Consider the following 72,089-nt stretch of genomic DNA (forward strand, 5'->3'; position numbering starts at 1 on the left):
ATTAATGGATGCTAGATTCTTGCTTTGATGTGTTTGATTCAATACTTTACTCTAGATCCATTTCAGTAATCAACTGTGTATTTGTCCCTATTTAAGAGGTAAAATCTAATGGAAGAATAAGCTCACATTTACATCATTATGATGTTCATATGTTGAGTACATTTTCTTACTATTAATCTCTTAATGCTGTGCACACTTAGACTTAATCCACCATATTGATCCTTGTATTCGATCCACCATGAAATCTAACAATCTCCTCACACATGAAGCAACTCCTAAGAGTTTGTTGGTTTTTCTCCATTGGTGGGAAACTTTAGTGGCCCTATATCTTCCTTGATGTAAGGTCCTTTTTTAATTATCCAAATCAAAGTAAGTTTGATTTGAATTCTCTTCAAACATAAAATGGCATGGTTGATTAATCCCATTCATTGGTAGCAAGCACTAGTGGCTTTCTACATTCCTTAAGTAATCCCATTCATTGGTCGCAAGCACTAGTGGGTGGCCTTCTACATTTCTTAATAGAGGGTGCTTATAGTTTTGACCCAAAATTTATAAATGTTCAATTTTGAAACCTCTCCTTAGGCTCTTGAGGGGTGCTGGATTTTGTTGTGTGGTCTGTGTGTGGAGTGGGGTAGTGCATCCCCCCAAAGACTAGATCCTAAGATAGCTCCTCCCCCCAAAGACTAGATCCTAAGATAGCTCCTCCCCCCTTGTTCCCCCTCGAAGATTTAGTCGTAGGTGTGGGATGAAGTTAAGAGTTATTCCTTGCTCCCCCTTAAGGCTCTTCCTTCTCCAACTCAAGCTTTTCCTCTCAGGCGCTGCCCCTGAGCCCTTGGCCTACCATTTTGAGCCTTGTGTGCAAATGAAGTTGCCTATCTACAAGGACACGGTGATTGAAGATGCTAAAAATCATAATAGTTTCTTGGTGTAAAGGTGTCTAGGAACTGCTAGAGAATCACCATGGCCTTGTAGATAGGCAACTTCAATTGCACACGAGTGGTGGCCCGTCTACTTCTTTAAGACCCCGATAGCTACATGCTTCAACAGTGGGGTGCTCTAGGCATGATTTTCCTCTTAGGTTGCACCTCCAGCCCCCCTGAGCCCTTGGCCTACCATTTTGAGCCGTGTGCAAGTGAAGTTACCTATCTACAAGGACACGGTGATTGAAGATGCTAAAAAGATGTTGAGAAACTCATGCATACTTGGCGCTTAGCCATGGATGATGTAACTCTCTCAAGCCTTGACTTACTTGCTAGAGTCCATGCCATCATCTTACTTGCTAGAGTCCATGCCATCATCTTACTTGCATCCTTACCACCCTCGTGCCAGGCAACCTTTCATTACAACTAAGGCTAATATTGCTAATCTTACACATTAATCCCCACAATTCTTCAAGAACATTCTATGCATAATGCATTATCTACGTCTATATTGTCTTCTTCTACTCCCACATTAGCCATGTATGCAACAATCCTACAATACAAATCATTAAATATTTCAATCTTATCATAAACTAGTCAAAAATCAGCTTAATACAACCTCCTGTCTATCCCTGCAACACCATCAAATATACATGATTCATCCTCACAGACGAATGCTTACCACAAACATTAATACTGCTTCAGAAAACTTACCAACTCCCTCAGAAAATAATTGAGCACCACAAACATTAATACAAGCATGGTATGTGAGGATGGCCACCAGCCGCCGCTGGGCGCCTCGCCAACTCCACCGGCCACCGGGTCCGTCGCCACACTTCACCGTCACCACCAGCGGCCTGGCCCCTCGTCAACATCACCGGCTGTGCAGATGTTCTTTCATCTTCACCGGTCACCTTTGTGCATGAGCACCTTCATGCATGGCCACCTGGTCACCTTTGTGCATGGCCACCTTCATGTAAGGAGAGTGTAGAGAGAGCAGTGTGAGTACGGTGTGGTCATGGCGGTGCCCCGGGTCTTGTAAGAGAGTGTTGATGCAAGTAATACCATGGAGTCTAATTGAGTGTTTGTGGATCTTCTTGTGTTAACGGCTATCTTTTCCTGTGGTTGTGGTGGTGGTGGTGGTTGGTGGTTGAAGAACTGTTTACCATGATTGTCTAAATTGTATCCTAATAAGAATTCTAGAGTTTGATTCATTATGTGAATGAGACTTATTTTTGTTTATTTTGATTGCTAATTGATTTATTTTGGTCGTATGCATAGAGTTATATTAGTCTTATTTTGTAGGCTTTTCCTGTGTATCTTTAAGTCAACACTTACAAGCCTCTTGAGGTAAGACCTCAATACTTTCTCTTATGCTTAATGCATTTTTGTATGCTTTTAGGTTTGTGTATATCTTTGCATGAGGTAAAAACGTATAAAGCTCTATGCATAGAAGCTCTTTGCATCTTGGCGTCATGGATTGAAGCCTCATACATAGAGGCCGCTGTGGATAGAAGCTTATGTTTATAAGCTTTAATGAATAGAGCCTCATGTATAGAAGCTCTATGCATAGAATCTTCTAAGCATGAGCATCTATGCATGGAGCTTATATGCATGAGGTGAAAATGCATAAAGACGGAGACAAATTGGGGAGTCTTCATCATAGACTCTCCTAAATCTTCCCCTATTTTTTTTTAGTGTGCAGGCTTATGCATAAAGCTTATACATATGGCTAATGAGGCTTATGCATAATGTATTAGCCTCATGCATGAGGCTTTATGCATATGGCTAATGCATTAGCCTCATGTATAAGCTATATGCGTGAGGCTTTATACATTAGCCTCATAAGTTGTATAAGCTATATGCGTGAGGCTTTATACATTAGCCTCATGTATAAGCTATATGCATTAGCCTCATGTATAAGCTATATGCGTGAGGCTTTATACATTAGCCTCATGCATAAGCTATATGCATTAGCCTCATAAGTTGTATGCATAAGCTATATGCATGAGGCATGAGGCTAATGTATAAAGCCTCATACATAAGCCTTATGAATAATTCTTATGCATAAGGCTAATGCATTAGCCATACGTATTATAAGTCTCATGCATGAAGCTAATGCATAAGATTAGTGCATTCATAAACTTTATGCATAATATGACATGCATGAGGCTTTTGCATGATGATTTATGCATAAGCCTTATTGAAAATCTTTATGGATGAGACTTATGCATGAAACTAATGTATAAGCATCTCATGCACAATTTTGCACCCTCGATGTATTGTAGTGTTCATAGTAACACATGTAACCCCTTCTCCACATGAGTAAAAAATGGTTTTGATTCAAATTGTGTCTACTTTTTTTTTCCTTCTCTACTCTCAATTTTCAATATTATTCCTTCTCTACTCTCACTTTTGTGAGCATTATTTCTTTTTAAAGGAAAAATGTTGGGGAAAATTAGGGAGTCTTTATAGAGTCCCAATTTATCCTAGCTTTTGTTGTGTAGGCTTTTTTGCTGCTCAACATTGTTTTTTTGTTGTTAAAAATGCTAGTTAGCAGCATAAAAACACTACATGGCAGTGTTTTTCGTTGCTAAAAATGCTGTTATGCATCAAAAAACACTAGTAAAAATACTGGTCTCAATAATGCTCCTATTGTGTAGCAAATTTAGCAGCATTCCTATAGCAGCAAAATGAGCCCAATATTTGCTAGGAGTCATAGTTATAAAAGCACTGCTAGGAATGCTGCTAGGCCTTCATTATGTTGTAGTGCACCAACACAAACTTTAGAGTGAAGAGGACCAAAGAAAGCTAAAATTTTTAAGTGAATGACTAGAACAGTGACAGTGTTCAATATCTTAAAATGTTCAAATAATTTTGTGACGCCATTGGAAATGTAGAATGCCCCACAAAGATATGTGCCTTTAGACTATGCCTTGATGGCAATTTAATGGTTTTGCTCACTTACGCTAGAAGTAAAAGTGAATGTTATCTCATTGTAATCAATCTTTATTATTAGGTTTTCACTTTTATATTATAAGGTGGAGCTCAATTATAGAGCTATCATTGTAAATATTAAATATGTTGATTGATATTGAAAACTTGCAATCCATTTAGATGAAAAATTTATGAAACATGACCCAATTCCAATAATTTCACACATATCATTATAGGCTTCACAACCCTCTAACATCTGAACAATTCAAAGTCACAAATTAGGTAAAAAGATAAAGAATATAACCATTGAAGAGATCGCTTTACATATATTTGATTGTATTGATTAGTGTTGGAAAGTGGATTACCAACTAAGTCTTCAAGGATAACCATTCCATAATGCACAAGGAGCGAGGTATTCTAACCATTTCACATATATATGGGTCATGACACCTCACAGTGTGCTCATCTATGCTATTTCTAACTCACAATGCTTGCAACTTCCTCCTCCTCTAGGTAGACTTCATCCTCCTCTATGTCAACCATTAGCCCTTCTTACCACAATGAGACAAACTTCTTTTGGCTTGCTAACCCAACCATCTATGCTAACATTTACCTCAATCAATCACATAAGAGCTTGGATGCAAGGATCAAAGTGTCAACAACTTGGAGCCCTTAAAAATCATGGAACCCCATTGGAAAATCTAACTATACTCAATAAAGGGAAAGAGTATTATTGAGGATGAATTCATGGAATATTTTATATATTCTCATGCTGTGTACTTATGTATTCTTAAAAAAGTTCATGGGATATTTTATTCCTAAATTTTTATGTTATGAATTATTTTAGACGGGTTTAGATTGGGAAGTCTTTCTAAGTTCGAGTAATCATAGCTTACTTTACACGTGAGTAATCCATACATATGTAGGAGTATTGGTTGTATCGTCTTAATGATATGAAATTTCACATTATGGATGTTTATTTTAATCAATTAATTTATTAAACTGATTGGCTTAGTTGATGCAAGTGCAGATCATTGGATCGGATAATGGAGGCGAGCTGGTTAGGAATACATTTTGAGATGATCAATTTTGAAAATTGACAAATAATATTTTATTTTGTGACGACAAGCACTATTAATTTATTTGGACACTATTCATATTTATTAGCAATGTGCATATGTTAATTGGGACATGTAAAAGCTTCCTTGTGTACATTTTATTTTTCAAGACATATGCACTTTTATAAGGTTCAAGGCTCACACCTATTTTTAAAAGAAGTCTACCTTGCTTGATCAAGAAAGCTATTTTTGACTCACAAGCTACTTTTAAAGAATACCAATCTTGAAGAAGTTGACATTTTTGTAAAGCATACTATTTTTGAGCCCCAAAAGCTACTCATGAAATATATTTAAGTACACCAAGCAGAAGCGTGGGCTCACTCTTGTGTGGGGGTAAATTGCACCCTATATTATGTATTGAGTATTTTGTTTGTTCTATTTATCTTTAATATTTTATTTATTGCAATCACTATTATGGGTTCATGTCAATCTCCCACAATAGTGGTATTCAGAGCCAAGAGTGATTGCAATTAATTGAACCTGTGAAGAGCCAAGAGTGATTGCACCCAACTGAGCTATATCCCCTGTGCTCGGGCCAAGTAAAGCATACGTGAACTGATCAGATGCTTCTCTTGATTCCCCTTGGTGCAGCTGGGCCATCCTGGACTTGAACAAGAGACCTCGCCCATGAAGTGAATAATCGCACCTACACTATTCTTATTATTATCTCATCAGATTGAATTGATTGAAGCTGTGAAGAGCTAGTGGATAAAGAAGTGGAAGAGCTTGTTGGGGCTGAAGGTAAAATTTTTCATTCAAAGCATACAAAGTCTAAGGTTTACAAGAAGAAAGGCATGTTTTTGTTCAATGGGTAACAAAAACCCATAAATCTTTTACCCAAGAGTCTCTACAAGATGGAAAACCACTTGTCGAGTTTCAAAACCACCCTCAAGTTTCCAAAACTACTTTTCAATTTCCTTGTCCTCTTCAAGATCAAGCCTTATGAATGTATTTAGCAAGGATCGAGGATTTGCTCTCCTATCATCAAAATTTTGAAAGCTGTAGAATTCAGAAATTGAGTATTTCAAAACGGTCGAGGAAGGATTCCTTTATCCATCAAATTATTAGAAAAAAACTAAAGATTCTTTTTAAAAAGAAAAAAAATAGAAAATTCGAGACTACGCTACCGTCACTTCTTCTCCTTCTTTTTGTTGATTTGCAACCTTCCCGTTTCATTTCCGTCGAGCTATCACCTTGCTATGGTTACGCTAGGTAAAGCATAGCTGAGATATTTGCAAGAGGGAAGATGAGGGAGAATACAAGAAGAGGGAGAAGAAGAAGCAAGCCAAGAAACCATCACCTACATGCACACACCAACAATCAAGCAAACAAGTATAACCTACACAAGCTTACAACCATAGCCACAAGAGAGAGAGAGAGAAGGAAAACTCAAATGTGATAATGGGATGTCCCTTTTCATATTTCATAAGTCACATATATACATGAGCTCTCTTTTTACAATGGCCGGCCACCCATTTAACAATTGGGGGCCCAAAACTAATTCCCTAGCCCTATGTACACCTAGGCTTATTCTTGTGGCCAGCATTACTCAAGTTATAAGCTCAGTTATCCCATACATCTTTTACATAAAGTGCTTAGCGCAGTAACATAAAAATGAGCTATATGAAGCGTAACCATGCTTTAAAAAAATGTTAACCACTATGGTTAACATACCCCCTCCCTAATTTAGATCCGTCCTCGAAGCTGGCAAGTAAAATCAGCAGTAGTAGTAGATGGAATATGTTCTGCTGAAGTCGTACCATGATTTCGGATACGTGGGGGATCAATGAAAGACTTTGTAGTCCTGAAAGCTTTCTCCATCACATCCTCGAAGGTTTGGAGTCACCATGCGGTACTATGTGCATCCACTGGATGCACATAGTAGCCAAACAGCTGCTTCAAGGTAGGGCCTTTGTTGAGGTCAAAGACGAGGCCTTGATCGCCCTCCTAGTAGTGGTCCCACCTTGGAAATGCTTCCAGGAGTGTGATGATGAGTTGAAAAATCTGATTGTGGCCACTATGGTGGGGTCTGGATCTTGATCGTATCAGCCAATGAAAGCGTGTATCTTTGCTAGCATGCTGGCCCGATGCATGTGCTCTGAGATGTCAGTGAGGCGAACCAGGGGAAGTTGTATTTCAATTTGGGGTTCTCTATTTGCTCTTGTAAAAATAGGTCCCAGGACCAACCTCGATGGTGGATGGGTAGGTATGCGGGTTGATCCGCAAATAAGTGGCAGAGTGCCTTGCAGTATTCCACCCAAACATAGGGTTTAAGTAGAAATGGGCGACGCTAGATGGGTTGCTCACCCATTAGCTTGAAAGTGATAGGCCAAGCACCCAAGGGGGGCCGCTAGTAACCTCTGTGTTGCCAGTGCAGATGTTGGTGCTTCCATGTGTCATGTTTGGCATTGAGGTAAGGCCAAAGGACATGTATCTCCAGATGGTTTGTAAGCTTGGTGATGTGGGTGCTCTTTGGAGTTGTCGACCGAGCAAGATATTGATGGCTTGCTCAAACTCTGTGTGTGATCCAGGGGGTCGTGCCAGCTAAGCGGGTTGAGTGGCGGATCCACTTCTTCATGTTCTTATGGGGGGGGAATCTCGCCTTCCTCCAAAGGTGTGGGGGAAGGGAGGTTAGCAGGGAATTGTGATGGAAGTGGAGGAGCAACTGAAGGACAAGTAGCAGTGGTGGCAAGGGTGGCATCGAGGAAAAGTGGTGGCCTTGCTGATGTTGAGGGTATATCAGTGAGATGCTTGGGGAGACCCAGTGGAGATGGAGGGTTGGAGGGGGTGACGACAGAGGTGTGGGGGATGGAGGTGGAGAGGGAACAGGAATGAGATGTGGTGTTAAGGAGGGTGAGTGGAAAAGGGATAGGGTGGCGACGGTTGAAGAGGTGGGGGGTGTCGAGGAGCATTGGTGGGTAGCAAGGTGGGGTGGGGGTTAAGAGCTAGGTCCTAGTTTGAATTGATAATGTGGTGGGGGTGTGGGGTGATTTGGAGGAGACTAGGAAGTAGAGAAATCATTTGGGGGAATGTTAGTGCTAGCCCCGCCATCATCGTTGTCGCCGTCAGAATTGTCAAAGTCGCGGCTGGGGCATTTGGAGTAAAAGAAGGCCCCGGGGTTCTCTTGCCTCGTCGGGGGAGATGTCAAAAGGATATGCCATGTGGGAATCATCGAATTACATGATCCCAGTGTGGCGTGAGGCCTTGCAGCTGAAGGTAGCACCTATGGTAAAGTACTAAAAGCCTATAGGGGGAGTAAGGTGGGAGCTCCCATCAGCGAAAAGATTCATACGCCTGGTAGACTGTTTCCCAACCCTGGTGCTCAAGGAAGTGGAGGGCTGCTATAGATTTGGAGGTGGGATATGGGTATGGGTAGAGACCTGGAGGTGGGATACGGGTATGGGTAGAGGCCTGGGGAGGAATAGAAAGGTCAATGGTGACATCATCATTAGTGGCATGCCCATACCGCCAAGTTGATGTGGTTTTTGGTAAGAGGGTGGATGGAAAGTGTAAAGAGGGCTGCGGGGTCAAAGAAGGAGGTTTGCATTTGGAAGAAAAGGGTGAGGAAAAACTGCAATAGTTTGGCTAGAATGGAAGGAGAAAAGTGGGTGGGCCCTTTATTTAGATTTGCCAAGGAGGTACGGGCGTGGCTTCCCAAAGGTACGACCATGACTTTCTAGAGGTACGGACATGGCTTCTCGGAGTGAATGGCCATGGCTTATGAAAGGGTACGACCGTGGGTAAGGAAAGTGAGAGTGAACGGTTGTGGTATGTCAGAGTGAATGGTCATGTGCTTTCTAAGTGAATGGTCATGGTCTTTTTGAGTGAATGGCCGTGGCTTCACAGAGTGAACGGTCATGGCTTATGAAAGGGTACAGCCATGGGTAAGGAAAGTGAACGGTCATGGCCTTTTTGAATGAACGACATCGCAGATTGAAAGTGAACGGATGTGGCTTTTCTAAGTGAACGGATGTGGCTTTTCTGAGTGAACGGACATGGCTTAGGTGATGGGGAGTGAACAGTCAATGGGTCATAGAGTGAATGGCCATGGCTTCTTAGAGTGAAAGGCCGTGGCTTTTGACTTGATGATTTTTTTATTTTTATTATTTATTTATTTTTGGGCACCCTGTAAACAGGTTTTGTACCCCAAGACTATATACCTAGCACCCCATTGCAGGTTTCGTACTAACTCCTTGCCCAATTTGCGAGAGTGAGAAGGCGACTTCAATTAGGTTTCGGTGAGGTTGGCAACTCCTAAGAAAGCTTGGATGCTACATCGGAGGGAGCGGCTAGATAATGTGGGGTTGGAGAAGCAAGTGGTTGAGTGGGGGTGCATCAAGGGATTCGGGTGATAAGGGCAAGTGGAGTAGCCAAGGTTGAAGGTATATCACTGGTGGAGACAATTTGACAGGGGTTGTATGGTCGTGGCTTCCTCCTGAATCTTTGCTTTCCCTTTATCTTTGGGCCACCATTGGAACTTTTGCGATGTTGGGGACTTGGGAGCAGGAATAGTGCATGTAAATCGTCATGGTAACCAAATTTTCTGATTGCCCTCACATAATTTTTGAGCTTTGAGGAGAGCTTTAGGGACCCACCTATAGGTAGTTGCGGCATGAGGACTAGGTGAGTGCCGATGATGGTTTTGCTGCATGGAAGGTCTTCGCCTGAGGATTTGATGTACTATGTGGGCCTATGGCTATCGGATTGGAGGTCGACGTGAGGCACGAGTGTTGGGTTGTGCCATGGTTTGAGAGGGAAGATTGGATCTTCAAGGAATCCATAGAGTTGTAGCACCCTCATATAACCTTGGGCTATAAGGATCATCTTGGGCACCCAACAGTGAGGATTAGTGGGTTAGGTGCATCAACGAGGTTGAATGTGTACCTGTGGCCTGCTAGTCGTGTTAATGAAGTTAGCGATGTTAGTTGCCTCTTTGTTGTGTGCTTGAGTTGTTGCGGAGCTTGGTGCAAATAAGGTGATAGGGCATTTAGGTGAGGGAGAGGCCTCTTTTTGGGTGGCATAGTTTTATGTTGGTCGGGGAGCAGGATGATAGGGGTTGGTGGAAGTGATTGGGTGATTCGGGCTCTTCATCCGTCATCAGGAGTATAACTTGTCCCAAGGCCAATTATAGTGTTGCCATCCTTGTATCCCAATCAATCTAACACCGGTTGTGTCCCATCCATCCATGTCCCTAAAGGATCTCTTTTGCACATTGTCCCTGCAGGCATAACATAAAACTTTCCTTCCAAGGGGTTATTTCCAATGTGAAACAGAATTGTAATAGTACCTAAACATTGGACCGAATGTGAAGCAACAATAGTGACCTTGGCTGGGGTGTTCACTAACGTTTTTCTCTACTTGGCTTCGCGTTGTGCGATTCTTTCATCTCTTCATGTTGATTTTTTTTGCTATTTTTTGAGGTGAATGGCCCTTAATGTATTTTGCATAAGTGGGCCGTAGCAGCGTTTCAATTTTCTACCATTGAAATATCTTGCCATCTCCACACGATCAAGGGTTTCAATGCGCACTGCACCTTGTGAGGTTATTTTAGTCACTAGGGAAGGTCCCAGTCCTCTGTATTTGAGTTTCTTTTTGTGATTTTTAGTGCTGTAGAGGAGAACCATATCCCCCTCATCCATTTCCATGGCTTTAAGTTGGTCATCAAACCACTGTTTGCGCCTTAGTTTTTCCACAATCGTGCCACACACAGCTGCTGTGAGGCATGTTTAATTAAGCTTTTCAAGCTCCAAAAGCCGGTCGCTCTTGAAATATCTTGCCATCTCCACACGGTCAAGGGTTTCAATGTGCACTGCGCCTTGTGAGGTTATTTTAGTCACTACTAGGAAAGGTCCCAGTCCTCTGTATTTGAGTTTCTTTTTATGATTTTTAGTGCTGTAGAGGAGGACCATATCCCCCTCATCTATTTCCTTGGCTTTAAGTTGGTCATCAAACCACTGTTTGCGCCTTAGTTTTTCCACAATCGTGCCACACACAACTGCTGTGAGGCGTGTTTAAGATTTTCAAGCTCCAAAAGCCGGTCACTCAGGACATTGCCAGTGAGGTTTTCCTGTACCGCTACCACTCTTAAGCTGGTGGGCACCAAGAACTACATAGGCATGAACTAAAGGGTGTCGCATTTGTGGTTACTTTATATGCAGTGCGATAGGCCCAAAGTGTTACTGGCGACTTTTTTTCCTAATCGTTTTGGGGATAGCCTCTGTTGTCTTGGTCAGGATAGCGCATAGGACTTTATTTGTGCTTTCGGCTTGACCATTGAGTTGGGGGTAGCAGGGAGAGGATTTTTGTTGGGTGATCAAGAATTCTTGTAGCAAGAATTGTCACTCACTAGCTCAAGAGGGCACCCAAAACGACGATTGATCACATACTCATAAAGGAATTTTATCGTGGACCTTGCATCAGCTTTTCGGGTGTTCCCAGCTTCGCGACCCATTTCGTGCAATAGTCAATCACTATAATGTGTCGTGCGCCTGAGTGTGTCGGGCAACCAAACTAATGGGTCCCACAAAATCAATGCCCCATTTCTCAAGTGGCTGTAAGGATACGACTGATTCAGGGACATTATGTCCTTACTTTGTGGAATTGCATCATTTGACGTATTCTGGCATCTCCAAACAAAGTGGGCCACCACAGTCATGCTAGTAGGATTTTTCGAGCAGTGATGTCTACCGCTGCAAAGTGTCTGCTTGTTGCGATTCCAGAGTGGGCTTGCTCTAGAATGGAGACATATTCGTCCTCTCGGACACATCATCTCATGATTATGTCTTTGCCTTACCTGTAAAGTTGCCCTGCGATCACAACTGATATAGGGGGCAGCCTTTTTCATGAGGCATCTCCCTCCGTCTTTGTTGATAAGTGCTTCGGTGGGTAGGCCATTAGCAAGGAAGTGTGAAATCTCCTCTCCCCATTCAAGAATCAAGCATAGCTAGAATAAGGGGGCATCCATCATCATCAACACCCACCACCGGTGGCTCACCACCACTGTTGAAATATACAAGTGAATAGGGTGTTTGCGGGAACAAGCCCTTAGCAAGAGGCTGTAAAAGAGAATCTATAAAAGAGTGAGAAGCTGTGAAAAGGTGAGAGGTATCTACTGGGAGAGAATAAAGGGTAGCATGAGAAGATTTAGGATGTGTGGAGATATTCTGGGAAGAGGTGGAGAGGATCAAGCAAAAGAGGTGGAGTGAATCAAGGAGAGATCAGTGGGATTAGATGCTTGGATGTAAACTCTATAAATTGAAGCATTGGCCTAATGAGAATTTGTTGGTTTTTGATTATCCATGCCTACATTAAGCTATCAGTTAATTGCTCACTAATCTCATCTTAATCATCGTCTAATCTCTTTGTTAATGATGTTGATTCTAGCATTTGATCCACCATAGCTCATCACATTGCTGCAAATTTAACATGGTATCAGAGCCTAGCTTAGAATCCATCAAATTTATGAGCCCATTATCTTATTAATCACCTAGTTAATTAGGATTAAGAAAAAAAATCAAATTTTTAGCTCTTTTTCAATTAACCTCTGTACCCCCAGCTGGTGGAGGAGCTCTCTCTCACTTCACACATAACATTGGCCCAAACCCTTTTAGCCACACAGTCATACTCCCCACGCATAAGCCCATTAACTCAAATCGTCAAACCGACGGCTGCAGCTTTCTGCTGATTTTCACATTTTTTCAAGCATCGATTTTCTGAAGCAAAACTGAGATCCTCTCTCCACCAGATACAATTGGTCTAATTCCTCTTGGCCCCGGGGGTCTTCAAGGGCGCTCTACAAGCTGGTGAAGACAGTTTTTGATTTCATCAAGTCTATAGTGAGATCCAAGCTCTGCAATCAAATCTGCAGGTGACTTTGGTAAAACAGAGATTAAGCATTCAATGTTTGGTCAAATCTTGTGTTTCTTGGCTTAATCCTCTACTAGACTAACTGCTATTGATGGCTTTAAAAGGAGTTGAGCTCATTTGAACTCTAAGGTCCCAGATTTGGACTCCCCACATACTCTATTTTTTTCTACACACAAAACAGAGGATTATTTTGCTAATCAGTGCTAATCACTATATTTTCGTACAATTGAGGGTTCAAATTAACCATTGGGTATCTGATACAGATCCCTATAACTTTAGATTGCAATTCGAAGATGGTTTGATACTCCAACCATTCAGTACAGATTTGTTACCCTTTGCTTTATGTAATTTCTGGTGAATTTATGCTGATAAATTTGTTGTAATCATCACTTAAACACCAGATCGAGTTGTAAAAGGGGAGACACTACCCTTGAATCTTGAAATTGGATCAAGAGGTAAGACCCCCTTCACATCATCATGAGTACGGCACAAGAGATAGCCAAATTTAATGGGGAGCAGTTTTATACATGGCAAACAAAAACCATGTATTTGCTCATGAGGGAAAATCTGTGGGGGCTAGTTGAGGGAAGAGATGAATGCCCAGAGGTGAGTGGGGAAAATGAGTGAAAGAACAGGAATTAGAAAGCATTAGGACTCATCGCCACACTCAGTTTAAATGATGAAATCATTCATCACATCACAGGGATACAATGGGCAAAAGATGCATGGGATGAACTCAATAAATTATTTGGCACTCAAGCAAAAAATTCAAAGATAAATCTATTAATGCAATTCTACAAACTGGATATGAAGGAAAGTGAACCTTTAATCACACACTTGAACAAATACAAAAGCATTAAGCAACAACTGGTCGACATTGGCAAGAAGGTAGAAGATGATGAGGCACTAGCAGTGCTTCTGAAGAGTGTGGACAAAGGTGAATATGAAAACATTGTAGCAACCTTAAAGAATGTACCTGAATTTGAAGCTGCACGAGATAGAAGGAGCTCTACTAGAGCAACAGACCAAGGTCAAAGAGAAGAAATGGCTGGACTCAACAACTGGAGAGGAAAAAGCATTCTTCACCCGAGGAGGATTCTCACGAGGATGAGGACGAGGACGAGGAAGAGGCAGAGTAGGAGGAAGGACCTTCACTTGCCACAACTGTGGGAAGCCACGACACATGGCAAGAGACTGCTACAACAAAGCCAGTGGAGAAGGAACGACATCGGCAAACTTCATGGAGGCTCCTAAGGAAGTGGAGTCAGATCATCTTTTCTGAGAGAGAGAGAGAGAGAGAGAGAGAGAGAGAGAGAGAGAGAGAGAGAGAGAGAGAAACCCCACAACCCAATGTAACCTGCCCCAACAGAGTAAAACCACCTCTGAGCCACCTATGACGTAGGCCATGTGGTAGATGTATGTGTGAGCACTTTAGTCAAGGTCACGGGCACTTGTAGTAGCCTTGGACACATAGAGAGAGAGAGAGTGTCAAGGACTATGAGTTTAGGGACTTGAGGCACTGGTTGCAAACTACCAACAACAAGTAAGAGGGAAACTTGGTATAGGGTCCAGGTGTGCTAGGATTATTCACTTGAGGGGAGGTGTTGAAATATACAAGTGAATAGCGTGTGTGCGGGAACAAGCCCTTAGCAAGAGGCTATAAAAAGAGAATCTGTAAATTAGTGAGAAGCTGTGAAAAGGTGAGAGGTATCTACTGGGAGAGAATAAAGGGTAGCATGAGAAGATTTAGGATGTGTAGAGATATTATGGGAAGAGGTGGAGTGAATCAAGGAGAGATCAGTGGGATTAGATGCTTGGATATTCTGGGAAGAGGTGGAGTGAATCAAGGAGAGATCAGTGGGATTAGATGCTTGGATGTAAATTCTATAAATTGAGGCATTGGCCGGAGAATTTGCTGGTTTTTTATTATCCATGCCTACATTAAGCTATCAGTTAATTGCTCACTAATCTCATCTGAATCTCACGTGGACCTTTTGCTCCCAATCGCAAAAAGAGCTCAATATTTTCGAGGTTCCGATCAGGATAATGACCACAAAGAGAGACAAACCCTCAGGTTTGGGAGAATCTAAAAAAGTCTCTCGCTCTGCAAAACAAGAGTAAGAAACAAAGGCTTATTAGAGGCTAAAAAAGATGCTAAGTGTATTTTGCAAGAGAGTGCATGTGTGAAAGATCTTATTTAGCACTTCAAAACATATAACATGGGCGACCGCTTCGTACATTTTGAAAAGGCAAAGAGGGCCCTTGATATGGAAAGCTTGGAACATCTTATGACGGACCTTCTAAAGTTAAGGAGGTCAACCTAGCAGGACCTGATGATGATCCAAAGTTGATTCACATTGAAAAAGACCTAGCTCCAGAGGAAGAAAAGGAACTAGTCGATCTACTCACAAAGCTCCAAGATTTCTTCACTTGAAAATAAACGCACATGAAGTGTACCTCTGGAGATGGTCAAACACACTATTCCTATTTTTGAAGGAGCAAAGCCATGAAGACACAGGGTGAATCCAAAATACTCCAGGATGGTCAAGAATGAGATTGACAAACTCATCGAAGCCAGATTCATTTATGAGATAGAGCATATGGAATGGCTATCCCTGATAGTCATTGTGCCTAAGAAGAATGGGAAAATCCAAGTTTGTGTTAACCTATCCCAATTAGGATCCCATCTGCTATTAACTTTTTTATTTACTAACTTGATGGATTTTCAGGCCATAACCAAGTGGAGATAGACTTGAATGATCAACATAAGACTACATTTGCCACACAGAATAGAGCACTTATGCATAGAGAGTTATGCCATTTGGCATATCCAATATATTCAATGCCCCAAGCACTTTCCAAAGTTTCATGTGCACAACATACAAGGAATACCTTAGGGAGTTTCTTAAGGTTTTCATAGATGACCTTTGCATCAATTTCAAATAGAAAGCACATCTCTGGTGCTTAAGGGGAAGGTACTTGAGAAATGTAGATTATCTCTTAACCCACTTAAATGTCAGTTTTGGGTGAGACATGGGGTAATACTTGGCCACATCATTTTCGAACATGGCATATCAACGAGTAATACTTGGCCACATCGTTTCCAAACATGGCATATCAACGAATAATAGCGAGGTAAAACTGATTCTTGAGTCCCACCACCCACAAACTTTTAAGGGTGTCCACCAACGATTCATGGAACATGTTAGTTTTACTACAGAAGGTTCACAGTCTTATATGCCAACATAGTAAGACCCTTTGTCATCTTTGAATGGATATAGGAGTGCCTATGACACTCTCAAGAAAGCCTTAGCAAGTGCACCAATTCTAAGATCTCCCAATTGGGATATTATCTTTCACGTGCACATTGACACTTTGGCCTTTGTAATTGGTTGTATATTGGCACAACTAGGAGAGCATAACATGGATTTTCCTGTTAGCTTTGCCACCTACCAATTGAACAATATTGAACAGAACTACACCACCATAGAAAGAGAAGGGCTCTCCATGGTCTATGCATTACAAAAGTACTGCCATTACCTTTTGTATTTTTTCTAAACCATCAAAGAAACGTTTCTTTACTTGGTCAATAAGCCTTACGTTACGGGAAGGATAAACTGATGGCTTTTTATCTTGCAAGAGTTTTATTTCACTATGACTCTGTAGAAGGGCTTATAGCATGTGCACTTGCTGCACATCCCTAGTAGAGAACTACCACACTCAAAGTGGAGGATAAACTACCTGATGCCCCACTATTCAAACTATGCATTGTTCCAAAATGGGCTAAAGAGATGGTCCAAACTATTTGGCTAATGGTCTTCTACACAACAAGAGAGACCTCTTGATTGAGATAGAGCAAAATACCTTAATAAAAAGATAGCCCCCTACTAGTTGATTGTGGGGCAACTGTACAAGCTAGGCCAAGACAAGATAATGAGGCGATGTTCTTAAGAATTTGATATGTTCTTAAGAATTTGATATGTCGATATCTTGGAGCAAGCCCACTCCGGTATGGCTGGTTGGACATTTCGTGGGCAGACACCATCACAAAGAAAGTCCTACTAGTAGGCCTGTGGTGGCCTACCTTGTTTGGAGATGTAATAGAATTTATAAAAGGCTGTGATGAATGTTAGCGTTTTGATGAGGTTCATAACCGTGAGGCAAAATGCCCTTGCACCTTGTAGTTTCTCCGTAACCATTTGAGAAATGGGGTATTGACTTTGTCGGACCCATTAGTCCAATTGCTTGAGGAACTCAAGCACGTTTTATCATAGCCACTATAGACTACTATACCAAATGGGTTGAGGCCCATGCAACCGCAAAGACTGATACTAGAGCAACATCCAAATTCCTTTATGAGAATATAATTACTAAATTTGGGTGCCCACCGAACTAGGAAGCATGACAGGGGACTCACTTTATCAATGATGCGATTAAGTTCCTCTTGAGAAAATTCATATAATAGTACATCACAAACCCTTGCCCTACTATCCCTAGGCTAATGGCTAAAAGCACCAACAAGATTATTTGTGCTATCCTGACCACGAGAGGAAATTTTGGTCACATGTGGCCACCAAAGGGTGCATGGGCTGCTCACCACAACAGAAAAACCAAAAAAGCGAGTGATCGAAACCAAGTGAGGCATAAAACTGAGCTCAAGTCTATAATGCACTATCATACAATACGTAACTTTATAACCTATAGTAGTCTTGAATGATCAATATCAATAACAATCAAACCTTCAAATGCAAGACATATAATTATATATCATCACTTACTAGAAGCATTTTGAATGTAGCCAGAGTCCCCACAAACCATATTTATCCCATAGAAACTCATAACAATAGCCAACCATTCTATGAAATCTACATTGTTTTGAAGTACTTCACTACTTCTCATAACCTAGCGAGACGATTATTAACATGAACAAGCTAATTATGTCTTGAATTGCTTGATCATTTGTTATAACACTCATTATTAAGAAAGGATGTTTAAATTTAAGTCTTACTATTTCCTCTTTCGATGAAATAGTTAACCAACCATGGCAATAACACATAGAGAAATATCATCAAACCTTTCAACTACGGTCAATAGTAAAGAACCTTCTAGTTAGCCAATAATTTATTACAAAAGTAGTTTCCCAAAATGAATCTTCTTTATAGATATCAATAGTTACCCAAAATGCAGCTACCTCGTAGATCTTAATAGATATAAAAATGATTCACCAAGCATGGCACTTATAATTTCTTTCCTAACCCACTGTATTTTGGCTCGTCCTACGACTTAGATCTTGGAACAACTCCACCTTTGTTAGGGGGACTACTTAAACTCATGCACTGTCACTTAAACCCAAGACAACAATGAACACAAAGTAGATGTGTTTGCATTGCAGACTCTTTTTTTGGAATCTCTTTGAGTGAAATCCAAACATAAGCATCAAGGGAGCTGGGTCATCATCAGACTCATCTCTGAGGAGGCTTGAGGTGGTGGTCCTTCCATGCCCATTCTTGGTTTTTCGTCCATCCAATCCTTTAGGTCCTATCATAGGCTTGGGCTATGGACTTGATAGTTTCCAAAATTTTAGGATATGCACTTTTTGGGTAAATAAAGGTAATATCCTTGACTTAGGGGTCAATCAAGATTTTCTTTTTCCAAAGATAGTCTTATCCAAATTTGACTTTTTAAAATTAAACGTAGGGTCTTTGACTATTAGTACCATTCACCTAGCACTCAGTAACACTACCTTTAGGATTGCCCGAAGGCCTAGCATGTCTTGTGGTGCATCCTTGGCGTCAGTACCCACCGAACCTAGCACTGCCCACAGGTGTAAACAAGCACCACCGTTTGAACTTTGACCTTAATAATTCATGCTTTATGCATGGATTATTAAGGTCAAAATGCATGGTATCAATATGGATTTCCAGAATGAGCTAAGTCAGCAACTCTTACACTATGCTATTGAACCATCATGGAGATGTGATGAGAGCTCCTTAGAGGCATCCATAGAGATACAGTGTAGTTTTGGATGCAAATAATAATCACAACACATTGGAGGTGAGACTACAATTCTTTATAAATCTAGATTGAATGCACCCTTGGTAGAAAGCATGTACCACTAAACCATACAATAACCATACAACTCGTAAGAAAGCATATACCACTAACCATATAACCCATGAGACATACCATACAACTCATGAGAAATGACATGAGCCAAAACAACACGCAAACGGAGGGCTTTTTCTTTGACTTGTGACATGGAACACTTGAAACATGGCTAGAAACATAAGACACAGGAAAAGTTGACATGGCATATGACACATGGAATGTCATATGTGATTGCTCTCCTCTTTTTTTTTTATAGACGGATGATTAAGTTGACATGGCATATGACACATGGCATGTCATATGTGATTGCTCTTTCGCTCATTCTCATCGACATTCTCTTCAGATGTAGAGTTCCTAACATCATTTAATCTTTATGTATTTCATACGCCCGTCATTGTCTACCGATAAATTTAAGAAGATTCTCTCAATCTCCTCCCCGCTCAACCATCATCATAAAATAATAATTGAGGGCCGCAAGTGTCATTTGGCTTTGATGTGACTCTTTAGGGCACATCGTAAGAGTTGGACCAATGGCTAGGCTACAAGCTTTCATACTACGTTTTTGACAGTATGTCTTGCTTGGCTTTACAAGGAATGGGTTAGCTAAATTGTCACAATTAACTATTGGGTTGAGCCACGCTGTTGAATCCTACTGATCCACAACTGGACATGTATAAAAAGTGCAAGTTGAACCCTCGACCATACATCTCTCTTTATAACGAGAGTAACTACAAAATCACAGCAGTGTTTCAGACTGGCTTGAGTAATCCAACATCATCGTGAGACTAGTGAACAAGTTGAGGGAAGGGTTGCATTCACACATACAAGCAAAGCTATGTTAGTAAAGAAGAACAACCACATACATCCCAGACGATCGAGTACACTGTGAATGGTTATTAATACTACTCAAACATAAGAGAGCATTCTTTCAATGGGAAGTTGGAAGCGAACAATGTAACTGCCAGCTTAATCTGGTACTTTGGAAAGTAATGCAACGCAAACATGCAACTTCGGTGTAAGAACCTTACACGATCAAAAAGGATCAGCATTACACTTGCATACGAAAGGGAAGTACACACACTTTTGCCAGTGTTAATTCAACTGAAATAGTTTCACATTGGCAACTCTGTAGCTTTAGCTAGATTACAAGAAACACAAGGAGGTGGTGTCTTTATAAGCATTATGCCGACTACCTCCCATCTTTCAATTAAGGATAAGGTGTAAGAACAGTAGCATCTTCCACCCCTCTAATGCATCTTCTTATTATGCACCCTCCTTGAAGGTCAGCTGCCTTTTCAGATAAAGACAATAGGTCCAAGGACCTGAAGAAGAAACCACTGCACTTCACCCTGTAATGAACTCTCTTGATTTACAATTGTCAGGATGTAGGAGACCAACTGAAGCTTAGACCGTGTGCTTTGACATTTGGCTCTTCACTTTGTACAAGGCTTTAAATTTGAACTTTCTTTTATTGTGCGCATGGAGGGGGGCACCTGTCAGTTAAGGAATGTAAAGCAACTTCCCTTGCAAAATCAACAAGCCCTAAGAATGGAGAGTGCTGAAACATGCAGCTTATACCCGTCCCATCAAAGCAACCCTCTAGAAGCCACCTAAATGCAAAGCTTCTGATAGAGATTAGTAATATTCAACACTAAGAAAGAGAAGGTATGCTCTACAACGTAAACTTTCGATAGATTGAAATTCAAACGATAAAATGGTACCTTTACTCTTGCTAAAATAACAAGTTTAACTACTTCCCTCAACATACTACAAACCAGAGTAAAATTTTTGCTAAAATAACAAGTTTAACTACTTCCTTCAACATACTACAAGCAATCAAATCTTCCACTCCATGAGCCAGCTTTTTCATAGAAGAGACTCTCTTCTGTTTTCAAAAGCAATGGCCAAAGGCTACAATTACACCAGCTGCATGATGTTTCTACTGGTGTAGCTTAATCTAAACTCAATGCTCATCACAACTGCAGCCTGTGTAATACAGATCAAACAAATTCTGGTGTTGATTGAATTATTTCCAAACAATCTCAAAAATCACCTGTTTGGAAAGTGAATTTTGCACTGAGTAAGTTCATCAAAAATCAATTCCACTCGATCTCATGAAGTCACCTAATTTGAAAACGTGCAGCAGCTATACTCGGGGAGACTCACTCTACCCACAATAAAGAACCTGCTAGAAGAAGGTTATTTGGTAGAGGACCAGGGCAAGGGGCAACATATGACACCCTTTTTCTGCATAACCATATTACACCAAAATAAGCTAAGGAAACACATCATTCATTCAAACAACAACAGTCAAAGTAATGTGGGAGATGAAAATCAAACGGAACTTACCGTGCAACATCTACCTCTGTTACATAGATAAACCCAGCAACATTACTGCAGAACATACCAGAGTTAGTCACAGAACTCAACAAGAGACCATATCATCATGGCCATTTTTAGTAATTTGACATCATCATGCTAAAAGGCTACATGAGATAGTAATGCATATATGTACCTAGAAAGTAATTGATCTGGCTCTTTTGCATATGAGACTGCAAGGACTGAATGCACAAGATCGTGACTAATCGTAACAGGCACAACACGTGTAGGATCTGCTGTCGGCTCTGCGCCAATAGGAAGCGCTGATCTAGGGGCCTGTGGTCCTCCTCCAATTCGGAAGACTTGCACTTCATTGAAACTGGCAGAAGCAGCATGAGGAGACAGGTCATTGGACAAGCCATAGAAGTACTCCTGTCACAAAGCAAACGATTAAAACAAGAGGACAGAGAGGATTTTTCCATCACAGGCACATTAATTCTCAAACTCACCCTGGTTCTCACATTCCTCATCCGCTGTCTGAACTTGGAGCTCCGTGCAACCACACCCCCTGACTTGTGAAGCTTCACTATATCCACACCAGGCTTGGCTTTAAACTTGTCCCGCAGCATGCTGTAGAGTTTCTCCTACAAACAGGCATGTCATAATTATCAATAAGCCTTTTGCTTCCACAGCAGGTATGGAAGCAACACTCAACTGGTTTGGCGTGGTCCAGAAACATGGTCTTTCAAGCCAATTGTGATTGCCCTACATAAAATCTTCAGCACATACACACGACAAAACCCGTGTTGATATGGAGATTTAGTAGGTTACCTGGCCAAGGACTAGAATCACATCTGCATTGAAACTTTCAATCCCATGTAGCAGCAACTGCAACATTCAACATTAAACTATGTCACAAGGTTCTTGCCTTAATCAACAAAAAAGAGATTGCAACCTTGACTCCATTAGAAAACTCGTCAAGCTTCACATACATGGGAATTCTCTCTTTAAAAACATGGCTTGAAAAAGAAGCTTCACAATAGAAGCAGAGGCCTTGTCTCTAAGAAGCAAAATTTGAGCGAGAACTATAAATATGTAGAAGGTGACGGCCGCACCTCAAAACCTACACCTTCAACCCATCCCATAGTGTTGATCACCATCCCTGCTGCACGTGCCTCTGAATTTCCTGCAAATTGCACTTCCAAAGTACGTGCAAGTTCTTTCACTAGAGCTTTATATGAATCTGTATTTGCACTGCAGATCAGCCCGAAAAGGACAAGTATCTTGAGTTTTGTAAGATTGCCTCAAAGAACTTCAAGAAAAGTTGGTACACCACATGAAAACATTTAATACCTTGGATTGGTATGCCCATAAAAGTAAACAAGCGGAACTTCCAGTGGAATGCCTTCAACGGGATCAATGGGCATTTCAATGGGGGTAGCTGCCAGGGTGCCTGGAATAGTGACAGATCCTTGACCAATATCAAGATCTACAAAAGTAGGCTTCCAACCTTGCCTGGCAGCCCATCCCAAGAGCATCCTTGTAAGGCTACTCTTTCCAGAATCACTAGGTCCTACCACAATAACTCGTGGTCCCTATTTTACAACAGACGCCTTGGGGTAAACAAGCATGTTTTTAAAGTTGCAATTAATATCGAATGTGATGTACGCCAACAAATTTACTACTCCTTGACAAATTACAGAGCCAAAAAGCATACCTGTGATTGTACCAAAGCTTCAGGTCTTCTTGCCGGAGGTAGCATCGATGAGGCTGTTGAGACAATCGAAGCAGCTGCATCCCGGGCCCGAGCTCGTCTACGCTCTAATATTGCATGCACGTTCACATAGCTCACCATTGGTGTCTGCAATGCTCAATGCCATCAAGCCCACAAAGCAGGCCTGTGTTGTAAAAATGGAAGTCTTATCAAAAAAATGCTAAGTACAAAAACTAATGACCAAAAAAAAAGCACTCTACCCACAAGAATTATTCAAGATTTCAAAGATGTCACTTAAAATAAACAGCCAGGGCATGTGCCTTGTGCAATTCCATGAATATGTGTCCATTATATGAGCACAAGACAAACAAGACTGAAGGACTTTTGATGTCATGTGCACACACATGTACATGCTAATCTCAGGGGCTAATCCTGGAGGCAACATGATAAAGACTCACTAGAACCAGAAGTTTTGGAGCATGGAGTGCAAGTTTAGGCAAGGGATGGACTGGAGTGGACTCAGGGACCTGTCGGCTGCATGGAGAACAAGAAAAGACTGTGTCGGCTGCATCAGGCAGGTCGGAGTTGGCATTTATTGTGTTTGGGTCCAGTCGGCTGGCCGACCAGCAGTCGGCCAGATCTCTGGCTGTCCAAGGCCTATAAAAGGCAGGTTTTGCTCATTGTTTTACTCATTCAACTCCTTGTTGAGTTGGGTCTAGACATAGGACTAGGGATAGGGTTTGTCTACCTTTTCCAGAAGGCAGCCCATGGCTGCAAGGGATTATGTACCTTTTTGTACCATATGAAATACTGAATTTCCAGCCATCTCTCTCTCTCTCTCTCTACTCTCCCTTCTGTCTGCGTTTTTGCATCAGCATGTTCTAGATGGTGTTTAGGGCTGAAAGAAGCATCTCACAGCTTCCGCATGTAACATTGGTATCAGAGCATCAGGCTCAGCAAGGCTAAACCCTGGTTCAGTCCCATATGAAGGTGTACATGTCCAAGGTACAGGAAAGTGCACAAGTAAGAAAGGGAAGAGCTCCCGGGAGGTTGGTTGGTGGTGTTCCACAAAGCCCCAAGGCAAGGAACACAAGTCAGGAAGAGCTCCCAGGAGGTTGGTTGGTGGTGTTCCACAAAGCCCAAAGGGGATGGCAGTCCTATGAGCTAGGAAAGGCTTTCGGGCAACGGTTCCAAGGGAGGATGATCCTCCAAGGGGTGGAGTGAGAGTGCCAGACTCATTTCTCAGGAATGAAGACCAAGACGGTGTTCAGAGACAGGGCAAGAACGGAATGGGGACTGGACGAAACAGATGCATAGATCTTATTCAGAGTTAGAGTGGATTTGGGACCGGGCCGGGCATTCAGTGAAAAGGTTGCCAGAGTAGGAAGGATGACAGAGGGACTCCGGGAATAGAATGGGATGATGACAGTCATCCAAGAAGTAGATTGGAATCCCGTCATCAAGTTTAGCAGAGGGGGATGTCATGTGCACACACATGTACATGCTAATCTCAGGGGCTAATCCTGGAGGCAACATGATAAAGACTCATTAGAACCAGATGTTTTGGAGCATGGAGTGCAAGTTTAGACAAGGGATGGAATAGAATGGACTCAGGGACCTATCGGCTGCATGGAGGACAAGAAAAGACTGTGTCGCCTGCATCAGGCAGGTCGGAGTTAGCATTTATTGTGTTTGGGTCCAATCGGCTGGCCGACCAGCATTCGGCCAGATCTCTGGCTGTGCAAGGCCTATAAAAGGTAGGTTTTGCTCATTGTTTTACTCATTCAACTCCTTGTTGAGTTGGGTCTAGACATAGGACTAGGGATAGGGTTTGTCTGCCTTTTCCATAAGGCAATCCATGGCTGCTGTTGGGGTAAAGGCGTTATGCCCACCTTTATAGTGTGTACAAGCCCATAAGTTATAGTACATAGTACACTTAGTACTTTTAATGTACTAAGTGCACTATGTGTACTAGTGCAATATACATGTGTGATAGGGGAGTCACACACTCATGCCTCATGAGTTGACTTATCCCCACAACTCTCTCTCTCTCTCTCTCTCCCTTGTTCTTCTCTGTGTATGTCTCCCACATGAATCTCTTAACCTAATTCTTCCTTCGGGTAAAGGCGTTATGCCCACCTTTATAGTGTGTACAAGCCCATAAGTTATAGTACATAGTACACTTAGTACTTTTAATGTACTAAGTGCACTATGTGTACTGGTGCAATATACATGTGTGATAGGGGAGTCACACACTCATGCCTCATGAGTTGACTTATCCCCACAACTCTCTCTCTCTCTCTCTCTCTCTCCCTTGTTCTTCTCTGTGTATGTCTCCCACATGAATCTCTTAACCTAATTCTTCCTTCTCCCACACAACTGGTATCAGAGCTTAGTGATCCCTCCCTCTTCCCTCTTCTCCTTGATAGCAAGCATCGGCAGTGATGGCGCTTGTGAATAGGCGAAGGTGGCGGCAACTTTGAAGCACACCACAGGCAGGCGCAGCAGCTTAGCCCCCAAGCTATCGCCTACAGCAGACGCGTGGTCACAAGTGGCTACGTGAGCGACTCGTCACGTGTAGCGCTGGATCTGTGGAGCGAAGGCAGAGCTACGCGTAGCATACAACTAGGCGAAGGCTTTCGATCGTAGGCTGGCGCTAGGCGAAACTGAAGCGAAAGCGTAAAAGCCAGGCGTTGAGCGTGGAGCAGCGAACTGAAGTGAGCGAAGGCTGCTGGGCGTTAGTCGTCGGCTGGTCCACGAGGCGGATAGAACCGTAGCGCTAATAGTCGGAGGCGTCGAAGGCTACTAAGCGAAGTAGGTGGCGGGCGTTGAATCACACGCAGGCGGATAGGCGAAGGCAAACGCAGCAACCGTGACATCGTGAGCAGCGCCTGGCCATTAGCGAAGGGAGCAACCCGTCGACTGCTGCAGGCGTGTTAAACGCTAAGCGTCTATACTCAGCCTTAGCGTGGAGCGAACACAGGCTGCTTACCATAAGCAGGCAGCGTAAGCAGGCGAATACACAAGGCAGCCCGTCTGCTCTTCACGACTGCCCCAGCCCTCCGTCACCCGTAGTGCGAAGTGGTGGTAGGAGCAGCCATCAAATTCTGCAGCAAGAAGTGCCCCCCCCCCCCACCTGCACAGAACAGCAGGAGCATCAGCACCAAATTCATCAACCCGCCTGCAAATCAGAGAAAAATCAGAAAAGTACCAAGGTATTTTCCTCAATTTTTTTTTGGGATTTGCAATTGAGCAAGTACAATCAACAATTGAGCAGGTACAGGTGCCCAATTGCTCAATTTTTGAGCAAAATTGGCAAAATTGGGTGACATTGGTCACAATCAGGATCAATTTGCAGGAAATTGGATGTCGAAATTTGGGGCTTTAGATGTAATTGTGCAATTAAGCACTCATACATGCTGTATGATGTGAGAAATCGCACATTTGGGCAAAATTGCAGCAAATCGCAGTGCAAATCAAGGGGCTTTTGTGCCGATTGGGTTGATTTGCATGCAGGCGATCGCATTTGATGCTGTGGATAATGTGTTGATGCCTTACAAGCACTCAATGTGCCTGTAAATCAAGGGGCTTTCATTATTTGGATGTATATGTGGCCAGGGGGAAGCATCGTGAACACTCTGGATGCCTTCATGTGCGTCAATGTACCATGTATGATCAGAAATTGATCTTAAATCAAGGGGCTTTTCAAGTTCGTATGCTTGTTGAGCTTGGCAAGGCAGCAGGCAAGACATTTATGCCTTGAATCCTCAAAAATCAGCTTGCAGTCAAGGGGCTTTTGCCCAATTTCTATTCGGGACTGTTGTATGCAGTGTACGGGACTGTAAAAGTCTGATTTTCACTCATTTGGACAGCCAGGAGAGCATTTATTGCTATTGTACCTGCTGGTACAGATTTGGCACAGCTTTGTGCAAGTTTTGGCATGGTTGTACACTGTTTTGAGTGACCAAAAGGTTCAATTTCAGCTGCTGTACTTGCCGGTACAGGTTTGGTACATCATTGGTGAGCACTTGGTACTGCTGTACAGTACTTTGGAAGGGCAACAGAGCACATTTAAGGTGCTGTCCAAAATCTGCAGCAACCAGATTTTAGTGATTTCATCACATAAAGTGGGAGAAAAGTTGCATTCTTGCTTCCGCAGTGGGAGATAAACTTTGGGAGAATAACTGTGAGCACTTTGTGTGCTTTTGGTGCAGTGTTTGCACATTTGCAGGGAGTCAGGCATTGACAGGTTGCATTTTGCTATGGCAACCACAGGTGAGAGCTCTTCATTGCTTCACATCAAGAAGCTTGAAGGCTCGCATAATTATGATATTTGGCAAACCCAGTGCTACAATGTGTTGCTCCAGAAAAAGCAGCACAAGCCTATCAAAGAAAGGGGTGTAAAGCCCGCTTCTCTTACTGCTGAAGAGTGGGAAGATATGGATGAGCTGGCAAGATCTACTATCATGTTGTCTGTGTCAGACTCATTACTTTTCAGCATTCGTGAAGAGAAGACAGCTTGGGGAATGTGGCAGAGATTGCAGGACTTGTATGCCCAGCAAAGTGCCTCAAGCAAAGTGTATTGGTTGAAGAAACTCATAGGTCTTCAGATGAAGGAAGGGGCATCTATGACAGCCCATCTCAATGAGTTTAATGGTATTGTCAGCCAAGTTATAAATCAAAAGTTGGCAATGGACGATGAGTTCAAAGCCACTTTTCTGTTATGCACTTTGCCAGAGAGTTGGGACACATTCAGGACAGCCACTAGCAATTCGCATGCTATGCTGTCATATGCAGATGTTGAGGGTGCTCTTCTTCAAGAAGAGATGAACAGGAAAAACAACTCTGTTGGAAAGTCCAATGCAATGAATGCACGTGGGAGATCCCAGCAAAGGGGGAAAAGCCAAGAAAGGGGAAGGAGCAAGTCTCGCTCCAAAAAGGATTTGGAATGCCATTATTGTGGCAAGAAAGGACACATTAAAAAGCAATGCTACAAATGGAAAAATGATCAAAAAGAAAAGGGAAAAGGCAAAGACAAAGAGAAAGATGAAGCCAAAGATGTAAAGCCAAAGGGCAAAAGTGGAGTCAAGATTGAAGAAATCAATGTGTCACATGCAGGTGGCAGTGAGGATGAGGTCCTATTTACTTCTTCACTTGATGCCCATTCACTTCTTACAGGTGGTCATGGTATGCCCTCATGGATCATTGATTCAGGTGCCTCCTTTCATGTCACGGGTTGCAGAGACTTGTTTGTCAGGTATACTGCTGGCAATGAAGGAGTGGTTTATTTGGGTGATAACCATGCATGCAAGATTCTTGGCAGAGGTGATGTGAGGCTTGTATTTTCAGATGGCTCACAGATTATGCTCCATGATGTCAGGCATGTGCCTGAGATCAAGAAGAATCTGCTTTCTACTGGACAGCTTGATGATGCTGATTATGTTACCACATTTGGTAGTGGAAAGTGGAAAATTAGTAAGGGCTCACTGGTTGTTGCCAGAGGCTCTAAGGTGGACACTCTTTACTTTATGCATGCAAGTGTTTGTCACCATGCTAATGTAAATGCAACCGAGCTGCCGGAAATCTCTATGTGGCATAGCCGGTTGGGACACATGAGTGTCAAGGGAATGGAGCAATTGTCTCGTTTGGGTTACTTGCCTTCTCTAAAGTTTTCAAGTTTTCAGTTTTGTGAGCATTGTATATATGGTAGGCAACTACAGTGCCCCCACAAGAAAGCTCTTGGACAGAAAGATGCTCAGTTAGAGCTTGTGCATACAGATGTATGTGAGATGCCTCAGCTTTCTTTGGGAGGGGCAAAATATTTTGTGTCTTTTATAGATGATGCCACACGCAAGGTGTGGGTTTATCCTCTTCGCTTGAAGAGTGATACATTCTCAGTGTTTCAGAAGTTTGTTGCTCATGTTGAGAATCAAACTGGCAAAACACTGAAGGCTTTGCGTTCCGACAATGGTGGAGAGTATATGTCCAAACAGTTTCAGGACTTTTGTGATGCTAAAGGCATCAAGAGGGAGCTCTCTACTCCTTATGATCCTCCACAAAACGGGACAGCAGAGAGGATGAACAGGACCATTCAGGAGAAGGTCCGTTCTATGTTGTCACATGCTGCATTACCTCATGGTTTTTGGGCTGAAGCTGTTATGACAGCCGTTCACCTTATAAACAGGTCACCTAACACGAGGCTTGGTGGGAAAGTGCCAGAGGAAGTATGGACAGGGAAGCCTCCGTCATACAAGCACTTGAGAGTGTTTGGTTGCGTTGCGTACGTGCACATACGCAGGGAAATGCGCACCAAACTTGATCCTAAGTCTCACAAATGCATATTCCTAGGATATGGTGACAGAGGTGAAATGGGGTATAGACTTTGGGATCCCATAAATAGAAAGATTATACGCAGCAATGATGTCATTTTTGATGAAACATGCATGTATAAGGAGCCTGCAAGGCAACAGGAGCCTGGCAGAGTCATCTTTGATGATGATGGACATCATGGACAACAACCAAGGGCTGTAAATCAGCCATTACAGCAGCAAAACCAGCCCTTAAATGGTGCTGAAAATGGTCCAAATGGACAGCCAGAGATGGCAGAAGATATCCCTATGGATATACCACACTTAGAGGAGATACCGGGCATGATTTTTCAGCCTTATGGCATGGAACAGGAGCCACCAATGGGTGATATGCAGGCTGGACAGCAACCTGCAAATGATGGTCATTGGGTACGGAGGTCCACAAGACCCTCCAGAGCCCCTGACAGGTTTGTTCCAGGGGTTGACTACTTGATGCTTACTGACTGTGGGGAGCCCTCATGTTATAAGGAGGCTTTACAGAGGGCAGACAAGGCTCTATGGGAGCGTGCCATGAAGTCAGAGATGGATTCTCTGCACAAAAATGGAACATGGAAGTTGGTGCCTTTGCCTGCAGGCAAGAAGGTTTTGCCATGCAAATGGGTATACAGGCTCAAAGTTGCATCAGATGCAAAGCCAAGATACAAAGCCAGGGGCTTCAAGCAGGAATATGGTGTGGACTTTGATGAGATCTTCTCTCCAGTGGTCAAAATGACCACACTTAGAGCTGTGTTAGCTTTGGTTGCGCATGATGATCTGGACTTGATTCAGATGGATGTGAAGACTACTTTTCTTCACGGTGATCTCCATGAGGAGATATATATGCAGCAGCCAGAGGGTTATGCAGTGAGTGGAAAGGAGAAGCTTGTATGCAAGCTGAAAAAGAGTCTTTATGGGCTCAAACAGGCACCAAGAGAATGGTATCATAAATTTGATACATTCATGAAATCACAGAAATTCAGGAGAAGTGACATAGATCACTGCTTGTACACCAAGAAAGCTTTGGATGGCAGTCTATTGATTCTCATTTTGTATGTTGATGATATGTTGATTGCCGGGAAATCTCGTAAGGAGATGGATGCCTTGAAGCAGAGGCTGCATCAAACCTTTGATATGAAGGATTTGGGTGATGCAAATCACATCTTGGGTATGCGGATACTTCGGGACAGAAATCAGCATGTGTTGTATTTGTCTCAAAAGGAATACATTGGCAAACTCTTGCAGAGGTTCGATATGGACGGGGGGAAGAAGACTAGTACTCCTTTGCCTCCATATGTGAAACTCAGTGCTATGGACAGCCCACAGACGGATAGAGACAGGGCTGATATGGCCAAGATTCCGTATGCTTCAGCTTGTGGCAGTCTCATGTATGCCATGGTTGCTACTAGGCCGGACATTGCATTTGCAGTGGGAGTGGTTTCTAGATACATGGCCAACCCTGGCAAGAAGCATTGGGAAGCAGTGAAAGGTGTCATGAGATACCTGAAGGGCACACAGGATATGTGCATTTGCTTTGGCAAATAGGATGCATTAGTGCATGGTTACACGGATTCGGATTATGCCGGTCATCCAGATAACCGGAAGTCTACTACCGGTTATGTATTTACATTCACAGGAGGTGCTGTGTCATGGATATCCAGGATGCAGAAGCGCACAGCCTTATCTACTACAGAGGCCGAGTATATTGCAACCACAGAGGCTTGCAAGGAGGCATTATGGCTATCTTGGTTAGTGGTTGATTTGGGTTATACAGGGGATATTCCACTGTTGCATTGTGACAGTCAGAGTGCCATCCAGTTGGCAAAGAACCCTGTCTTTCATGCAAAGACGAAGCATGTGGATGTGAAGTATCACTTCATCAGAGAGGTGATAGAGAACAAGCAAATTCAGCTTGTTAAGATTCATACGGATGACAACCCGGCTGATCTGTTGACAAAGAGTTTGCCTCCGGAGCGGTTTGCTCATTGCAGACACTTGATGGGCATTGGATGAGGCCAGTTTCAGCCTTGATATGGCCTTGTATATTATCATGTACATGCTGATTTTTCTTTTCCTTTACTTAAGGGCACTTTGCCTTTAAGTGGGAGGTTGTTGGGGTAAAGGTGTTATGCCCACCTTTATAGTGTGTACAAGCCCATAAGTTATAGTACATAGTACACTTAGTACTTTTAATGTACTAAGTGCACTATGTGTACTAGTGCAATATACATGTGTGATAGGGGAGTCACACACTCATGCCTCATGAGTTGTCTTATCCCCACAACTCTCTCTCTCTCTCTCTCTCTCTCTCTCTACCTTGTTCTTCTCTGTGTATGTCTCCCACATGAATCTCTTAACCTAATTCTTCCTTCTCCCACACAGCTGCAAGGGATTATATACCTAGATGAATCCAGGAACATGCCCAAATTCACCTTTTAGGAACGTGCATGTTATATACTCATGGTAGTCAACCCACAAGACTATATAACTATCAACTCCATTATGCATAGTATGGACTAGATACTATGACATCCCCACTAACGTCATCAGTGCCCAATAATGGCTGCAAGGGATTATGTACCTTTTTGTACCATATGAAATACTGAATTTCCAGCCACCTCTCTCTATACTCTCCCTTTTGTTTGCGTTTTTGCATCAGCATGTTCTAGATGGCGTTTAGGGCTGAAAGAAGCATCTCAAAGCTTCCGCATGTAACATTTGACATCGCGAGGGTAGCTCCGTGGCAGTATGGGATGTCATGGGGTAGGGACTGGTCGGTGCATCTTGCTAGTTAGCTCAGCCGGTGTGGGGATAGCCAGGTCTTGTGGGTTTTGCCCGCGGCTATCATGGTTGGGTGGTGAGTCAGGCCTACATCCCCTTCACGGTTTATGGCTTTGTTTTGTAGGTTGTGAGTCTTGCAACGGGTTTGCCTCACGAGGTGACCCTAGGGTATGTCATGTTCTCCCGTATGCAACACGCACACAAGACTAGCTTCGAGGCTTGGGGTAGCTTGGAGCTAGGCAGGCAAATTGGCAAACTAGGTTAGGGATGGACTAACGGGCGGGCACTCATGTGTGGATGCCCGATGACTGGCCAAGAGCGTATAAAAGGGTGGCCACGGTCAGTCAGTTGGTCAGAGTCTCGCGAGGTTGTGCGAGAGCTCTACGGTCAGGAGCCTAGATCTAGTGCAGACGTGCACCTACTTCATGCAGTCGAGGCCTGCAGCACTTTCGAGGCCCGCAAGGGTAGCTCCGTGGCAGTATGGGATGTCATGGGGTGGAGATTGGTCGGTGCATCTTGCTAGTTAGCTCAACTCATGGCTCGATGGGGACAGCCGGGTCTTGTGGGTTTTGCCCGCGGCTGTCATGGTTGGGTGGTGAGTTAGGCCTGCACCCCCTTCACGGTTTATGGCTTTGTTTTGCAAGTTTTGGGTCTTGTAGCAAGTTTGCCTCACAAGGCGACCCTAGGGTATGCCATGTTCTACCATGTGCAGCACGCACACAAGACTAGCTTCGAGGCTTGGGGTAGCTTGGAGCTAGGCAAGCAAATTGGCGGGCTGGGCTAGGGATGGACTGACGCGCGGGCACTCATGTGTGCATAGTGGTTGAGTACTTTAGATACGGTGCGGTATGGTACATGTACGGTACGAGTACGTCAAGTACGCATCAAGATAAGTACTTTAATAAGTAAGTTCACGTTTTTTACTATGTATGTATGTAAAATAAGAAATATCTAGCATCCATACAAAAATAGCATGAAAGACAATGGTAATACTGAAATGAAAACTAAACTATTAACTATTGAGCAATGACCACTGACTAAAATATAAGTGTTGTACATTGAACCTCATATTTAGTACGAAGACCTTATCCGTACGAGGTACGGTCCGTATGGAGTCGTACGAAAAGTACTGAAGGTACACGTCGGATGAGTACGGGTACAGAATGCAACTATGCATATGTGGACGCCCAGTGACCGGCCAAGAGCCTATAAAAGGGTGGCCAGGGTCAATCAATTAGTCAGAGTCTCGCGAGGCTATGCGAGAGCTCTGCGGTCAAGAGCCTGGATCTAGTGCAGACGTGCACCTGCTTCATGTAGCCAAGGCCGGCAGTAGTTTCAAGGCCCACGAAGTAGCTCCTGTCAAAATATGCAGCGGAAATGACAACCAAACTTGGGTAGACAAGAGCAAGTAGACTGCAGAAAATAATCAGCACAAGAAACACAGAGAGATAGGTGTGTAAACTCTTCTCTATACACAAGATCCCGAAAAACTGAATGAGAAAGTGGTGGGGGCTGAGGGGCAATATATACATCTCCATGTGAGCAGTCGGCCAGCTCCAGAAGGTGCCCACGACTGAGAAAAATAACCCACGACTGAGAAAATACCAGTCGGCCAGCAGCCTGATGCCCACGACTGGTCAGAACAAGTCGGCCAGCAGCCCAGATGCACACGACTGAGGAAAGTCCAGTCGGCCAGCATAGGGGTGCTCCTGGCATCACCTGGCAGCCCTCCAGCCACTAGGAAAAAATGGGAAAAATAGGGAAAAAATACAGGGAGTGTGGAAAAATGATATACGGGCGGGCACACCCACAACAGAGGCCCTGGTGTATACAAATAGACAGGAGATGACTTCTAACACCCCCTCTCAGCTCCTGGCTGTGTAACCAACCCCAGGGAGTTGGAGTGCCGCCTGAGCGTAGCGTGAGGTAGAGACTTCGTGAAGAGGTCCGCCGCATTGTCCTCCGTCGAACAATAAAGAAGCAAGATGTCACCCGCCAAGATCTTCTCACGTACAAAGTGATACTGTATCTCTATATGCTTGGTCCGGGCATGGAAAACCGGGTTCCGAGCAATAGCTATACAACTCTGGTTATCACACTGGATGACTGTGGGCTCCCTCTGTGGAAACCCCATCTCGCCTAGCAGCCTCCGCAGCCATACAACCTCACAAGCAGCACCACAAGCAGCCCGATACTCTGCCTCTGTCGAAGAAAGGGCAATAGTTGGCTGCTTCTTGCTGCTCCAAGAAACTACTCCTAAGCCGAGGGTAAAAGCGCATCCTGAAGTAGATCTCCTCGTGTCTGGATCTCCTCCCCAATCTGAGTCACTCCAACCTTGGAGCTTGACTCCATTCCCTCCTGTGTAAAAGAGTCCCAGATCCTTCGTACTCTGCAGATACTGCAAGATCCGCAATCCTGCGTCCCAATGAGTCTTCAATGGCGTCTGCATAAAAGAGCTCAACAGCCCCACGGAGAAGCTCAAGTCCAATCTGGTGTTCAACAACCAGATCAATGAACCAACCAACTTCCGGCACTGCGAGGCATCAACTGGCTCACAAGGATCTGTAACGGTTAACTTTGTGTTCGGGTCCATCGGCGAAGTAATAGGCTTGCAGTTCTCCATCCCAAAGGCCTCAAGCAACTCATGAACATACCGCTGCTGAGAGACGAAAAACCCCCTCTGGGTCTGCCAGATCTCCAATCCCAAAAAGAGTGGAGTAAGCCTAAGTCGGTCATCTCAAACTCCTTTGACAAGGTAGCCTTCGTCACTCCAATGTGCTCCACATGACCGCCGGTGAGAATGAGATCATCCACATAAAGGATGATAAGTGTGACCATGCCGCGTTCCCGAAAGAGATACAGGTTCGGATCTGCAACCGATCTCTGAAATCCAGTCCGAATAAAGAATGAATCAATCTTCTGATTCCAAGCCCTCGGAGCCTGCTTAAGACCATACAAGGCCTTACGTAACCTGTAAACCATCCCTTCCGATCCTGGAACAATAAAGCCTGGAGGCTGCTCAACGTACACCTCCTCCTGCAGGTCACCATTAAGGAACGCCGATTTTACATCCATCTGGTACACGGGCCACCTCTGAGAAGAAGCAAGGGCAAGAACAATTCGAATCGTGGTCATCCGCGCTGTCGGTGCAAAGGTATCCTCGTAGTCGATGCCTGGCCGCTGGGCATAACACTTAGCCACGAGCCTGGCTTTGTGTTTGTCCACCGACCCATCAGCCGCGTACTTGGTCTTAAAGACCCATTTGACACCAATGACTGACCACTTCGACGGCCTCGGTACCAACTCCCAAGTGTTGTTCTTCTCGATGGCGTCAAGTTCCACCTGCATGGCTTCCCTCCAAGTATCCTGTGAAAGGGCTTCCTTTACGGAAGTGGGCTCTTTATCCCGCATGATACGAGACATCAGAGCATAGTTCACCTGAAGAAGCTCCGCCTTGTTGCTTTTATCTCGGACTCGATGTGATCTTCGAGGGCCGTCCTCTGTGGTCCACTCGGAGGGTAGCTCCGTGACACCTGACTCCCGAAGGGTGTCTAACAACCACCTAGGTACTCGAACAGATCGTGGAGCCTCCTGTGATCGCGGGGGCTCAGCTCCAGCTGCGGGCTCAACCTCCTGTGATGACTGAGGTGGATCAACTGGAGTAGTATACTGGGAATCATCATCAGACTCCTCTGGATCTCCAAGAAGTGGCGGCTCCTCGACAGTGGATGCTGGAACATGCTCGTCAAAGACCACATCCCGGCTGACAACAATCTCGTTCCTCTCTGGATCATACAACCTGTATCCCTTGGAAAGAGAGTTATACCCCACAAATACTAGCTTGCGGGACTTGGAGTCAAGCTTCCCCCTTTGCTTCTTCGGAATATGTACATACGCGTCACTCCCAAAGACACGGAAGTGCGAGACATCGGGTTTCCTGCCAAAATATGCCTCAAATGGAGTCATATGGGGTACAGAAGTCGTCGGAGAGCGGTTAATGGTATGGACAGCTGTTGCCACAGCCTCACCCCAAAGTGGACGAGGAAGATCACGATGCTCCAGCATGGTCCTCGCCATCTCCACCACAGTCATGTTCTTACGTTCAACAACTCCATTCTCCGAAGGCGATCCGGTATTGGCCAATTCCCTCTTGATGCCATGATCTGCACAAAACCGAAAAAATACAATCGAGGAGAATTCACCTCCTTTGTCAGCCCTGAGAGTCTTGACCTGAAATCCAGACTCTTTCTCCACCATCACGTGCCAATCCTTGAACCGAGCAAAAGCCTGGTCCTTCTGGGAAAGAAAGTAGACCCACGTGAATCTGGTACAATCATCAACAAGCAGCATGAAGTAGAGAGATCCTCCCAAGGATGGTATCTGCTCTGGTCCACACAAGTCAGTGTGAATCAACTCCAATGGTTTCGAAGCTCGCCTGGAAGCCTGCTTCGGAAAGGATTCCCTGTGCTACTTACCACATATGCAAGAACTGCAGCGTCCTTGCCTATTACCAACATCTGGCAAGCCAACCACCATCTGGTCCCGGAAGGCGCGCCGCAAAGCATCCACATTTAAGTGGCCAAAACGAAAGTGCCACAAATCTCCGACCTGAGAGCCTGTCATCACTGAGGAGAGTGCAGAGAGCTTGTAGATGCCATTCTCCACACCGCCTTCCCAAACAACTTTGCCTGTCTCACGGTCCCTTAGAGCAACTGAATGCTCCTCAAATTCCACCCGAAAGCCAGTCTTGCATACCTCATGCACTGACAAAAGATGAAAGCCCAGAGCAGGGACATAAAGAACACGGGAAGCATGCTTGCCCCCCTTGCCGTCGGGAATAATCTCCACCCGGCCCTCACTATGTATCGGAATAGTGGAGTTATCGCCAATAAAAATACGACCTGACTGCCGTTTCAGATCCAGGAAGAAGTCACAGGATGGAGTCATGTGCCTGGAAGCACCACTATCGAGAATCCATTCCCGGGTATCCTTTGCGGTGAAGCCAACTGCCTCCTCGCTCGAAGATGATGAAGCATCGGAGTCCACCATCTCCAAGTGCACAAATGCCGGAGTCTTCGCAGCTGAGGCTGAGGAATCAGCGCTCTTCCCTGTCCGCTTAGGGCACTTCCTTCAGTAGTGGCCTTTCTCGCCACAATCATTACACGATCTTTCGGCCTTCAGCTTCTCTCGTTCTGGATCAGGCTTCTTCTCAGAAGACTTCTCCGGTGAAGCCTTCCCTTTGGCCTTGTTGGTATTACGGCCTTTCGACCGTTGGCCAGTTAAGGCCTCCGAACCTCCGCCGTGAGGAGGGTTCGTGAAACGTTCCTCTTGGTCCAAGACCATTGGCACAAGCTCCTCCCAAGTAATGGTGCTGAGCCTGCCACTCGTGATCAACGAGGAATAGAAAGCGAAATACTGACCAGGAAAGTGAGAAAGTAACGTGATGGCCATATCTTCGGATGATATCTCTTTCCCAGCTTGAAGGACTTCTTGCTGAAGGGCCTGCAGCTTGTTAATGTGTTCCCGCATCATCGAAGACTTTGCAGGGTTCATAACCCGCATCTGCACAAAGAAGCCAAGTGCTCCCATATGCCTCTCGCCAGCGTCATGTGCTTCACATGGTTGATCACCTGTGGTGTGCAATTGAGGAATATAAACGACCGGACCTTGGCGTTGACACGGTCCCACATGTGTGCCTGTGCCTCTCGGTCCTTCCTCGTCGATAATAACTCCCCTTCCTCAGCTTCCGGCCGTGGCACCCCTATGATAATAAAATCAGCAAGATCATATGACTCCAGAACTGACTCCATCATGACCTTCCAGATGCCATAATTGGACCCGTCCAACTGCCGATCCACTGGGAACGTGGGGAGAGTCGGAATCTTCACGTGCTTCTCAGCCATCTCTAGTAAATCTGCCATCTCGAAGAGTAACCTGAAAGGGTGGGTGGGTGGGAAAAAATCTGAAAATCAGAAAATATGCAAGTGGCTGTCCAGCCCCTTTGCCCGCCTTCCTCTTGCACCTTCTCTTCCCGTTCAGCCCGAAACAGTCCACCGATCAGCAACCTGTTGCTCCCCCTCTTGCTCAGAAAAACATCCAAGATCTCCTAGAGCCTAGGGCTCTGATACCATGTCAGAATATGCAACGGAAATGACAACCAAACTTGGGTAGACAGGAGCAAGTAGACTGCAGAAAATAATCAGCACAAGAAACACAGAGAGATAGGTGTGTAAACTCTTCTCTATACACAAGATCCCGAAAAACTGAATGAGAAAGTGGTGGGGGCTGAGGGGCAATATATACATCTCCATGTGAGCAGTCGACCAGCTCCAGAAGGTGCCCACGACTGAGAAAAATAACCCACGACTGAGAAAATACCAGTCGGCCAGCAGCCTGATGCCCACGACTGGTCAGAACAAGTCGGCCAGCAGCCCAGATGCACACGACTAAGGAAAGTCCAGTCGGCCAGCATAGGGGTGCTCCTGGCATCACCTGGCAGCCCTCCAGCCACTAGGAAAAAATGGGAAAAATAGGAAAAAAAATACGGGGAGTGTGGAAAAATGATATACGGGCGGGCACACCCACAACAGAGGCCCTGGTGTATACAAATAGACAGGAGATGACTTCTAACAGCTCTATGGCGGTATGGGACGTCATGGGGTAGACTGGTCAATGCATCTTGCTAGTTAGCTCAGCTCGTGGCTCAATGGGGATAGCCAGGCCTTGTGGGTTTTGCCCACGGCTGTCATGGTTGGGTGGTGAGTCAGGCCTGCCCCTTCACGGTTTATGGCTTTGTTTTGCAGGTTTTGTGTCTTGTAACAGGTTTGACTCAATAGATGACCCTGGGGGTTTGACAGGTAGGTCAATCAATCGCAACTACAAAGACCTACGCAGTGTACTCGTACGAAGTCACACAATTTTCTAACCCACATGGAGTTGAAGTGTGTACAATTGTCCCCATCAACTTTTCCAGCCAAGTGTGAGACCCTGTGCATGTGTGGACAGGCAGCAGACAAACCAAACAGCTGGGTAGCCATGGTGGACAGGCTGGAAAAGTCTGGGTAGGTTGGACAGGTCGGGCAGCTGGTTGGGCAACCTCTCCAGCCAACCAAGGGCAGATGGGGCCTTGATTCAGTGGGACAAATTGCACTTAGCATTTTGTGAGCCCCAATTCAGTGAGACAAGTCGCTGATTGCCATCACAGTAGGTCAAGTAGGTCAATCAATCGGCAGATTGCGAAGTCCTACACAGTGTACTTGTGCGAAGTCTCACACAACTTTGTACACGAGTTAAGGAGTGTACAACTGTCCACCAAGGCAGCTTTTGAGCCAAGTGCTGAGCCCTGAACATGTGTAGGACAGTCAGGCAGTACACAATCCAGACAGTTGGGCAACCAGGGGCCAGGTCTGGAAAGGTTGGGCAGCTGGTCAAGCAAGCTCTCCAGCTAACCAAGGGCAGATGGCCCAATTAAAGACCCCTTGTAATATGCGGAAGCTTCGGAGAAGGATCGGTACTTCAAAACTCAGAAATCAGCACTCTTTTCGCGACGGAAATTAACGCACAAACTGAAAGGAGATGTGCAGAAAAAATAGAGAGAGAAGGGGGAGATGGAGAGGACACAGTATTGGGTCCCAATTACCCTCTGTAGGGCCCCCAACACGGATGGTGTATTTGCTTTATTAGAATGATGTAAATCTGAAAACAAATACAGAAAACTTGACCTTTTCTTGGCTGGAAAATCCTGCCCTTGACCTTCAGAAGTCCACCTCTTTGCTTGGCAATCTCCTTGGCTTGACTGGCCCTTGATTGGCTTGAGCACTTGGTGAAAACTGAGATGAATGATGGGATTATGGCCTCCACTATTTATACTCCTCCTGAGGAGCAGTCGGCCAGCTGAAAAAAGAAGCTATGTCCCACGACTGGTGAAATTCAGCAATAAATGCTGAATTAAATCCCAAAAAATACTACCTTTTTTTCCTAACAGGCTGAAAGTGATGCGCCTGCTTCTGATTGGCTGGACACCACTTTTGTCCACAATCCCAAGGCTGGGCAGCCTGTATGGGCTGCCCCATACATGCCCTACAACCATCTAAAGGCTGTAATCTCCTGGAGATTGCCTTATCTGTGCCCTAGGGCTGTCCTACAGCCCCTCCATGGCTGGTGGGTTCAGCCTGGGCCTTCCTGGCCCTCATGGGGGTGGTTCTACACCATTCCCATGCCCACTTGTCCTAAACATAATCTACTCAGTGATCTGGGGTAGTCCTATGGGCTGGCCCCTTGTCCTAAACATAATCTACTCAGTGATCTGGCATCCGGTACCATACCAGATACACAGAACCACTGACATCGTTCTAGAGGGAGACTCACAGCGCGGACTGGCACTGTTTCATGTGCAGGACAGTGCACACCTGACCTTGGACTCATGTGCAGGACAATGCACACCTGACCTCGAACGACTGAGATGGATCCCTGGCTGACTCGTCCCAGACTGGGCTCACATGGGACCAGTTCACCATCCCAGGTCCTGCACCTTCTTGTACAGAAATGTCTACGTGGCATCCAAGTGCGGGATGCACGTGACACCCCTCCCCTCCCACTTCAAGCATCTAGCATCAAGCAACCATTGCATCACAGGAGCAGCCAGTTATCAATGCAAATCAGCCCAACCCACAGAAAAAAGCTTGAGTTTGCTTCTTGCAGCAGTCTCCACATCATTGGCAGCCTTGCGATTTGCTCGGTGCATTGCTGTTCAGCCTGCATTCCGTCTTTCAGATCTTCATCACTCAGAAGGCAGCCTGCTTGTGTACAAATCCTACTCAAGTAAGCAGTCCAGCCTCCTGTTCAGCCCAGAATTCATTCCCACAGTCAGTTCAGCAAAGAAGAAGGCAATCTGCATATCATGGGGTCAACTTCTACATTTAGGACACGTCAGGTCCTATTTATTGTACTCAATTTAACTTGAGCAGTAGAGCAAAGTTGCAAACACAGCAAAAGTTCAAAGGTGGGAGCCCTCAGTGGGTAACTGGAACCCAAAACTGTGTCAGAGCGTACTCTCTCTCTTCCACTTCTCTTTCAATTGAACTAAAGTAGAGGTAATGCACAGAAAGACTTTGCTGCATGCCTTACCACTCAAGCTTTCACAGTGCATGTACCACTGGCATACAGAGCAGCATAATTAAGCATGTATTCACCTCTCAGGTTTTGAGTTCACACAAGATATCTCACCCTGACACCAGGCAATGAATGCCATGTCGCCCACAAACCAGACACCTGTCCTACTCTCCCCCGCTCACAAACTGGTTGCCTTATGAGTGGCAAACAGCAATATCCGCGAAAAAGCAGCAAAATACAGTTGCACGAAGAGAGCCATGAGAAGTTCTCAGCATTGGAGAAAACACTAGAGTAACTTTGCTGTTAACAAGAAAGAGGGGATAAAGTTGTTTTGGCTAACAAAAAAGAGGAGAGCACTTTCAACATAGTGCAATCATTAAGCTTCATACTTGACATCCATAGCATAACGTAAATACTAGGACATCTGTACTAGAAAGGTAGACTATTGTTATATAGGATCGGTATAAGAAGGGGCCCCTTTCTTCAAAAATGTGGTTAAGTTAATGACAACTGGATCCAATAGGAAGTAAGCATGTACGAACCAGTCCTATATTTATATTCCCCCTACCCCCCAGGCCAAAAAACCACATCAACAAGAGAAAAACCAAGGACTGTCCTGGTATTGCTGAGCACCCGACCATTGACAGAGGGGCGTTGGGCATAGAGGAGACCAGTGCGTGCATACAGCGCATACAGTGCATCGCACACAGTGGAACTGTAGCCGAGGCCCGAAGCGCACTGCGACACGTGTGACATAGCATGGTACCCATACAACACAAATGAAAGCAGGCCGTGCACTGGTAGGATTCGAACCCACACCCCCACATAGGGAGTACCACTAGGTTATGAGGCCCTTGATGATAGTTCAAGAGGATATGTTACCCTTCAAATCTGTCTAGCAATCTTCGTCCCATATGTCTAAAAAGTCCATTGTCTCCTCAAAACTACCACAAATGACATGATGGTCTTGTACCTAGACTTTATTGCCATTTTACCCTCAAAATTTGGGAGACTAATCCCTCCCTTCCAAGGCCCTTTTGAACCTCAAACTTCCCCTCATTTTTTCTTTAACAGAATGAATTGAAGAGCACAAGAAAGCCAGCAAGACTTTGTTTGCAGTGGGATTTGAAAGTCTACTTTAACAACACAAAGTTCCAAAACAATGTAAAGATAATGAATGAAATAACGCCACAAAAACATGATTTGGCAAAAACCGGCAAGTCGCAACAAGTTCATGACTCATGATTGAGATGCCTAGGCATTGACATAATTACCTCGTCTGCAACATAAGCTTCTGCCGATCCCTCTATCTCCACTGTGGCTCCATCCCAAGTAAAGATCTACAACATAACAGAAAACATATAAATAAAGTTTGTTTCCGGTTCAAGCATGTTGTGTGCCAAGAAAGCTCTTATACGAATATTTCAAGAAAACTTCAGCTTCCAGCTCAAAAAAGTGTTCTTTGATCCCATCAAAGGCAGACCAAACCCTACACAAAGTCAAAAAATTTCATGAGGAAAAAGGCTTAGGAAGGCTTCACAGCAAGCAGACTGGAACAGATCTCTGACAGATTCTGACAGAAGCAAAGGGCTGAGCCCTTGTCCAGCAGAAGGGCAGGAGTTGAGGCTGCCCAATCACATGGCAGGCCGGGGCACCGGGCACCCTTCTGTGAACAGGAACCTTTTATGAGCAGGTAGTTCTTGCTGATGTACGTCAACAAAAAAAATGTCTGAATTGTTCATGTTCGCTACAGTACTTCTGTTTCCTTCTGTACTTCTGCAAGTAATCACTGTATGTTCCATGACTAGGGATTCTCAGGGTTTTCTTATGTACTTCCACAACGCTAGGGCTTTCTTCCTACTACTTATTCCTGTACTTAAGATTTTCATGAGCAGTCCCTGTTTGCTCCATAAATTAGGGTTACTTTATGTGTTTCTGAAGTTTCCTCCATAACTTAGGGTTCTGTATACAGTTTCTTCAACGGCTTAGGGTTTCCTTGTGTGCTTCTGTACCGAGTTCCTGTTTGTTTCATAAATTACGAATAATTTCTGCACTTAAAATAGGGTTTCAATCCGGTATTTCTGCACTTCTAGGTTTCAAAGGATGTATGTCTGCACAGTTCCACGAGTTAGGGTTTTCCCGTTAAATGCCGACGGAAAATGGAGGGGAGGGGAGGGGCTTACTGCGAATTTGAGGCCGGCCGTGAAGGTGAGCTTGAACTGAGGGGGCAGCTCGGTGCCGAAGATCTCAGCAGTGCCATCGATGACCTGCAGGCGAATGGTGGACTCCCAACCGACCTCAACCCTAAGCTCGCTCTCCCTCTGGAGCCTGTGGCGAGTAACGGAGGAGGACATGTCTGAACCGACGCGCTGCAAAACTGACGAGGCTTGTGCCTTCTCTTGATTCTTTCAATTTTTTGTAAGCACCTCTTCAAAGGCGTAACCCTGAAGAATGTGCAGCGTAACCCAAAGGTCCTAATCGCCATAAAGAAGGTGCAGCTGTTTAGAGAGAGTTCACATGCATCCCAAATATTTCTCAAAGGCTTCTAGAATGTTCTTCTTTCTCAAAGGTTTTTCCATGCAGATCAAAGGTCTATTCACATTGATTGAATCTCCCTTTCGAGAGAAGCTAATCATGCTTTCTTAAGAAAGTACGTGTCACTTTTTGTCAATATCTCTCATGCTCTACACAAGGCATGCAACTCATAGTGGGAGATCTCTCTCTCTCTCTCTCTCGCCATTGTTCATGGTGATGGACTACTCAGACCAATGTTGCCTTGGGCTTTTTCTCCTCTAGCTGCACAGACACCGAGACCACATCCTACGCTCCAACAAACAGGGGGGACATATCCGAGACACAGGCCAGCGCACCCTTACCGACTTCTTCAGAGTAGCACCCACCCTGCGCACCATTGACCACGAGTCGACTGGGCCCACACAACCACCACGAGGAGTCACCCTAGACAAAGCTGGAGAGCTATGTAGAGCACAGCGTCCACGACCCACTGGCCAACCGAGACATTATCAGAGGATACAGGTAATATTGGCATGACATCATGCGGCACAACCTCGGCGCTTTAGCCTGCCTATACTAGATCGACCTATGCGAGACATTATGGGATGAGTCTATCTCAATTGTTTCCCATAGCCTACCATTTTTCCAGTTCCACACTTTTATCAAATATGCCTTTTTCTGGTAGTTGTATCATGCCACTAATTCCTCTTTGGCCACATGTTATAGCTAGTTGTTTTTCAGTTTATGCTTTTCATTTTCTACTCGGGACATTTAGCTTCCTTGAGTTTTGGATGTATTGGTACTTTTTGTCTCATAGGCCACTTTGGCCTCTTGTAAACGTTAATCTCTCTCTCATGAGGAGAGCAATAACACTGTGAGGAGGCATGCTATGTCTCAAAGGCTAGCCAGTGTCTCTATGTCTTGATCTTTAAAAGAAGGTGAAGAGCGGACCAGGCTTGCCTTTTGTGACAAGTGACCATAGGCTTCAAAAGTGACAAGAATGCCTTCAACTTTACACGTTGACCTTCTAGTAGTGTGTTTTTTGATCACCTTCTGTAATTTTTGCATGTATTTAACAATCAAAACTTCCCAAAAACAAGCACGATGACTGTTCAAAATTTAACTTGGGAGGGGATGATGAGGGGAGCACAAGCATGAGCAAAGGGGAGGGGGATTTTTTGTATCTTCCTCCTTATTATGGTCATGCGTTCTTGCACACTATCGCAAAACACACACACATGTCTAGATTGGGCTAGCATCAAAAATATAAGTTTCCCACAAAAAAAAAAATGTGATTTAGGATAGATAAAATGATTTAGCTTACTTGCCTTGGATTATATACACAAGAAGTCAAAGATTTCTCTATAAGTGTGGTTAAATTTGAACGCATGACTTATGCATGTCACCATTTGAACGCATGACTTATGCATGCCACCATTTCTATCTGGACTCGTCCTCAATTTACAAGGTCCACCCTCGAGTCTAAAAGGCACGGTGCATTTAAGAGGGGGTTCAAGTGGGATCGACGACTGAGGGGGCTCGATTTTGGGCAAGGGCGATCCAGGCCGTTGGATCCCCGAAAGTAAACTAGGGCCACCCGATAGTAAACTAGGGCCCCAAAGTAAACTAGGGCTACCCCCCATAACAAAAGCATATATTAATATGGGCCGGATATACTAGCTAGTAGAAATTATAGCCTAATGGTAAGACTATGGCCTCCCTAGCGGCACGCCGTGGGTTTAAATCCTTTCTTCTACATTTTGAGACTTAGGCAAAAAAAATCTAAGTCCAAATGTGGGAACTGGAGTAAACTAGGCAATATAGCAAGCCCGAGTTTACTGCAGGGCATCCCTAGTCTACTTTGGGGCCCTAGTTCTTTTGTAAACTAGGGGAAGCGAAGCACGATATCACAAAAAAAACTCGGCCCGTGAAGTAAACTAGGATCCCTAGTTTACTTCACAAGCTGAGTGTGCGGACATCATAAAAAAACTCAGCCTGTGAAGTAAACTAGGATCCCTAGTTTACTTCACTTGCCAAGTTTTTTTCGGCCCTAGTTTACTTTTGGGCGATCCGACGGCCCATATTGCCCCCGCCCAAAATCGGGCCTCTCAACTATAGATCCCATGTCTTTTTCCTAGCTGTCGTCGTCCTTAGTTTACTTTTTATCCCTAGTTTATATTTTTCGACATCCATATCTTTTTGATTTACTTTCCTACCCACCTCCACCGTCAATCCCACTTGAACCCCCTCTTAAATGCATCGTGCCTTTTAGACCTGAGGAAGATCCACACCAAAATCAAGTCGTTTGACATTTTGAAGACAAAGAATCTAACTTCTAGAAGTCGTTGCCCTAGAAACTACCTTCCATAAAAGAATGAATACATTAATCTAACATGGCTAGGCTTATATTATTATTAGTATTATAAGTATTTGGTATTATAAGTTAAATAGTTAGCTAGGCTAGTTAGTATTATAAGTTAGATAGTTAGCTAATATTATAAGTTAGGCTTAGTTAGAACTTAGTAGTGACTAGATTAGTTAGTAAGCAAAACATAAAAGAGAAGGTAAAACATACAAGAATTTTGCACGAAGAGAAAAAGTGACAAAGAGGAAGGCACATAAAGAGGAGGAGACATTGGTGCATGAACAGGACCTGAGAAGGTAAGGAAAGGCTTTACAACTTATCTAACCCTTTTTAAAGGAGACATTGGCACATGAAGAGGAGGAGAAGAAAAGGCTTTACAACTTATCTAACCCTTTTTAAAGCGAGCCTTTTAGTAGAGGAAAAATAAAAGAAAGGTGCATGAAGAGCACGGCTAGTGCCTTGCTGTACGTACTCTTCACTATTGAGATATTACAAGATCAACTAGTACGGATATGGGTGACATGCGCTAGGATGACAGCTCCGCACTTACGCCACTTGCATGGTTGGTGAGATTATGGGCGATATACTGCCAGTGGTTTACACGCTGTGTGACAGCCATTTTGGTTCATTAGAGTTATGGCATGGTTAACATCAGCTCATGTAATCAAGTTCAGCCTATGGACTAACCATTATGTGCTATAGTAGGAGAGTACTTTCCCTTATAGTATGTAATCTTATCTTTATGTTATGGTTATAGAGAAGAGAGGAGAACAAAATAAAATTCATCCATCTATCTCTTTTGTGTGCTTGTCTACTCGTGCGTGTGTGTGTGTGTGTGTTGCTATTTAAGGTGATAAGAAGGGCCTGAAGCTTCTAGAAGAAAATGTCACTCCTCAACAGGTGCATGCTTTTAAGTTGTGGCATGTGAGAGCCAACAAAATGATGCATTGGATGTTTGTTAGTATGTGTCATATGCTATGATTGGTTATATACAAGATGCAGTGACACCTAAGGATACATGGAATACCTTGGTTATGCTGTATAGCACAACTACAAAAGACAAGGACGTGAATTTAAAGCAAGATTTGCATAATGTGCAAAGGAATACGATGAGTATTAGTGATTACTCATTAAAAGTTAAAGTAATTATAGATGTCCTGAGCTCTATTGGAGCTCTTATTAATGATGAATGACTTGATGTCAGTCACATTAAATGGGCTTGGCAAAGGGTATGACCAATGTGCTTGACATCTATCTAAACTTGGGAAACTTTCCAAACTTGGAGGATTTTATAACCCTTCTTATCATTGAGGAGATGAATGCCATGAGTAAATAATCTTCTGAAAATATGCATGAGCATGCCTTCTATACAAACACAAGTAGAGGTAGAGGCAGATCATCATCTAGAGGACAAGGTGCAGGCCGTTTCAGAAAAAGAAATCATGAGCAGCAACAAACAAGAATCTAATGTACAGATAGGAAGAAGAGGCCACTCTAGAGGCCGGGGAAGCCACTCTAGAGGTAGAGGGAGTCAGATAGGTCAAGGTGGATGGCAAAGAAATTAGAATGAAAATAACACATATTGCTACTATTGTGTAAAACTAGGTTATATATCAAAGAAGTGTTATAAAACGTAGCAGGGGAAGCCATAGAGATCGAGGTGGATGGCAAAGAAATCTCAGTGAAAATATCATGTATTGCTATTATTGTGGAAAACTAGAACATATATCAAAAGAATGTTATAAAAAGTAGAATGTCATAAAAAGTTAGAAGATGTAAAACGAAACTATGCATCGTCAAAAGCAAGCAAGTTGAAGGTAAAAGTGAGTAGCTTTTTATAATGTGATATAAGCTTAGTCCTATCACTACAAATGCAAGGAACCCTAGAGATGTAGGGTATGGTGATTCGGTTGCTTCTGACCACATGACTAGTCATGGAGAGTGAATTAGAGATTCAAAAAATGAAAAAACCAAGGTATGTGGAAACATGTGATGATACTACATATTATATTGTGCATGTTGGTAAGATGCGGCTACTATCAAGATGGCAAAATGGAGTACGTGGTTGATGTACTTCATGTTTCAAATATTATAAAGAACCTAGTTTTAGTTAGCCAAATGGTTGCGCAAGGTGTGCAAGTGAGGTTTAATCCTCACGGATGTTATGTAGAAAATTTCAATAACCACTAGCACGTGGTTACAAAGGGTAAAACATTAGAAGGATAATTACATTAGAATGATAATTCCATTAGATGTAAATATGAATGAAGTGAATGCTATGATGTTTGCATATGGTACATGTGTGATTGTAGACATTAAATTTTAGCATAAACATATTCGTCATGTCAATATTCAATGGCTAAAAAATATGCAAGCCCAAAGCATCATTATAGGTTTACCGAAGTTCAAAGTGGATGGAATGCACAAATCATGTGAAGCATGCCCATTGGAAAAATAGCATAAGCATGCATTTCCACATGATAAAAACATGAGTTAACGACCATTGAATGATGTAGTGCATTCTGACATTTAGGCACCATCAAAGACGGCATCAATTTGAGGATGCCACTATTATGTATCTTTCATTGATGAGACCACACTAGGAAGGTGTGGGTTTACTTCATGAAAGAAGTGAAGTGTTTATGCACTTTCATGGCTTTAAGGCAATGGTTTAGAAAGATAAAGGCATGTACATAAAATGCTTGAGATCAAATGGTGGGGGATAATAATTCTTGAATAAATTCAATGATTATCTAAGAGAGCACAAGATAAAGAGGTACTTCACATGTAGGTACAACCCATAGCAAAATGGGATTGCAAAAAGAAAAAACAAACATATTGCAAAAGTTGCCTATGCATTGATGAATGAGAAAGGAAGCTTGAAGTAGACAAGGGATTAATATTTGCGAGGATGAAACCTTACATAGACAACTTGTGGGAAAACTCATTTATCTCACAATTACAAGGCCATATATTGCTCATGTAGTTGGAGTGGTAAGCTAATTTATGCAAAGCCCAAGAAAACCATGCATGGATGTAGTGAGAAGAATCTTGAGATATGACAAAAGCATAATGAATCATAGACTTCATTATTGGTGAAAATATGAGTTTAAACTTCACACATTTTGTGATGCAGATTAGGTAGGTGATCCATCAACAATAAGAAGCACCACATGCATGTGTTGCTCAATTGGGAGTGGTTTGATTTCTTAGACATCAAAGGAAACAATCTACAATAGCCTTGAGTACTACGGAAGCAAAACGTAGAGCTTTAGCACATGTAGCATGTGAAGTTGCATGGATGCAACAACTCTTAGCAAACTTGGAGATAACCTTGCAAGATCCACTACCTATATGTAATGATAGCACGAGTTTCATTCAGTTAGAAAAGAATCCGGTGTTTCATGCTCATACAAAGCAAACTTAGAGATAACCTTGCAAGAGCCACTACCTATATGTAATGATAACACGAGTTTCATTTAGTTAGAAAAGAATCCGGTGTTTCATGCTCATACAAAGCACATTGAGGTACACTATCACTTTGTCAGAGAAAAAGTGCTACAAGGTCAAGTTGATCTAAGATTTGTGAAGACTAAAGATCAAATTACAGATTTCTTCACCAAAGCATTGGCAAGAGAGAGGATTTAAAAGTTTCAATGACTACTTGGATTTGAAGACATGAACATTACCTCAACTTGAGCTTGAGGGGGAGTGTTGAAGAATGCAAGCTCAAGAAAAGCTAGAAGGCATATATAGGAACAAGATCTTACTTAGAGATATTTGTTATAGATTGATAATTAACAAAAAACAATTAGAGAAAAGCATGTTTTGTTTTTATTTTTAGAAGAAAGCAATTTTCTCTCAAGATCTTGTATATATAGGTTTGCTAGCGCATAATAAAGTGTGCAAGAAAATTGTTCAAGTCACTTTCTCACACAAATATCATTTCATGTATATGCTTGTTCATGTCAAGAACTTTTTTGCTCTGTAGTAGCAAGGAACCATAGTGCTAGTGGTTAGACTGCTTATCTTGGATCATGGAATTCCCTATTAGAGAGGGTAAAGAGACCAAGAGGTGTGTCAATCTCTCTTGTTTGAGCCCTTCCAAAAGGTAAAGGTTAAGCTAGAAATATTGAACCACCTTCTTCTCCAATCATGCTCAATCACACTCTCACTCAAGCAAGCAAGCATGCACACTCAACACACTCCATCCACACACACAAGCATGCATTCTATAATCAAGCAAGTAAGAAGGTAAGAGATTAAGAGAAGAATAAAGCTTTGCACTTGAGAAATGATTGAATTTTCCCATTCACATTAAATATTGTTGAATATATACAATAGAGCTTTGCCCAATTCCTATCTCTACCCATATATACAAGGCATGTGGATGGCTTTTGATACATCTATTGGTTAACATGGTTTTGCTTGCCCGACCTATCACATAAGGTGCTTTACTGTCTTACCCATGCAAACATGCACTTATCTTTTGTAAGAAGACGACGTTGGAACATTCCCAGATATCCAATGCAATCATAGTAAAGAAAGTGCATTTACTCTTTTTGGTAAAGAATCTATGCTTTCTCTCAGAATCTATGCTTTTTGGTAAAGAATCTATGCTTTCTCTCAGAATCTCCAAAACTTTATGAACATGCTTCTCATATTCGGTAGCATTCTTTGAATAAACCAGAATGTCATCAAAGTACACAAGAAAAAAATCATCTAAATATTTCTTGAAGATTTCTTGCATCATTAGTAGTTGACTAAAAGTCGCAGGAGCATTCATAAGACCAAAGGGCATTACGATGAATTTTTGTCCATACTGGTATTGAAGGTGATCTTTGGAATATTCTGCTCCTTAATTCTGATCTGATAGTACCTTCAATCTTTGTGAATATCTGAGCACCAAAATCTCATCTATCCTCGGGAGTGGATATTTATTTTTTATTGGAAACTTATGCAATTCTCGGTAATCAATGCATAACCTTAACGTACCATCTTTCTTTTTCTAAAAAAGCACAAGATCACCCTAAGGAGATACACTAGGCTAGATAAAATTCTATTCCAAGAGCTATCTCAATTGTTCTTTGAGTTCAATGGCCTCCGAAATAGACATCTTATAGGCCCTCTTTACAACAGGATGTGCTCCTGGCATCAGCTCAATTTTGTGATCCACTTCATGACTGTATCAAGTGGCATAGATGATCTCCTCTACGTCGCGAGTGGGCCAAAAATTGGATTCTTGCACTTATGCATAGCATTTTCTCCATTGATTTGTAAAATTATACTTAATTTTAATTTTAAATCTTGTACTTGATTTTAGAGAAATAAATGCCCAGAAGGTGAGGGGATTGAGAGGAATTTATGGCTTAGTTGGGATGAAAAGGGGCTTGCTATCATTGCATTGGGATACAACTACATCCACCACATTGTATCACATGCTCACTCAAAAGATGCATGGGATGAGCTTGACAAGATATTTGGTGCTAAAAAAAGGAACTTGAAAAAAAGAAATTATTTGGTGCTAAAAAAAGATCCTTTCATAGCCAACTTCTAAGTCACCTCTGATGTTGTGTTGAATTACAAGTGTATATAATAGTGCAAAAATTCAAGCTAACATGACAGTAAGACTCTCAACCGCAACATCGACTTTGCCAGTTCAAAGATTCATAGTAATCAAAAGCAACGAGATACAATAGCTCGCCCATTTGACCCAAGAAAAGGATGTCATAGCCATATGCTTGAAGAGTATGACTTTGGACAAGTTTAGCCCATTGGTGGAGAACTTGTCGGACCCAACACTTGAAGGGATAGAAGCAACTCAACTCAAAGAGAAAAAGAGGATCAGGATAAGAAAAGGACAATCTATAGCAATAGAGGAGAAGAGGATATGGACAAGAAAAGGAAAATCTACATTAACAGAGGAGAAGATGGACAAGGAGGACAACAAGGACCGAGACCAGGACCAAGGGTGAAGGTGAGTTGCCACTATTGTGGTAAAGTTGGTCACACGATGAAGGACTATTGGAATAAGAAAAGGGTTAAAGAGGCCAACATAATGGTGAAGAATGAAGACGGCACCAAAGCTTCCCAAGAAAGGAGCAATGCAGAGATTACGTTCTAAGCACACCTCCTCACATGTTATTGTATTCCCAACTCCCACCCCTATGTAAAATTTCAAGGCAATCTATATGGTGTCATAAAGGCAACTAGAGTGATCCACGAACGCATGCACCTTGGAATGTAGGCTCTAGCACATGATGGAGCTAGGAATTCATCACTCGAGGGGGAATGTAGAAAATCAAGTGATGCGGGGGCACATTGCGTGAGCAAGGGGAAGCATGCACCTTAGCTAGTTTGGATGGTTTGGTTCAAAGGTGAAAAGGTAAAAGCCAAAGGTCAAAAGGCAGACACATAGAAAGTGCAAGGAGGCATGTGTAGTGTGAGCATTTATGGACACATGAATGGCACAAGGGTGTACATATCTTGTGAGATGGAGCTTTATGAGAGCTATAAAATGATGTACTTCGTTCACTCTAATGGAATAAGTGTTTTTTTGTATCAAACTCATGCTCTCGTTTTAGTGCTTAAGTACTTGCTAAATTAATTAAGTTATTAATTTCTTGCTAAATTAATTAAGTTATTAAGTACTTGCTAAATTAGTTAAGTTATTAATTTCATCATTATGGCTTTGATTGTGTTTTAACGTCCTTAGCTTAGGTACTTGCTAAATTAGTTAAGTTATTAATTTCATCATTATGGCTTTGATTGTGTTTCAACCTCATTAGCATATGTATTTTGTCAACGTTGTGTTATCTATCATTTATAAAGGCATGATGGTCTTTGTTGCAATCTTGGATGGTGGTGTTGGTGTCAACATAATCACCAAGGATTGTTGGGAGATCTGAGAAAGCCCATCACTCATAGGCAATCTTGGATGGTGGTGTTGGTGTCAGCATAATTACCAAGGATTCTTAGGAGATCTGAGGAAGCCCATCACTCGTAGGCACCACACACTCGTAGGCACAAGCCTCGTGGTCAACCTTGCCGCCGATAGGAACACAACTAAACATTTGGGGGTACTTCATGATGTAAAGCCAACAATGAAGACAAAGACCACCCCCCAAATCTCAACCCTCAACAGCCCTTCAGGAGGGATGGTTACCTTACCTGCACCTATCAACATCCTAAGCCGCCTTGTCTTATGCTTACAACCATCACCTTAGGTAACCCCTAACACTCAACACTCCTCTCGCCTCACCGCATTGACCAACCCCTCAAACCATTATGGAAATCCAAAACCTTACCAACAATGAAGACAAAGACCACCCCCCAAATCTCAACCCTCAACAGCCCTTCAGGAGGGAGGTCACCAAAAAGAGGGTACCCAAGAGTACCCTGGCTAGCCAAGGGAAGTGTGATGCCCAAGCAAAGACCTAGTAGCCAGGAGGTCACCTAGGAGTGGGTACCCAAGAGTACCCTGGCTAGCCAAGGAAAGTGTGATGCCCAAGCAAAGACCTAGTAGCCACCATACCACAAGCCTCTGCAACCACACCATCAGCACCATACCAAACATGGAGTGGAGACTAAAAGCCATGTCTCTAATGCCAACCCCAAAGCTCAAGCAAAAATGGAGAGCAATGGGCTCCACCTTGACTCATATGCTAACACCACCTTTAGAGAAGTTGAAGGAGTCCATGGATGCCAAGCAATAAGAGAGTACCTTACCCACATCCATGTTCCCATCAAAGAAGAGCCATCCATGGTGCCAAACGCCCAAGAGTGCCATGCACACACTTCTGTAGGGAATCTCATCTAATCTAATGCTAATCTTGCTACTCTAAGAGAGAGAGAGAGAGAGAGAGAGAGAGAGAGAGAGAGAGTCCTAAACACGAGACTAAACACTCTCCTAATACACAAACTTATATCCAAATATAATACGCATAGACACACAACAACAAGAGAGAAGGAATAGAAAGCTCAAAAGATAATGTCAATGGAAAATAAACACTCTCCTAATACACAAGCTTATATCCAAATACAATACACATAGACACACAAGCAGCAAGAGAGAAGGAATATAAAGCTTAAAAGACAATGTCTCTAATGCCAACCCCAAAGCTTAAGCGAAAATGGAGAGCAATGGGCTCCACCTTGACTCATATGCTGACATCACCTTTAGAGAAGTTGAAGGAGTCCATGGATGCCAAGCAATAAGAGACAGTACCTTACCCACATCCATGTTCCCATCAAAGAAGAGCCATCCATGGTGCCAAACCCCCAAGAGTGCCATGCACACACTTCTGTAGGGAATCTCATCTAATCTAATGCTAATCTTGCTAATCTAAGAGAGAGAGAGTCCTAAACACGAGACTAAACACTCTCCTAATACACAAGCTTATATCCAAATATAATACGCATAGACACACAACAACAAGAGAGAAGGAATAGAAAGCTCAAAAGATAATGTCAATGGAAAATAAACACTCTCCTAATACACAAGCTTATATCCAAATACAATACACATAGACACACAAGCAGCAAGAGAGAAGGAATATAAAGCTTAATAGATAGTGTCTCTAATGCCAACCCCAAAGCTTAAGCGAAAATGGAGAGCAATGGGCTCCACCTTGACTCATATGCTGACACCACCTTTAGAGAAGTTGAAGGAGTCCATGGATGACAAGCAATAAGAGACAGTACCTTACCCACATCCATGTTCCCATCAAAGAAGAGCCATCCATGGTGCCAAACCCCCAAGAGTGCCATGCACACACTTCTGTAGGGAATCTCATCTAATCTAATGCCAATCTTGCTACTCTAAGAGAAAGAGAGTCCTAAACACGAGACTAAACACTCTCCTAATACACAAGCTTATATCCAAATATAATACACATAGACACACAACAACAAGAGAGAAGGAATAGAATGGTCAAAAGATAATGTCAATGGAAAATAAACACTCTCCTAATACACAAGCTTATATCCAAATACAATACACATAGACACACAATACACATAGACACACAAACAGCAAGAGAGAAGGAATATAAAGCTTAAAAGATAGTGTCAATGGAAAATTCCGTTGCATGATCCAAGATTGTGATAGTAAACAATATGAGCAAGAAGTTTCATAAAATTGACTTACATACAAGAAGCTATGTTCACACTTTGCTAGCCAAGACATTATAATAATCCTTGGATCTCAATCTAGCTCCATCTATCCTTATGAGGAGAAGGATGAGAAAAAGAGCACAAAAGACTGATTCTTTGTACGAGGAATATAAGAGGAGAGAGAGTATGAGTGATCTTTGATCATTGTTTGATGGAGATTAGGATGACATATGTTCACTTTATGAGGAGTGCATGGATGATTCATGTGCAATTGAAGTTGCACCTACCACACATGTCAAAGAAATGGATGATACTTGTGCATTGGATAACCTTGCTAGGGGGTATGTGCATGTTGAGTTCTTGGAGAATTCCATGGATATTGATTTCTTGGTATCTAGTTATGAGCATTTCCCACTATGCATGGTAGGAGGAGCCAAAAGATATGGATGAGGCTGGTGATCATGTATGTGTTGTTCATGGGAATGTATCTTGCAATGGACGATTCAAAGCTCCCATGGAAATAATGATACAAAGGAAGGAAAGAAGATCGCTTCCAAACGTGCACAACAAACAATAGAAGAAAATTTGCATTGGCACAAAAACAAAGGTAACCAAATGTTTCTCATGATCGTGTTGTCAACAGTCACTTGCGCTTCTTGCAACACCATAATTACATAAAGGAGTGTGCAAACATACCCTTCAGTATCCAATTTAATCATGTTGAGAGGTAGCTCCAACATGTGGCATGTGTGGTGCATTTGAATGGCTAAATCGCTAAGAGTTTAAAGCGTTAGCTAAGAGTTGAAGATGTTGGCGCTTTGGTCGCACAAACATACATGATATTGATAATCTGCTCAAGTTTTTTCCATCTTCTATTCCTAGCTTGAGCACATCGATTGGAACAGCTGGAAAGCACTTCTTCAATTGATTGAAGTCCAAAAAACCCAGCATAGAGCTCCATTACCCAGTAGAAAGCACCTGGAGTATCCTCTTGTTCCATAAAATAAGTGATAAGTGTTTGGGCTCCAAATTTTCTTAAGAATGGCTCCGAATTTCCTTCGAGTGATTGCCATACTTAGCAACAAAAAAGCATCCAAAGCTTGTCTCGCATCCTATCCAACCACTTCGGGGATAAGTTCTTCTTCTCTATGAGCATTTCTCCTATGCCAAAAAGGTGCACAAGAGTCCATCTTCTGAAGTGTACCATGCACCTGCCCTTCACTAAGGTAAATGGTGCTCCCTGCATTTAATTTGTCGTGACAGGCCTCAGGCTCCCTGTAAATGGTTGTATTCAAGAACCCGGATCTCTTCAAAGCCCTCCTAACATAGGCTCTGCAGAGACGAGATGCTCATATGGGTATGTCACTTGTGTGCATCGTCTTACCCACCACCTGCTGCTGCATAAAGATTTGAGAGCGTTATGTAAGATGCTGCATTTTCTGGATCAAGCTCGAAGATATGAGTTGCAATGCGTGCTCCGCGCTCCACATCTCCATGTACTCTGCAGGCGCCCAGCAAGCATGACCATGCCATAGCTTTCTTTTCAATTGATGTACTGTTAATCAAACTCTCTGCAGCATCCAAGTGTCCTGCACGGCCAAGAAGGTCAATCATAGACAAGCAATGCTCCAGTGTGTGTGGTAACCCTTTGTCTTGACTCACAGACACAATGCAGTGCATGCCATCAACAATTTGCCCCGTATGGCTGCATGCAGTAAGAATGCTTCGGAAGGTAACTTCATTTGGCATGATGTTCTCACATTGCATCTGCTGAAATAAATTGATGGCCTCTTTGTCACACTCATTATGAGCATATGAGGCAATCATGGCACTCCAAGTAACCATATTTCGATCAGGCATGTCTCTAAATACTGTCCTAGCATTTTAAAAACTGCCACACTTTCCATACATATCGATAAGGGCTGTCCCCACGGTGGTGTCACCCTCATATCCATTTTCAACAATGGCAGCGTGAAGCTGTTGCCCCTTGTCTAGGGCTGTCGACCTGCCACATGCATCAAGCGTACAGACAAAGACAGCCTCATCTGGTTCAATGCCTGCAAGCTGCATTTGATGAAAAAATCTCAAGGTGTCCTTGTCATGCCCGTGCTGCACGCACACTGCAATAATGGCACACCAAGAGATCATGTCCCGATGGATCATTTTGCCAAACCATTTCTTTCCATCATCCAGACTCCCACATTTTCCATACATCTTGATGATGGCAGTTCCCAAAATGACGTCACCATCACAGTCACCACCCACAATGATGGAGTGTATCCTTCGTCCATCTTCTAGGGATTCTAGGCTGTTGCAGGCATTAAGAACAGAAATATGGGTGGCTCGGTCTGGGCCAAAACCTTCAAGCTGCATCTGATGGAAGAAAGCCAAGGCTTCCTTGCTATGTCCATTTAGCACACATACTGTGACAATGGAATTCCAGCTTACTAAGTTTTTCTCTGGAATTCGACCGAAAACACCTATTGCTCTGTCAAGGCTGCCACACTTGCCATACATGTTGACAAGGGAAGTCCCTACAACAAAATCAGTGATCACCTTCATACCCATTCTCCAGAATGGCAACGTGAACTTTCTGCCCCTCTTTCAAGGCTCTCAGGCTTGCACAAGCATCAAGAGCACAAACACATGCGATTTGGTCTGGTATGATGCAGGCATGCTGCATCTGTTGATAAAGTTCCCATGCCTCATGGCCATGCTCATTGCGGGTGCATGTGGCAATCATGGAGCTCCATGCGACCGCATCCCACTGGGACATTCCATCGAAGACACTCCTTGCATCATGTAGAACCCCACACTGACCATACATCTTTATTGTTGCAGTTCCCACCACTAGGTTTCCCTCACATTCAGATTCAACAACGGCAGCATAAATTTTTTGACCCATCTCTAGGCATGCATCAAGAATGGAAACATAGGTGACTTCATTCAGCTTAAATCCCTTCACCTGCATTTGGGTGAAGACATCCAAGGCTTCCTTGGCATTCCCACACTTAACACATGCATTGATGAAGATATTCCATGAATGAGAATTCAGCTTAGGTATGTTGCAGAAGGCTTCTTTTGCTTCCTGAAGGCTACCACACGTGCCATACATATGAACAATGCAGTTTCCAAGCAAGGTATTACGGGCATATTTACACCTACTAATAAAAGCATGGAGAAGTCTACCTTGTTGGAGATCCTTTGCTTTACCGCAGTGCTTCAACAGAGAGGCCAATGCTTGAAGGCTTATGGTTCCTTGTTGCAGTTCATGCAGGCTTTGGGATGCACCTGCAAAGACCTTCTGTTTTTGCTCATCCTGTGGCGCTGCGGATATCTCTGCGAGGGAGCGTGGCTGATTCCTGCTTCTGGGTCTGCACAGAACCTCCGGTGGAATATGCCCGCATCGCACAGGGAGAGAAGCAGGTCTCCCGAAGCATTAACGCATTCTACTGGCGACGCATCACGGCAATAAATTTATTTGAACCCTTCTTGTTTGAAAAGCAAAGTATTTACTTTTTGATTTGGGCCTACAATCAGTGAAAAAAGAAATTCGGTTAATTAGTTGATGCTTTTTTCTCTTTTTTTTGGGTTACCTTTGAGCAGAACAGTAGAGAGCCAAAAATAAAAATAAATAAAAAATCCCAATTAGCAACAGAACAAAATGTGACCCTTTATAATCCAAGCGTACCCTATTCACAAAAACCGTCATCATGCTCTTGCACTATTTCCCCAACCAAAGTGGAGTCCTCATGGCTACATTGGGCCCTCCTAGAAAAAAAAACGAATATTCGTAGTTCCAGCACAAGTCCTATCATACGTTCAGAAACATTCAGTCGAGCCAATGGAGACACAGCCTTGTGGCAAGGTGTTGAAGTCACATGCAGGAGGTGTTGGGTTCAAAACATACTGGCTGTTGACAGCAGCACGAAGGCACACAAGCACAAAAGATCCCAAAAAAAAGAAACATTTAATCGACTTGATAGCTTCTCAAAGAAGCATAAATCTAAAAATAGGTAAATAGCTGTGTCTTCTTTTTTAATCATGTGCTCCTCCTCCTCTCATGCTGCATCGCCTTTCTATCCCTCTTGCAACAATCCCTCGTTGTAAGATCGAATAGTAGGTAGTTAAAAATACTCTCTCTCTCTCTCTCTCTCTCTCTCTCTCTCTCTCTCTCTCTCTCTCTCTCTCTCTCTCTCTCTCTCTCTCGCGCGCGCGCGCGCGCACGTGCACGCTTATTGTCTCGTCCTCTCGACAGGATCTCCCTCCCCCTCTTGAATGGTTGGCCAAGCCAATGCCGCCCTCTTCGATGGTTTTAAGAGGCAGCCTTTAAACTTTAGCACAGATTCAGGCTATGATTTGCAGTGTGCATGTTGTTTTGGTTGGTTTGGTAAGGTAACTCAAGCATAGCTTTGGGCTAGGATTTGCAGTGTGCATGCTATTTTGGTAATGTATGCATAACCCATTGCCCATTATCTTGATTAATGGTTTTCCATGAAAAAGATGTGGATTTGATGGTGATTTGTGTGAGATTTAGTGTAGAATAGTTCTCTTTTTTGTTTTTGAAAAGAATGCTTTTTGCTTATTTTTTAGATTAATTTGCTGTTTTTGTTTTTGTTTATATGGTTTTTCATATTCTTAGGGCTTGCAAATAGTTTGTACTAGGCTTAGTTTGCATCCATTGCATCAAACAATGCAAGAGAATGTATTTCTTAGTGAATGTTAGCTCTCTTTAGTTTAAACATAGATCTAAGATCGTTAATTCTAGTTTAATTGTGAGTTTTTTGTTGAAATTGTTTGGATTAGAGTGTTAGCAAGCATTAGGAGTAGCTTAATCTTTCAAAAAAAAAATTAAAACTATAAAAAAAACCTTGAATTTAACTAATTTCTTTTTATGGACTGGTTTTTGTCATTAAGGGTGATTAATCTTGATCAAGAGGTTAAAAAATTAAAAAATATGTTAATTGGGGTCTAAATTGATCATATCAGTAGTCGAAATTGGGGTTCTTGAGTATTTTGAAGGCATCTAGATGCATCAAAAACATCTAATCATATCAATTTTTTGATCAATTGGAGAAATTTGACTCTCTTTGCTTAATTTTGACTTAAAGAGGAGACTATAATTAATAGTCTAATTAATTAAAGAGTCTAATTTTGACTTAAAGAGGAGACTATAATTAAGAGTCTAATTAATCTCCCTAATTTAGATTAATTTACGCAATTGTTGATGCACAAAGATTAGTTTTTCCTTGCTGCTCAATTGTGTGAATTAATTAGAGAATAGTGGTTAATTAGAGTCCTTGATTAGTATAAAAGAGGAAAAGATTAGTGAAAAGATTAATCTTAGATTAATCCTTAATCACTTTTTACATAACTCATTAAGGCTAATGAGCATTCAATGAGAAGATGCTCGCGAGTTGTCAATTTGTCCATTTTGGGGGTCATTTATGAAGGGTGTAAGGTGTGTCATGAAAAGGTTGACTTTTTTTATTCCACTTACCTTTTTTGGAAAAATGCCCATATCCCTTTCATATTAAATTCAAAAAATATTCCCCCTAAAAAGAAAAATTCATATTTTCCACTAGACAAAAAAAATTAAAATTATAAAAAATAATAATAATTAAAAAAATCCGATGTCTGATAATTCACGTCTTAGACTTTCACGTCTGCTAAATCACGTCTTAGACTTTCACATATGCTAATTCACGTCTGCTAAATCGCGTCTTAGACTTTCACATCCTGGACTTTCACATCTTGTACTTTCACACCATTTTCACGCCTAGTAAGTCATCACTAACATACTATACACTTACAGATTAACATACTAGCACTAAATTACTAACTAAAAAAAAAAACTGTAACTACTCATTTAGGCACTCCGACATGGCCACGATAGAGGGATGGCCAGGGGTCACACAAGGACTAAACCCAATGGCTGACATCTTCGAGCCATTGAGACCCATGCCACAAATTCACCTCCCAATGCCATTGGCCATGCCTATAACAAGCGTGTCATCGGGTTTTACACTCCCTATGACTTCGATCCCACCAGGCTTTGGCCCCTTGCCTAACATTCCCCGTAAGTCCTATAAGTACCAACTCTTACCTGGATGCCCACACCTTGGACATACTAGCTAGTCTAGGAAGGGGGGTGGCCCAAAGACTCAGTGAGTCTCTTCCAACAAGGACACTCACATACGGCCTTAATGATTCATACAGAAATACGGCTATACAAAATTCCAAAATAATGGACAAATATGATGGAACAACAGACCCTGTTCAATTCATTTAAAAGTTTGAACAGAGATGTGAAGCCTTTGGAAATCCCAACTACCCCACTAAGGTACATGCGTTGAACTTATGCTTAGAAGGAAAAGAGCTAGTCAATGGTTCATCACATTAATGCGCCGGCGATCAAAACCAACTTTAAAACCTTGAAATCAGCCTTTATACACGGCTTTTCTAGACAAGGTGATCGGTGGAGTGCAACAACAAAACTCTATTCAATTGAGCATCAACCAAATGAATCCATTAGAGATTTTATCCTTCGAATAAAACTCTTGGACTCGCTTGTGAGTCATGGAAAAAATTAAACGATGCTCAACTGAGGAGATGTTTCATGATGGGCTTAAAAAATAACAGCTTACACAACTTGATCATTGTAGCCAATCTGGAAACATTTGATCAATGTTGCAAAGAAGCAATACGTTTAGATGACAACATGCTAGAAGATGATCATGCTACGAGATGTTACTCATCTAAACCAACTGAAGCAATGGCAAAAGAAAGATCGATCTCGGAATTGACATTTCCAGAATTTTATGCAGCCTTGCTTAAAACCTTACAGTCAACATCTCTAAGAGAGGATGAAAACCTTCAAAATCAGACACCCTTAATGCCTATAAAAATGACGAGCGAAATGCCTTGTGTTGAATGCAATCACTATGACCATCCCAATCCTCATTGTGCATACAAGGCACTTGTTTTTCTATACTGTATCTATTGTAAAACCTTTGATTATGATACTAAAAAGTGTCCTGCTTCATCCACGATGGACTCAAAACCTCTCGTGTAGAAACTGCTCAGGAGACAGTTAATTGGACACTTCAGTGTTTCTATTGTCGTGGACCTCACCCATAGTCACTAACACTATACGACTAATGTGTGAATAGTGTGGCATTGATCACATGTTCCAAGATTGCCCAAGAAGAGTTGCTTCAATGCAACTTGTCTCACAAAATACAACTCTTAACATCTTAAGTGTACAAAACGGGCAATTTTCCACAGTGCCATTGAATGTGCTTACACATTTACAAGCCAAGGCACGACAAATAGTCCAAAAGAATGTAAAAGACAATACCTCAACATGGGTAGAAGAACATGCTTTAAAATAGAACCCAAAAGAGAAAACAAAACCTTTTAAACCCAAGAAAAACAAAGGACAATAAACTGTCGAAACTAAGGTCAAAGTAAAGACAGGAAAAAGGAGTTGGTAGAAGTAAACCCAAAAGGAGACATAAACATGACAGAGCCAAAAGCTATACATGATGCAGATGCATCCATCTCAAAGACCACTACACAAACCTCAACACCCATATATGCGACACATGACACAAAAACCCAAAAGAAAATTCGATCTCGTCGCATGGGTAAACATAGTGAAAAACTGACAAACCAAAGAAAGTCGGAGAACGAAACAAGTTCTAGTATAGCACTAAGTGAGGATGAGACAAGTTCTTACTCTTCGCTCAGTGCATCACATAGACCAATCAAGAAACTAGAACCCACCCAACCCCCCCAAATGGATAATAATGATCACATGACATATACAGAATGCAAAAAATGAGCTCAAGAGTGCATGCTTAGCATGGTTGAATGTCTTACAAGGTCACCGGTTGTGATTGAGCCTCATAATGCCAAAAGTAAAACAGCAACCAAGATACAAAACCTAGAGGAGTACCGCTTTCCCTTTCAAGAGGAAGACATACTCTCTATAGAAGAGTCGTTTGAGGTAGATTGTATGAACTATAGGCTTGAGAAAGCACGTACGAAATTCGATAATTCCCTTACAAGATTAAAACAGTCTCTCAAAACCTCATACGGAGGAATGCTCTTCTCTCATGAAGATAAAGCCAGAATCATACCAACACTTGTACCTTTAATGGCTCAACCTGAGTTATACAAGGACATAACAAACTACATAAAACAGGACTGTCAGGATTCGCAAGTTTCCAAACAGCCCTCATTAAGAATTGTCAGAGGGCCAAGTGTGCCATTATACGCATTGGGTGTTCTTGAAAAAGTTGAGACCCAAACAGAGGATGAAAGTGAATGGGAATATGAAACAGACACAAGATCTGAAGCTGAAACAATAACCGAAACACCCATTGTTCCTTTGGAAGACTCTATCATGGTATGGTTGGATTTCCCTCTACAGGCAATGATGTTCAGCACAAGCGCGCATTGATTAGCCCTCGAGCAAGTCATAACATCATGACAATAAACACTTGGGTGTCATTGGGACAACCTAACCTCACCCCAACAAGCCATAGTCTTGCAAAAGGAACCAATGAACAAAACATTGAAGTTCCAGGTTACTTTAGATACACTACTCGAACAATTGATGGCGATATGGAATTTACATTTCATGTCACCCTAGATTCCCTTGAGTATGATGTCATCATTGGCGGACCTTGGATAAGTGAATCGTTGTATTCACTAGATGAATCCATGCAAACAGTCACCTTGAACACTCCTGCATGTAATGTACAATTGCTATTATGGGAGGAAGAAGCCTTGCAAGAGCTGGAACTTCCAACATATCTTATTGAAAAGATCCCTAGGATTCTAGTTGGATTGGAAATTGCAAATGAAATGACCACAGCTCAAGCACAGCTTTATCCAACACGAGAACACAATCTCATGACCCTCGAGCTATGGGATTTGTTAGGTCAACCAACACTCACGACACATCTTGAAAGGATTACCTTTACACAAGACTTGAACATGCCATGTCTAGGGTACTTTGAACATACAATGTATATTGAAACTAACCCCCTCACTTGCAAGTTCTTTGTGGTTGAGTATGTGTTGGAAGTAGATTTAATCTTGGGGCATAAATGGACTATTGCTGCCCAAGCACCACTGTGCTTTGCTCTAGCGATAGAGTCATCATGATGGTCAACGACAAAAAAGTTGACAATACCATACTGCCAGGAAGAGGATCCAACTTTAATGGATATCTATGATGCTGAACAAAAAAGGATACAAGCCTCTCCCACAAAAGCCCCTGTTACCACGACGATGAACAACCCCTCGATCAGGTGCTTTGTGACTTGCACATTTTTCTGACATCCCAGACACTACCATCTGTGTCAACCACTGACTCCGATAAAACCTCTACTCCTTCAATCCCATCCTCGCCTACGAAGTTCGATGCCAAGACCTCGCAATCGACATCTATTCCTGAAGAAATTCCCACATCCAAACCATTTATCTCTAATAGGGAACTCAAAGGAAAGGCCCCGGATCCTATGCATCGACAAACCTCATCAAAGGAGACTACCACATGCTCAAAGGCCTCGTCATCGACAGCCACTCAACAAGAGACTCTAACCTCATCATCATCAACAATGCCCATGAGTCTCAAACCTGCAGCCTCCGCGCCAACCAAAGTCAAGGAGGACCCCAAACCTTCCACATCACCCCAAAAGAAAACTCGACCATGACAACCACAATCAAGATATCTTAATAGTATTAAAATGTGGGTGGAAAAGCAGCTACTTGTAGCTCAAGGCTACTATGAAGGTGCCAATCAAAATTGGGTGCCTCGACAGTCAAAACCTCTTCCTCAACATAGCACTCGAAAGCCAAGGAAGAAGAAAAGTACTCCACAACACCGTCCACAAAAGCCTATGCGAGTTCCTCAAAGAACTCCACCAATGCAACAAGTGTGGGTACCAAAAACATTGCTGCAAGCACAAGGGTACTACCAAAGAAATACCAAAGCTTGGGTCCCCAAGCGCATCGCAAAGTCCCCTAATCTTGCACAAAGAAAGCCTCAACACCAACAAGCACATTGGCAAACAAATTACAGTGTTCGTCAAAGATGGATACCTGTGCCTGTGCTTCAACAAGGATACTATGATGGTAATTCCATCATATGGTTGCCAAAATCAAACAATGCGAAGAAAACCTCACACCGACTTCAACCCCAACAACTTCACCTATAGTTCGACAAGAATGGAGGCCCAAGAAACAACAAGCAAATCCCTAAACTACTCTCGTGCATCCAGCACCAACACAAGAGCTTGTTTGTTCAAGCTCAGCAGTCTTCCCTACTGCCTCGACATTATTTCAGCCCCAACAAATTCAAGATCAAATACGGAGACTTAAGAGCACATCAAGAACAAAATAACAATGCTTTTGTCACCCCTTTGGAAATGATAAATGATCCATCCTAAGCAAGTGTAAACACAGATGTAAAGTCACGGCCCATGTCAGTCTCTGCAATTTCACATCATGACTTTCACGTCTGCACTTTCACGTCTGTACTTTCATGTCTGCACTTTCACGTCATGACTTTCACGTCTTCTATTTCACGTCATGACTTTCACGTCTGCACTTTCATGTCATGACTTTCACATCTGTAATTTCACGTCATGACTTTCATGTCTGCTCTTTCACGTCATGACGTTCACATCTGGTCTTTCACGTCTCAGTGTTTCACGTCTTAGCAGTTTACGTGGAAAAAATAAAATAAAATAAATTTAAGTCAAACATTGCAAATTCAAGGAGTTCCATCTCAAGGCTTAAGAACCTGCACTTTCACGATTTAAGTCTCATCATAGATTAAGCCATATCACACAATAGCCACTATATATTTGTTAAGCTTATTGCTTACTATTCTTTTGGCTAAATTAATGTAGCAGCTGCTCCATGAGTACGAATCCATACTCATGCACTGGAGAACATTTGCACCAATGTCTCACCATCAACAACTTCCAGATACATCTTTGGTGGATGGGGGGACCATGGTGGGTGGAAGCTCGGTCAATGGTACAACCCATCGCCTGGAATTTTCCTTCAAATTATAAACATCTCCAAATGATGCCACCATCTTCACAAATCAATGATCTTCAATCCTTAGTGAAGATATCTATATTAGCCTCACAAGTCGACGTAATTCTTTCAATCCTAACCAACAAGTGGCTACTTCAACACAGAGCAGTTCAATAAGAGTCTATATGACTCCATTCTTGTACTTCATGTAAATCAACTTTATAAGAGCACTTAAATATGCATAAAAACATAAAAAGCATATGGGCAGAAGAAGACAAGATCAGGTCCTACTCAACAACATTTGACAAGAATCATGCCACACAAAGAGACATCATCACAAGCCCAATACTTCAAATGATGAATGTCGCTTCAATGAATCAAATGAGGAACTGAGAATCACCATCTCATTCTGATGATAAAGTCTATGTTCCTCCAGATCCTTCTCTCTCTTCTGATGATAAAGTCTATGTTCCTCCAGATCCTTCTCTCTCTTCTCTCCCATTATTAACATCTCTTAGTGTCCCCACTAACAAAAATCACACGTAACCTTGTCGATGATTGCTAAAAACAAAGTGAGCCAAAAAAAAAAGACGCTCACACAAATATAAAAATGCAATCATTCGCAAAAATCTTCCACCCCGTTAGGAATTCCCAATACACCATTAACCTCTTCATTCATTAACTAGCTTTTCTTATTCCTTCTGGAGGAACACAGACCATTGAACGTCATTCAACATCAAAGCCATCGACAAAGCTTGTTCATTCTCCCCACACAAAAGTCTTCAACACGATCACGAGGATGTAATCGTCATCAGGAAGGGGGGAATGTCCCATTCTAGGATTAACAAGAGCTACTGCCATTATCTTACATCAAGGAGTCACGGTAGATACACCAAAGGGTTATACATTCAAGATATAAAGCAATAGTGTCCAAAGCTACTACTTGGACGGGCGCTCGTAATGGTGTGACGGAGTATTTATGGCGATTCCCACTTCAAGAGCGTGTGGTAGCAAGTTAGGATGAAGTCCTTAGTGATATACTTCATGGATATATTATGAGAGTAGTCATTGTAATAGCATTAGGCCTCTTATGAGCCTAAAGTGCCCGGTCGGCCATAGTTTAAGTGAGTGTGAACACTTATGGCCATGTATATAAGTGAATTTCTCTCATAATACAACAGACTCTCCCATTGTGAAATTGAGTCTTGCTCTTGCTAATCTCTCTCCCTAATGCATGCTAGTGAGTGTGTGTGAGTGAAGTGAGATGAGAGGAGGGACGAGGACCCGTAGTGCAACGCAGCGGTGTGACAACGCTCGCGGGGAGACGCAGTGGAATTGCTTCTCAAGGAGTTGTAGAGCTTGGAGACCTCGAGGGTTACGAGCTCAGCTATTGGAAAGATCCTTACGACAGTTCACCAGGTAATCTCTTTTTGCATGTGTTTCAAAGAGGGTTAGGGTGAGCCATAACACATCTCCACATCTTTCTTGAAAGAAGAAAGTGATCTGGCTGAGCTCCATGCACAAATTTGGCTCCATAGAGATTTTCTTCATTTTGTTTACAAGTGATAAGAAGTTATTTCTCTTGAATCTAATAGGTTTTCTCATAGTTATGAAAAAATTTAAGGTATTTTTTCAATCATTAAGTGATCCAAAGGTGGAGGTTTACTTTGTAATTTTTGTTTTAAAAACTTATAAAGTTACTATTTATAATAAAAAATTCAATCATCAAGAGATCCAAGGGTGGGGGTTTGTGTTCAAATTTTTTGGATTTGGTGTAGGTATGTTTTGATTAGCATTTATTATTTGTGTAACTATACTTATTGTTTATAAACAAAACATTACATAGAGGCATAGTGCAAAAGCACCCTTTTGCAAAGGGGTATTTACATAGAGGCATAGGGGCAAGGCACCCTTTTGCAAAGGGGTATTTTCAACTTGTTCATTCTTTGAGAGGGATATTTTAAATTTTGAATCATTCTATAGGCTAAAGCTAACCTCTCTTTTCCCAAACTATTGAGTATGCATATTTACAAATTTGATGAGTATTAATGCATGCTCACGTGGATATCAATTAGAAACCTTAGATATAAGGTTTCTAATTTGTTATGTGGCCCATGCTCCCCTATCCATTACCTCTGCCTCTCATGCACTCACATTTTTCGCCCCACCACTACTAGCACAGGTGTCCCCTTAAGGAGAAGTTTCTAGCTAGCCTCTTCCCTCCATCCGTTGGGAGCTCTTCCAATTGTCACCCTCTTGCAACAACAAGGATATTCTAAATTTTGAATCATTCTATAGGCTAAAGCTAACCTCTTTCATTCTTTGAGAGGGATATTCTAAATGTTGAATCATTCTATAGACTAAAGCTAACCTCTCTTTTCCCAAACTATTGAGTGTGCATATTTACAAATTTGATGAGCAGTAATGCATGCTCACATGGATATCAATTAGAAACCTTAGATATAAGGTTTCTAATTTGTTATGTGGCCCATGCCCCCCATCCATTATCTCTGCCTCTCCTACACACCTTTTTCACCCCGACTACTGCCAACACAGGTGTCCCCTTAAGGAGAAGTTTCTGGCTAGCCTCTTCCCTCCATCCGTGGGAGCTCTTCCAATTGCCACCCTCTTGCAACAAGGTGGGAGCGCTACCACCAAACTGCTAGCCCATGATGTGGAACAAGCTCATTTGTTTTCCCTCAGGCCGCTTCCTTGAGGCTCGATCACACATTTCTTGGGGCCGTATCTTTGTAATGCTTCTATGTGCTATCCCCCTTGTATAGCAAGGGGAGTGTCTTCTTTGTCCTAACCTAGGTGGTGGGTTCTTCTACATGCTATCGCCCTTATGTAGCAATATGCAGTAAGAAGTAAGCCTCCAGGGGCATCGAACTAAAACTCAACATTGTATGTGCCATTCCTTTAGAGTGGAATATCCCATTGCCTTTCCTCCTAATTTTGATATGGCTTACCCCTTTTTCTAGGCATGACATCCCTTTACTCTAGGAAATCTTTGGCATCCAAGAGGATTCCCCCCTTCTAGCTTTTGTGTGATGGGAGACCAAGGTTGACTTCTACCTCTACCCTTGACATTATAGAGGAGTACTCCTTGCCCAAAGCATGTGAGGATAATGGGCCTCCATGACCGTAGGTGGCACATAGATCCCTCCCTCCCTCTAGAGGTTGCATATAATTTGGTGGCTCTAGGAGAGTCACCCCTGGCCCAACTTTAGTGGAACCTTTGGGAGTAGTGTTGGTAGGAACCACCACCTAATCGAAGGCTCTCGGTATTCCCCTCTTTCAATAATTAGCCTTTTTAGATTGGCATGTCAAAATTATGGGGAGTATGCACAACGGAAGCAATAGTTGATGGCAAGATAGAGCAACATATATGAGAGAGAGAAAGAACACAAGATGTATAGAAAGCTTCTATATTACCTTCTATTTCAGCCACTCCAAAGTTGGCTTGACCTTCACAATAGTTGATGGCAAGATAGAGCAACATATATAAGAGAGAGAAAGAACACAAGATGTATAGAAAGCTTCTATATTACCTTCTATTTCAGCCACTCCAAAGTTGGCTTGACCTTCAAGTGATGTGTTACTTGTGTTGCGTTGTGTTACAAAAAGTGAGGCCTCCTGCCCTTTATATAGGCTTCACCAAGGGCTAGTGTTGGGCCAACCCTAGATCCCTTTTCCACCCACATGCCCACTTTATTTTGGGTGTGTTCACACATACATGACCTCTTTCTCTCACCTTTTATCACTTGTACATCATATATTTCAACACCCCCTCTCAATGTCACCATGGGACAATGCCAAACATGGAGCAAGGTGAGCATTGGACATACAAGAACAAAATGACCCCCTCTCAACCATAGGATAGATGACAAGGTAGGTAGCCTTTATAAATTAGGCTTTTACAAAAGTGATGAGTTATAAAGAAATGTGGTTCACTCCCAATTCTAGCAGACATGCTTCACTCTTCAACTAGAAGAGTTGCTTATCATGTGAAGAACTTATAAAATTCCCCTCAACCTTAGTAAAATCTTTGGTACCATCTCTTCCATAGTGGCTTCGTGCACCACCCTTGTTGCTCCTTCGCTTTGGTGAAACCATCTTATTGCAAAAGACAATCTTCAAGTGGGATTTGGATGTACCATTCTTCATTACATTGGCTTCATTGATTGCATCTTCGTGCTTCTCCAATCCTTTCTCGTGGGGTAGACACGCTTCATACGTACATGTCTCCTTCCAATCATGCTAGCTTCCTTAGTCCAGCTACCACATAGACTAACACAAGGTTTCCACCCATGTTTTAATAGCTTATGCATGTACTTCTCAATATGCTTCTTGCTTCCACCTTCCACTTTATCATGATCCATAAATACATACACCAATATGAACATTGAATTAGGAGAGGTCTTACCACTTGTTTATCAACACAAGGGTAGTGTCTAACTACATTACAGTACGGTAGACAACTTCCATGCACATGAGTTCATTAAAAAAAAAATAGGATTAGATTTCATGCTTGATGCGTCGATTTCGCTTCTTGCTTCCACCTTCCACTTTATCATGATCCATAAATACATACACCAATATGAACATTGATTTAGGAGAGGTCTTACCACTTGTTTATCAACACAAGGGTAGTGTCCAACTACATTACAGTACGGTAGACAACTTCCATGCACATGAGTTCATTAAAAAAAAAATAGGATTAGATTTCATGCTTGATGCGTCGATTTTGCTTGGTTTCAGAAATTATGCATACCTTGCACTTCCCAAGTGAGAACGGCACAAATAATTTCTTTCTTCGCTTGCCTCAGCTTGAAAGAAATGAGGTCAAAAACCTTTGAGTGCTTAGTTGAAAACCAGTTGGAAAACCTTAGAGCAAAAAGGTTTAAAGAAAACCTTGTAGAAGGGTTTAAAAAGAACTTACAAAGGTTTAAAAACTTTGGAGAAGGGGTTTTATATTTTCTTAAAAAAAAACTTTGATAAAAAAACTCAAGGTTTTTTTAAAACCTTTAAGAATAGTGTTAAAAAAAACGCATTTGCATTTTTCTCCTCAACGATTGCAGAAGCCTTGCTTGTTGTTTTAGCACTTGCCAGACTATTGCTTAATCAATAGAAGAACAATGTGCACAAGACGGCTTGTAGCAGTTGATGCTGTTGTTGGATGGACCAGTCCCATTGCCGACGGACAACGGCTGCCATTGGGCTGGACGTCCTCTTTGATGAAGCTCTTTTGTTGCCTTCCTTCTTGATGCCTTTTTGCTTCTCACCTTCTTCTACCACTGTCCTTCTTGACGAGGATGTGAATGGCTTATGATAGAGAGAGAGAGAGAGAGAGAGAGAGAGAGAGAGAGAGAGAGAGAGAAAAGGGGATTGAAGAGGAACTTAGCCTTTACAAGGCTCTGATACCATGTCAAAATTATGGGGAGTATGCACAACGGAAGCAATAGTTGATGGCAAGATAGAGCAGCATATATGAGAGATAGAGCAAGAACACAAGATGTATAGAAAGCTTCTACATTACCTTCTATTTCACCCACTCCAAAGTTGGCTTGACCTTCACCTTCAAGTGGTGTGTTATTTGTATTGTGTTGTGTCACAAAAAGTGAGGCCTCTTGCCCTTTATATAAGGTTCACCAAGGGCTAGGGTTGGGCCAACCCTAGATCCCTTTTCCACCCACACGCCTACTTTATTTGGGGTGTGTTTACACCTACATGACCTCTTTCTCTCACCCTTTATCACTTGTACATCATATATTTCAACATGGCACATTCTACTTTAGGAGCTAGATGGGAGACCCA

The 72,089-nt window shown here is 42.7% G+C and overlaps 3 protein-coding genes and 1 pseudogene across 6 annotated transcripts; all 4 read right to left on the reverse strand.

Annotated features, from left to right (window-relative positions):
• Positions 1–19,840: 19,840 nt before the first annotated feature.
• Positions 19,841–43,676, reverse strand: CLPS3 (CLP-similar protein 3). Of its 4 annotated transcripts, none has more exons than XR_015269937.1 (11): positions 43,402–43,676; positions 42,493–42,558; positions 22,986–23,129; positions 22,622–22,863; positions 22,384–22,522; positions 22,100–22,156; positions 21,778–21,912; positions 21,465–21,700; positions 21,299–21,343; positions 21,003–21,196; positions 19,841–20,442 (listed from the first exon to the last, which is right to left on the reverse strand). XR_015269937.1 is itself a non-coding variant. In XM_086824705.1 (10 exons), exons 1-10 carry the CDS (start codon positions 43,570–43,572, stop codon positions 21,112–21,114), a joined length of 1,320 nt encoding a protein of 439 aa, XP_086680831.1. In that variant the 5' UTR covers positions 43,573–43,676; the 3' UTR covers positions 20,735–21,111. The 4 variants fall into 4 exon arrangements, 2 of the variants coding, with proteins under 2 accessions (XP_086680831.1, XP_086680832.1); XR_015269938.1 differs by having other exon boundaries at positions 22,986–23,166; positions 43,402–43,638; XM_086824705.1 differs by lacking the exon at positions 19,841–20,442 and having other exon boundaries at positions 20,735–21,196.
• Positions 43,677–56,591: 12,915 nt separating this feature from the next.
• LOC147620485 (pentatricopeptide repeat-containing protein At1g06140, mitochondrial-like) lies at positions 56,592–57,071 on the reverse strand. The gene has a single exon (XM_086825320.1). It carries the CDS (start codon positions 57,069–57,071, stop codon positions 56,592–56,594), a length of 480 nt encoding a protein of 159 aa, XP_086681446.1.
• Positions 57,072–57,095: 24 nt separating this feature from the next.
• On the reverse strand, positions 57,096–57,728 carry LOC147620486 (pentatricopeptide repeat-containing protein At2g34400 pseudogene; annotated as a pseudogene).
• Positions 57,729–57,756: 28 nt separating this feature from the next.
• Positions 57,757–58,326, reverse strand: LOC147620487 (pentatricopeptide repeat-containing protein At4g18520, chloroplastic-like). The gene has a single exon (XM_086825322.1). The coding sequence runs from the start codon at positions 58,324–58,326 to the stop codon at positions 57,757–57,759; it is 570 nt and encodes a 189-aa protein (XP_086681448.1).
• Positions 58,327–72,089: the final 13,763 nt, after the last annotated feature.

This window comes from Cibotium barometz, chromosome 31, assembly GCF_041138505.1.
Source record: "Cibotium barometz isolate CiBa-2024 chromosome 31, ASM4113850v1, whole genome shotgun sequence".
Classification (NCBI taxonomy): Eukaryota; Viridiplantae; Streptophyta; class Polypodiopsida; order Cyatheales; family Cibotiaceae; genus Cibotium; species Cibotium barometz.

Bases quoted from the DNA above. Each gene is read 5' to 3' on its own strand.
- CLPS3 (XM_086824705.1), bottom strand. From the start codon at position 43,572: ATGTCCTCCTCCGTTACTCGCCACAGGCTCCAGAGGGAGAGCGAGCTT. The intron at 22,523-22,621 runs GTATTAAATGTT...GCTGATCTGCAG, and splicing joins TATGGGCATACCAATCCAAG to TGCAAATACAGATTCATATA. The intron at 22,157-22,383 runs GTGCGGCCGTCA...TGAATGTTGCAG, and splicing joins TTGAAGGTGTAGGTTTTGAG to TTGCTGCTACATGGGATTGA.
- LOC147620485 (XM_086825320.1), bottom strand. From the start codon at position 57,071: ATGCCTGATCGAAATATGGTTACTTGGAGTGCCATGATTGCCTCATAT.
- LOC147620487 (XM_086825322.1), bottom strand. From the start codon at position 58,326: ATGTATGGCACGTGTGGTAGCCTTCAGGAAGCAAAAGAAGCCTTCTGC.